Source organism: Stomoxys calcitrans, chromosome 1 (assembly GCF_963082655.1).
Source record: "Stomoxys calcitrans chromosome 1, idStoCalc2.1, whole genome shotgun sequence".
Classification (NCBI taxonomy): Eukaryota; Metazoa; Arthropoda; class Insecta; order Diptera; family Muscidae; genus Stomoxys; species Stomoxys calcitrans.
Genome location: NC_081552.1, coordinates 101,032,284 through 101,104,372, shown reverse-complemented (window position 1 = coordinate 101,104,372; position 72,089 = coordinate 101,032,284). Strand labels below are relative to the sequence as shown.

At 38.6% G+C, this 72,089-nt stretch overlaps 3 protein-coding genes and 2 long non-coding RNA genes across 9 annotated transcripts in view; 1 reads left to right on the top strand and 4 right to left on the bottom strand.

The window, feature by feature from the left end:
* LOC131994366 (uncharacterized) overlaps positions 1 to 13,461 on the bottom strand; it is a 15,525-nt gene extending 2,064 nt beyond the window's left edge. Inside the window, exon 1 of the mRNA XM_059361298.1 lies at positions 13,372 to 13,461. The gene's annotated coding sequence lies outside the window, so the exon portion shown is untranslated. The remainder of the gene's footprint in view (positions 1 to 13,371) is intronic.
* A 5,478-nt stretch (positions 13,462 to 18,939) lies between these two features.
* On the bottom strand, positions 18,940 to 31,158 carry LOC106089904 (uncharacterized). Of its 4 annotated transcripts, none has more exons than XR_009398764.1 (11): positions 31,088 to 31,158; positions 24,512 to 29,597; positions 23,978 to 24,437; positions 23,361 to 23,494; positions 23,147 to 23,282; positions 22,991 to 23,092; positions 21,994 to 22,282; positions 21,585 to 21,906; positions 19,603 to 19,722; positions 19,392 to 19,531; positions 18,940 to 19,311 (listed from the first exon to the last, which is right to left on the bottom strand). It is a non-coding gene; the product is annotated as an uncharacterized LOC106089904 (long non-coding RNA). The 4 variants fall into 4 exon arrangements; XR_009398762.1 differs by having other exon boundaries at positions 18,941 to 19,311; positions 23,978 to 29,346; positions 29,497 to 29,597; XR_009398761.1 differs by having other exon boundaries at positions 18,941 to 19,311; positions 23,978 to 29,597.
* Positions 31,159 to 33,233: 2,075 nt separating this feature from the next.
* LOC131994359 (uncharacterized) lies at positions 33,234 to 34,644 on the bottom strand. Its single transcript, XR_009396662.1, has 4 exons — positions 34,464 to 34,644; positions 33,899 to 34,033; positions 33,690 to 33,821; positions 33,234 to 33,636 (listed from the first exon to the last, which is right to left on the bottom strand). It is a non-coding gene; the product is annotated as an uncharacterized LOC131994359 (long non-coding RNA).
* A 12,071-nt stretch (positions 34,645 to 46,715) lies between these two features.
* Positions 46,716 to 48,445, bottom strand: LOC131996667 (uncharacterized). Its single transcript, XM_059366316.1, has 2 exons — positions 46,985 to 48,445; positions 46,716 to 46,904 (listed from the first exon to the last, which is right to left on the bottom strand). Exons 1-2 carry the CDS (start codon positions 48,443 to 48,445, stop codon positions 46,896 to 46,898), a joined length of 1,470 nt encoding a protein of 489 aa, XP_059222299.1. The 3' UTR covers positions 46,716 to 46,895.
* A 1,099-nt stretch (positions 48,446 to 49,544) lies between these two features.
* LOC131994358 (uncharacterized) lies at positions 49,545 to 51,247 on the top strand. 2 transcript variants are annotated; one of them, XR_009396661.1, is made up of 5 exons: positions 49,545 to 49,731; positions 50,230 to 50,364; positions 50,444 to 50,579; positions 50,647 to 50,847; positions 50,973 to 51,247. XR_009396661.1 is itself a non-coding variant. In XM_059361271.1 (4 exons), exons 1-4 carry the CDS (start codon positions 49,640 to 49,642, stop codon positions 50,668 to 50,670), a joined length of 387 nt encoding a protein of 128 aa, XP_059217254.1. In that variant the 5' UTR covers positions 49,545 to 49,639; the 3' UTR covers positions 50,671 to 51,247. The 2 variants fall into 2 exon arrangements, 1 of the variants encoding a protein (XP_059217254.1); XM_059361271.1 differs by having other exon boundaries at positions 50,647 to 51,247.
* Positions 51,248 to 72,089: the final 20,842 nt, after the last annotated feature.

Sequence of the window (72,089 nt, the reverse complement as noted above, 5' to 3'; positions counted from 1 at the left end):
GAGACAACCAGCTGACACCAACCTGTTATTATGGCTGCCCCCATATGTTTTGTTGGTGCCGGCTGGAAGACCAACTTCATGATGGAGACCAACCAAAGCCAAGCTGGCTAGAGTCCCCAAGATGAAGCGTTCTTTTTGGATTTGGACAGCGAAGCTACCGGAGGTGGAGTGAAAGCCCAAGAATAAAAAAAAATAAAAAGACAGAGAAACCGCGGTGAAATAGTGTTTTTTTTATTTAATAATCTTGCCTGGGCTACCAAACAAGCAAAGTAAAATGTAATGAACTTAAAGCTAAATAGAATGGCAATAATCTACAAACAAAGACAGCTAAATCTACAAGGAAATTGTTAAATGATTGTGAATTTGAAATAAAAGAAACTGAAATGAAAGAAATCTAATAATTAAAAAAATTTTGTAAATCTAAAGGCAAATTGAACGAACATTAAGAGAAGAAAAAGAAGACATTTAAAACCTGAAACAAAAAGATTTAAAAATCTGAAAAGGAAATATTGAGAAAAAGTATTGAAAAACTCTGAAATTCGTGAGAAAAATGAAATAACTAAAAATTATTAAAAATTGTTTTAAATTGCAAAAGAAAACCTGCAAAGAAACGTTGAAAACCTGAAAAGAAAGTAATCCCTGAAAATAAAAAGGGGGGAAAGATTAACCTGAAAAGAAAATAAAGTTACCTGCAAAGAATAAAATAAAAGAAAATCAATAAATACTCACCCAGACATAAACTCCACCTCCACTGTCCCAACGTTGGAATATCAGCCAGTCAGGCGATAGCAACACGGCGTTGGTCAGCCGACAACGCCCAAGGTACCCACTTTCGAATCCCATTTCCATACTTGAAACAAGACAATACGATTGACGTGCACGGACGGACAGACAGATACTGGACCACATACTCTTAAAATAAAGGTTTAATATAAAAGAAAAGCAGTAATTAATTAAGGTTTGAGACAGAACAGACATCAGGTTCTTATTTAAAACATCGCCAGAACTTAGGAGGCGAACTTTCAGTGTTAGGATGAGCTCACCCTAGGCCAGGAAGTATTTTACATAGAGACACTTACGAGCCATTGCTCCCACATTGATGTCCGCTCTGTAGAGGCACGACCCCAGTAAATCCTGCAAGAACATAACTTTTATTTAAAGAAATAGCTACATAAGACTATACCCACATGATACTTACCATTATCAGACGGACGGACAGGAAATAGGGTAAACGGCAAGCAGGGTTGACGACGCTCCAAGGCAAGCACCGAAGCTAGACGAAACCAGCTTCAACATTAATAGCCATCCATAGGCCAGATCCGAGGAAGACTCGATGACCCATATTCCTGGAAGAAGAAGCAAGAATTAAATTATTGTTAAACTGAGAAATTTTCCTTTTATTTTTCCGGCATCCATTTCGAATTATGAATTTAAAACATGAAATTTTGAATTAACTCATTCTTTTAAATTGAATTTCAGAATTGCTTTATTTGGTTTTCCTCTTTGTTTTTTTTTATTTGCGCTTACCTATTTAATCATAGTTATAAATTTGTTAGATTCTAGTTACAGCAGAAATGCAATAAAGCCAAAACTTGAAGTTTATAACGTTATTTCGAAGTATTTCCTGTTCTAATTATTTAATGAATATGGAAGGCTAAAAAGCAGGTAAGAAAAAGGGTAGCTCAAACTTACCGGTCCAGGACAAACAGGTGTATTTGGGGTGTCCTCATAGATTATGACGCAAGAGGGCACCATGGTGGGGAGGGTGCGTCCTGACACCAGCTGAATGCTAAGTGGTGTCAACATGGTAGTGTGTGTCTGTCTAGTATTGTTCATGGTTGTTGTGTAGGTATCAGTGTCCCTCCATCAGCTGGTTGATTTTTGTTTTTTGTCACCTGCTTTGGAGGAGGTGAACTGGCAAGAACCGCGCCCTTTTCGACTGAGCCACAGCCGGTGCTCGAACGCCAGCAGCCAGCGCCCGTCAGTTCATTTCCTCCCCTCCAAGCAAAGCAGGGTTCCTTCGGGAGCACGACAAGAATGGCGCCCGCAACATGGGGCCCGAGAATTCGGGTGACCGTTTCATTTTTTATATAGTGGCTGTTACGATGTGTCCTTTGTGAGTGTACTTGTGTGTCTCGACAGTTAATGTTTTAATACAACATTGGTCGCAAGCCCCAAGGAAAGCGAAGGATATAATTGTGACAGAGTTTCCTGCCCATTGCTTATGTGCGACACTGAGTCTGTAGTAGGCAGTATGTATGGATGGCCTTCGACATAGCCTTGTGGCCATAGGGATGGAACAGGAAACATCCATTTCATTCAATAGCACTTCAATAGCCCAATTTGTGTTGGCCAGTCCTCTCTTCAGGACAATAGACCGTCTCTCCTGTTGAGTCCGGCAAGTAGGGACGTTGTTCCACGCCGATTAGCCGACAGGCTGGTTTGTTGGCAAACACAAACCCAGTCTTTTCAATTTCCTGATACCGAGATTTTAACCTATAAGAAGAAGACAGATTCAGAATTTATTTGGAGATTTCTGTTTTATGTTTGTTTGCACATACTACCATGTTTTTTTGTTTGTCCTGGATGATATGAGGTGGAGCTACCATTTTTCTTTATAAATTGAATTGTTGTTAGTAACACATAGTTTTTGCAGGATCTGGTAATCCGATTACCTGTAGGAATTTAAAGAAGCAGAGAATTTATTTAATTGTAATTTTTGAAGTAACATTTAGGATTAGATGGTGGATACAAGAGCGAATAGTTATTCGAGCGCAACTACTCTTGCAAACGGTGAAGCGATGGCAACAACAACAACCATAACCACGACGGTCCCGTCAGCAACGGTGTCAACCACAACAGCCATGGCTCCCATGATAGTAACTTCCGCGGTGGCGACTCCAGCTCCATCCGAAACGAACACCTCTGGCTCTTCTTTGGGTCAGTCAACTCCTGAAACACCGAATTTCAGCAGCATAACAGCGCGAACAATCCAGCGGGAACGACGAGAACAGGGAGACCAAGCAGGAACTGGTCAAGAGCACGCCACTGTGGGTCAAGAGAGCCAAGCAGACGCGCAGCTCAACGCAATTATAAACTCGGCAATTGGTGTTGGGCAGATGGAGCTTGTAAGGCTTTTGGATGAAAGGCTGCGGTTGTTAGTTCCGCAGTTGGTCCATCAAACATTGGAAGGAACCCGAGGTCCTACCATGCAGGGTTTTGACCAGCGAGCGAACCGAGAAATACAGGCGAGTGATCAACAACCAATCGGACTGGCGGCAACGCAGTTAGTCCACACAGAAAGACCGCATCTACCACCTGTAGGTCATGCAAGGCAAGCCTGTCAGATAACGCCACATCCACAAAGCGTCCAGCCAGGGCAACAACGCCAATATGGCACAGCGGCAGAAAGTCAATGGCCAGTGTTTTCAGCTCACCAGCGAGGACAACCAGCAGCTGAAATGGAATATGGTGGAGATTACCGGTATAGCCAGCCACCAATCCAGTCACATCCAGCAGCAGCTCATATGTCTCCCGGTCGATTCCAAGCACCTGAGTATCCACACGCGCCAAGGCGCGCAAGCCCCAGGAAAGTGGACATAGAGAAATGGAGGCTGAAGTTCGATGGAAAATCGATAACGGCCGAAGATTTTATGTTCCGGCTCGAGCAGCTCCGTCAAGATTTTGCATGTGATTGGGATGAAGTGCTGGTAAAGTTTCCCCAGCTCTTGGATGGCCCTGCTGAAGACTGGTACTGGATGCAGCGAAGACTAGGACGCATCAATAGCTTCCCTGATTTGAAAGAGGCCTTTCTCAGCCAGTTCCGCAAATTCGAAAGCGATTTTGACGTGCAGCGGAAAATGATGGATCGTCGACAGGCACCGCATGAGTCGTTCGAAGATTTTTACAACGCCGTGCTACGATTGCGGAACCAGCAGCGAGAGCCTCTACAAGAGCAAATGCTGGTAGAAATGATGAAGGGGAATCTGAAATCATCATTAGCAGCCCTGGTTTTCCCTATACGCATGTTTGGCCTACAACATTTTAGAGAGGAATGCCGCAAAGCAGAGCTTCTGCTAACTAACCAAAGGCAGGCGGCCATGGCGCATCGGCAACAGTTTGCTCCTCGAGTGAGTGAGTTAGAATATGAAGAAAGAGACGCTGAGCTTGAGGTGGAAGCTATATCAAGGCAAAACAATTATATCTGCTGGAATTGCAGAGAAAAGGGCCACGGTTTCATGGATTGCAGATCAACCACAAGGAGTTTGTTTTGCTATGGTTGTGGTTTGGAGAATGTGGTAAAACCAAACTGTCCTAGGTGCAAGGGAAACCGACAGACGGGCACGACGAAGGGGGAGACGCGCCCGCACTTTGCGAACCCCTAGTAGTTAATGTCTCCTCCGAATTGCAAGAGGAGAGCGTCAAAATAACTATTTTAAGTAGGAATAAGGATATCATCGATTTAGATGAGGGTGAAGGTGAAAATAGTTTAAGCAATGAAGTAAATAATGAATTCAAGAATAGTTGTAAGATTAGAGAATTAAAACCTTGGAGTAGTAGAATGGAGGAGTATCAAAAAGCTCGAAATAGAATCTTTAGCATACCCGAAAGCCGGAAGATTAGCAAGAAAGTCGAAAGGGCAAGAAACAGATACTTAGACCGAAAAAGGCTTAGGAAGGAAATAGCGGCAGCCCGATTGTATGAGGGGGAAGACACCAGGCTATACATGCGTATTAAGATTGGCGATGAGGAAGTTGAGGGGCTCTTGGACAGCGGAGCCACAGTTAGTTGCTTGGGCAAAGATTGTCTAGGTAGAGTAGAAAGAGCTGGAGTTCCAATCTACGCGTATAGCGCCGCAGTTCACACGGCAGACGGTACACCCTTAGAGGTACTGGGCCGGATTAGGCTGAAGGTTAGAGTTAAGAAATTAGAAAAGGAAATTGATTTCTTTTTAGTCCCTGCTTTGAGTAAAGCCTTGTATTTGGGTGTCGACTTTATGAAGGCCTTCAATCTTTTGGCTAGTGTGGAAAGTCTTTCTCTTGGTGACGAAGAAGAGGAAGACACAAATGATCCATCCCGTCATCGTCTTAGCGTTGAGGAGGACAGAAGGCTCGCCGATATCATTAGCCTTTTTCCATCTTTTGAGGTTCGGGGCTTAGGCAAGACGTCCCTAGAAATGCATACCATTGACACGGCAGATGCGGAACCAGTGAAGCAAAGGCACTACCCCGTTTCTCCAGCTGTGCAACGCTTAATGTTTGCCGAGCTGGACAGAATGCTTGACATGGGGGTCATTGAGCCTAGCCAAAGTCCGTGGAATAATCCTGTAACCTTGGTCCGAAAGGGCGTCAAGAACAGATTATGCCTGGATGCGCGAAAGCTCAATGTCCTCACTGTCAAGGATGCTTATCCGCTCCCAAACATTGAGGGATTGCTTAGCCGGCTTGGGGATACACATTTTATATCGAGTGTGGACCTGAAGGATGCCTTCTGGCAAATCCCACTCGATATAAAGAGCCGAGAGAAAACTGCCTTTACGGTTCCCGGAAGACCCTTATACCATTTTACAGTCATGCCTTTTGGGCTGTGCAACGCAGCCCAGAGGCTATGCCGGTTGATGGATAAGGTGATTCCAGCGCATCTCCGTGAAAGGGTATTCGTTTATTTGGACGACTTGCTGATAGTCGCCCCCGACTTTGAAACTCATCTAGTCCTTCTCCGGCAAGTCGCGGATTTGTTGACGAACGCCGGCCTGACCATAAACGTCGCAAAGTCGAAGTTTTGCTTTCGGGAGTTGCGCTACCTTGGGTACATTGTGGGTGAAGGCAAATTAAGACCGGACCCAGGAAAAATTTCGGCGATTATGGATTTTGATTACCCCAAGAGCGCCAAACAGGTGCGAAGTTTCACCGGTATGACCGGATGGTACCGCAGGTTCATTGCGGACTACGCTACAATCGCAGAGCCGATATTTAACACCCTGAAGAAAGGCAAGACATTTGAGTTTGGTGACGCAGCCAAAGTGGCTTTTTGCCGATTAAAGGAAGCCCTAACGAAAAGCCCAGTATTAAAGCACCCGGATTTTGACAAACACTTTTACATACAATGTGACGCCTCGGATGTTGGCGTAGGCGGGGTGTTGTTCCAGAAGGATGAAGAGGGTGGAGAACATCCGATCGCATACGTGTCCAAAAAGCTGACTTCGGCCCAAAGAAACTACTCCGTTACGGAGCGAGAGTGCCTGGCAGTAGTGGTGGCTCTTAAGAAGTTCAGGCCCTATGTCGAACTTATGCCCTTTACAGTAATAACAGACCATTCCTCCTTGAAGTGGCTAATGTCCAATAAGGAGTTGAGTGGACGATTGGCTCGGTGGAGTTTACTGCTTCAAGGGCATAGCTTCGACATAGAGCATAGACGTGGGAGTCAAAATGTAGTGCCAGACACTCTCTCAAGGTACAACATGGACGAGCTGGAGTTCAGCAGTGCAGTGGATTTGGAAGCACCTGAGTTCAAGGCTGACAATTACTTGGAGAAAATTCGCGTAATAGAGGAAAACGGAGAAGCCTTCCCAGACTTAAGAGTGAAAGAGGGTCGGATTTACAAAAGGACAATTCCGGTGGCGGTAGACTTGCCGTCCGAGGAGTTTGCTTGGAAACTTTGGGTGCCCGAAGAATTGACAACCGAGACCATTACTAAGGCCCACAACCCGCCTTCTTCAGCGCATGGAGGATTCCACAAGACGCTGAAGCGGTTGAAACAGTTATATTATTGGCCAAATATGAGTGCCCAAGTCAGAGCCTACATACAAAGATGTCACACCTGCAAGGAGTCAAAGCCTAACTACCAGAACATGCAACAGCCTATAGGTGAAGAGGTGAAGATCGATCGGCCTTTCCAGAAGATCTATGTCGATTTCCTGGGCCCATATGTCCGATCTAAATCGGGGAATTCATTTATATTTATTGTCTTAGATCACCTATCGAAGTATGTGCTCCTAAAGCCCATGGCGAAAGCTACATCTCGCAACGTCATCAAGTTCTTAACAGGAGAGGTTTTTCATAAGTTCGGGGTGCCCGAGACACTTATGTCCGATAACGGGAAACAGTTCACCGGAAATGATTTTTCTACATTCCTTGACGCCTTCGGCGTGAGACATTTCAAGACTGGTTTGTACTCGCCCCAAGCTAATGCTTCAGAGCGAGTCAACCAGTCCATCTTGGCGGCAATAAGATCCTATTTAAAAGATGACCAACGCGACTGGGACCAGAACCTGACGGCTATCGAATGCGCGCTTCGGTCATCTGTACACGCTTCCACCGGAATGACACCCTACTTTGCTTTGTTCGGGACTAATATGGTGACACACGGAAGTGTCTACAGATTGGCTCGCCAGCTGGACGCACTGAAAGACCCAGAATATACGGCTTTACCCAAAGCTACGCAGTTAGAGTTAATCAGGGAACAGCTCAGGAAGAACATGGCAAAGAGCTATCTAGGTAGGGCCAAGAAGTACAACACGAGAGCCAGAGTAGTTAAATTTTTCCCCGGCCAAGAAGTTTATCGCCGAAACCACCAGTTAAGCGATTTCAGCAAGAATATTAATGCGAAGCTGAACAGAAAATACTTGAAGTGCAGAATAGTGCGCTCAATAGGAAGATGCCTTTATGAGATAGAGGATACTAGGGGTAAACTAATTGGCGTTTATCACGCCAAGGACCTAAAACAATAGAACACCTTTTTTTAAGTGAGGAACAGGAGGTCTGGAAGCCCAAGACCCATCCGCGAGATTTCACCTAACACCTGCCACCAGAGCAGTCTTCAGAGATTCCAAAACAAGATTACGACGGGAAGCTCCCCGCTGTCTGACTCGAGCGGGAATGTATACATTTATGGGATAAGACAAGTATGTCTGTCGTTGGCGCAAGGTTCAGCTCATCTCGCTAAACATCGCATTGCTGCTGATGCTTAAGTATCCGTCTGGACTATGCCACGGGATCGTGAGCTGTGATAAACAAGGCCTCGGAGCTATCGGTATGTATCGAAGCTGAGTCAGAGAGGGGGGAGAACAAGTATCAAGATTCACCGCGGTGTATCTGATGGGTTATCGTATCCGGTATCGGTGGCTCTGGATATTGTTCTGGTTGGTGGTGGTCGGTTTCATCTTTTGGATGTGTGCACGAAGAGATATAAGACCTGAATAAAATCCTACGTTTAAGAGGTTTTGAAAGTTTGAAGTTTATAACGTCAAAAAAAAAAAAGAAAAAAAAAAAAAGAACAACTGAAAACCCGGTTTTCAAAAACTGAACTGATCACTCTAGTTTTTACACTCGAAACTTTGTAAGACTATTGCTTTGCCCCATAAATTTGTCTTTAGGTCAGGCAATATGTTTCACCTACTGCCAGAAGTAGGAAAGGCAGTGAGTGTTCCTTTTTCTGCTTTTCTAGTTGGTGCTTTGTACAGATTGTTCAAATTTAATTTATTTATTTCTTCATTTTTTTATGCAAAATCAATTTTGCTGTCGCTTTCTGCCCAAGGGCCCTTATAGTAGGTTGTTTAAGTTGGCATGGAGGATATACTTTCCTCAGTGTACAACACACTGCTACGACAGCAATATACATTTTCCCTTCTGTTTGGTTCTCCGTTCCGCATTCAAGTGGAAATTGAGAAAAATGTGAGAGGAAAACCGTTCATCTATTTTTTTTTTGGGTATTAATGATATTTTAAGGCAGTTTCAACTTTTCGCATTCAAGAAAACCGCAGTGGATGTTTGCGATCTTTGCAAAAACATCACTACTGCCCATTATTAGATGACTTTCTATTGCTGTGGTAACTAAAGGGAGTTACATGGCATCCGCGGGGCTACTGCGTACTTATGCGGGAGTATCAGGAAATATTGAAGTAGATTGGTTTGTATTGTGTGAGTAACACAACCAATGCACGCCCGCATCTGACGGATTCAGTTAACCAACTCTCAGCTTGGAACGTGTTTCAATGCGCAAAGCATATGATTTAAATAGTTTAGTGTTGACAAATAATTTTGAAGCACGTAAATTAGGAAAATTCTTTCACTGAAATACTATTACATTGTTGACAATTTCCATTGAAATTAATTTTGGAAATTACAAAGTTAAACTAATGTTTAGAAATTCGTGCACAGCAGAAAGCGCTTGTTATGTAACTCAACCAAAAGAACGCATTCGAGCGAATAAGTTCGCATAGGTACACATACGTGCTGCGCGAGCTATGTAATTCCACCTTCACGGGTTTCTCGGAGTGTAGTGCGACTAGGACCTATGTGGGATGACGTGGACTTACCTGGGGGCTTCCACGAGCCAACTCTATCCATTCGTCCAGCATCTGTATGGTATGCTGCCGCCTCGGTTGACATGCCAGAGCTGTGGTGTGTGAGGAACCTAAAATCAAGACGATATTTTTAGTACAAGGCCGCTATAGGTTAGGGTTGGAACGAATACTCACCTGTTTGATCCCATACCGCTTCCATTGGTTCCTTCGGGCTCCTCTCCGGCTAACTAGTCCCCATCTAGGCTGAAATTAAACAACAAGAGAAAAGGTTATTGACCTTCGGCTAAGACGAGAAGTTGCGATAGAATGTTGTTTAAGTTGTTTTGGAGATATTCTCCCGCGATTGAAGCAAATTAGTTTTTAGCGCATTTGGGTGTTTTGTTTGCGTTGGGGCCATAAGTCACATTGAGTGTAGTTGGATCTTTGTCTTAAGGTATTTGGCGTTAGGCTGATAGCACACTATATGTAATTGGCTGTCCACCTCGTTATATTGAATTTGATGAAGTTGCACACAGTCGGATGAGGGCAGACTCCAGATTGTGTTGGGGGCACAATTTACGATTTAACCAGCTTTTCCACAACTTTGGATTATTTTTACGCCTCAACGCTTTAGATTTGGGATACGAAGAGGACATGAAGTGTGATAGCAGTTTTAGTTTGCACTGGCACTGTTAATTGTTTGGATTCTACAGTCAGACACGGTTTTAGTTGATCGCCTGGGTTTCCCTCCCAGTTACATGGGAAGAAGAATAAGCACACAGTATGTTTTATTTCCTTTTCAACTCACGTTTAACCATTTTTCTGTTTGCTTAGTTCGCTTATACAGAGGGGTTTCCTTCCCGCCCCCCACCTCCATTGAGAATTTAACCGGTCTTACGCATACACTAATAAGATCACCGTAACACCATACGATCATTGTGATAGTACACCCGTTTTCATAATTTCATACGTAGACGAATATACCCAAGCGGTGCCAGGAACCGTTTTTTTTGTGGACACGTTGGCGTTGGCTTCAATTTTTTTTTTTTTTTGAGGTTACACGTGGTGGCCAGTTTTTTTACTTACGTCTAGTGTGCACTTTGACTGCCTTTTTATTTTGGTTCTACTCGGGTTTTTTTTTTCCTTTTTGTATGGCACATTTAGGGGAATGGGCCCATTCATGTAAAAACACTCACACACACGCACATAGCATTTCTTTATGCAAATTACAAATAGGAAATTTTATGTTTTTCCTTTTTTGCACACCGCACGGAGGTGTCAGGAAATGTTAATTTGTTTTTTTTTTAATTTTTCACTATCACTTTCGTTTTCTTGGGGTCACTAAATACTTACCTTTTTCCATTTTAATTTGTGGATCAGCAGCCGGTCCGTGTTGTGTTGGGTTTTTTTTATTTTATTTAATTATGAATGACAGGGGCCAGTCAGTAAAATGAACGGCGTAAATGGGTGCTGCCATTCATAACGTAGCCCGCGCTGTTCACAATGAAAGCGGCAGACGCTTTTTGACAGGCGGCAAATTTGTCGCCATAATGGGGCGTATACACTTTAGGTCATGGGTTCTGGTTATTTAATTTAGAAAACAACGGTTGTAAACGGCATGGGATGCTAGAATTTCATATAAGGAGTCCGAGAAGATGGGTCGGATCATTTTTATTGATGAATACCACCGGAAAGAGATGTTTTGGTTGCTACAGGTGGTTGAACGACAGTTCCGTGCGATTTTCCTTTTCGATAGCGCCGTAAAGGTAGGGATTGCAATGCTTAGTCAGGGTAGAGGTTGCAGTTTCAACCCACCGGGATTGTAGATAACAGGAATCCACTGGGAACCGCACTTTTTCCCTCCCATCCGTTGATAGGAATATCGGCAGGATGGTGGGGTTTGTGGTGTGCGCCGAATAATGGCACTACAGCGCCACCTGGTTGTAACTTGCCTTACTCCAGCGACACCTACTGGCTATGGTTGGCCCTCATCAAGGAGAGGGAGACAACCAGCTGACACCAACCTGTTATTATGGCTGCCCCCATATGTTTTGTTGGTGCCGGCTGGAAGACCAACTTCATGATGGAGACCAACCAAAGCCAAGCTGGCTAGAGTCCCCAAGATGAAGCGTTCTTTTTGGATTTGGACAGCGAAGCTACCGGAGGTGGAGTGAAAGCCCAAGAATAAAAAAAAATAAAAAGACAGAGAAACCGCGGTGAAATAGTGTTTTTTTTATTTAATAATCTTGCCTGGGCTACCAAACAAGCAAAGTAAAATGTAATGAACTTAAAGCTAAATAGAATGGCAATAATCTACAAACAAAGACAGCTAAATCTACAAGGAAATTGTTAAATGATTGTGAATTTGAAATAAAAGAAACTGAAATGAAAGAAATCTAATAATTAAAAAAATTTTGTAAATCTAAAGGCAAATTGAACGAACATTAAGAGAAGAAAAAGAAGACATTTAAAACCTGAAACAAAAAGATTTAAAAATCTGAAAAGGAAATATTGAGAAAAAGTATTGAAAAACTCTGAAATTCGTGAGAAAAATGAAATAACTAAAAATTATTAAAAATTGTTTTAAATTGCAAAAGAAAACCTGCAAAGAAACGTTGAAAACCTGAAAAGAAAGTAATCCCTGAAAATAAAAAGGGGGAAAGATTAACCTGAAAAGAAAATAAAGTTACCTGCAAAGAATAAAATAAAAGAAAATCAATAAATACTCACCCAGACATAAACTCCACCTCCACTGTCCCAACGTTGGAATATCAGCCAGTCAGGCGATAGCAACACGGCGTTGGTCAGCCGACAACGCCCAAGGTACCCACTTTCGAATCCCATTTCCATACTTGAAACAAGACAATACGATTGACGTGCACGGACGGACAGACAGATACTGGACCACATACTCTTAAAATAAAGGTTTAATATAAAAGAAAAGCAGTAATTAATTAAGGTTTGAGACAGAACAGACATCAGGTTCTTATTTAAAACATCGCCAGAACTTAGGAGGCGAACTTTCAGTGTTAGGATGAGCTCACCCTAGGCCAGGAAGTATTTTACATAGAGACACTTACGAGCCATTGCTCCCACATTGATGTCCGCTCTGTAGAGGCACGACCCCAGTAAATCCTGCAAGAACATAACTTTTATTTAAAGAAATAGCTACATAAGACTATACCCACATGATACTTACCATTATCAGACGGACGGACAGGAAATAGGGTAAACGGCAAGCAGGGTTGACGACGCTCCAAGGCAAGCACCGAAGCTAGACGAAACCAGCTTCAACATTAATAGCCATCCATAGGCCAGATCCGAGGAAGACTCGATGACCCATATTCCTGGAAGAAGAAGCAAGAATTAAATTATTGTTAAACTGAGAAATTTTCCTTTTATTTTTCCGGCATCCATTTCGAATTATGAATTTAAAACATGAAATTTTGAATTAACTCATTCTTTTAAATTGAATTTCAGAATTGCTTTATTTGGTTTTCCTCTTTGTTTTTTTTTTATTTGCGCTTACCTATTTAATCATAGTTATAAATTTGTTAGATTCTAGTTACAGCAGAAATGCAATAAAGCCAAAACTTGAAGTTTATAACGTTATTTCGAAGTATTTCCTGTTCTAATTATTTAATGAATATGGAAGGCTAAAAAGCAGGTAAGAAAAAGGGTAGCTCAAACTTACCGGTCCAGGACAAACAGGTGTATTTGGGGTGTCCTCATAGATTATGACGCAAGAGGGCACCATGGTGGGGAGGGTGCGTCCTGACACCAGCTGAATGCTAAGTGGTGTCAACATGGTAGTGTGTGTCTGTCTAGTATTGTTCATGGTTGTTGTGTAGGTATCAGTGTCCCTCCATCAGCTGGTTGATTTTTGTTTTTTGTCACCTGCTTTGGAGGAGGTGAACTGGCAAGAACCGCGCCCTTTTCGACTGAGCCACAGCCGGTGCTCGAACGCCAGCAGCCAGCGCCCGTCAGTTCATTTCCTCCCCTCCAAGCAAAGCAGGGTTCCTTCGGGAGCACGACAAATTGGAAAAATTATCAATATTTGGAATGCACCAACATACCTTCTGAGCCACCAGAACTCTGTGCTTGGATCGCAGTTCTGAGCCACTTTCATCCTTTTTCGTTTGATTGTGCACCTCACTCGGCCAATACGATTCCGCCTTCCGCAAAAACGTTGGTCCATTTTTCCAACGTCCTTCGGGTTCATATGGCTTGAACAGTTTTGAGCGAGTTCCTTCGTCTGCAGTGTTCTCGTTACCAGGGCACCACCTCCATTGTTCAATGCTGCTGCCGTCCAATATCTCAGCCACACGATTTGCCACATATTGCTTGTATTTTCGGTGATCTGACCGAATCCACTGTATCACCGTAAAAGAATGTGATCAAAAGAAAACATTATTAACACAGCACGAATGGTTTTTTAATATGGCCTCTTTCATTCGAACGCCCATTACAGCAGCTTGCAATTCCAGTTTTGGTATTGTGTGATACCGTGTCGGGGCACAGCTTGTTTTGCCCATTACAAACATCACTTTAACACCACTGACACTTACCACTCTCCAATATGCCACAACTGCCATAGCCTCTTCGCTTGCATCCACAAAGACATGTAGATCAACATTGCTGCTGCTAAAACCACCGGCGTAACATCTTGGAATCTTAAATTCCACCAATCTCGATAACTGCTCCAACCAGTACTTCCACTGGCTATAAATTTCTGACGGCAATTGCTCGTCCCAACTTACCCCACATTTCCAGACCTTCTGCATTAGCACCTTTGACGTCACCATAAAGTCGCACAGGAATCCGTATGGGTCGTATACGGACATATTTAGGCCGAGCATCTCCCTTTTTGTTGGCACCTTTATAAAATTTAATATATTTTTGTCCACTTTGGCCAAACGCAAATGAAAACAAAAATCATCTGTCTTTGGTGCCCAATGAATACCGAGTACCCGTTCTATGCTGTCATTAAAAAGAAAGTTGCCACTGTTCTCGCCATTGCCAGGATTATTACCACATAGTATTGCCACTCGTTCACTGTTGGATATTATGTTGCGAAGATGGAAACCACCGGATTTATGGATCCTTACCACTTCGCGAACAACATTAAGGGCTTCATCTTCAGTTTCGAAACAATCGACAATCATCCACATAATGACGTTCGATGATACCATGGACGGCTCTTGGTGACTTTTCGATGTATTTTGTCGCATTTTTATTCTTGACATATTGGGCAATGGTTGGTGAACAGGTGGCTCCAAAAATAAGCCTTTCCATAACATAAGTGTCCACAGGCTGATCAGGATTGCCATCTCTCCACAGAAATCTTTGGCTATCTTGGTCTTTCCTGGCAATGGCGATCTGGTGAAACATCTCTTGTATGTCACCACATACAGCAATGGGGGATTCTCTAAATTTAAAAAGAATTGAAATTAATGAGTTATTAATGTCAGGACCAGGAAGTATGGCTTTGTTTAATGAGAAGTTCATAACCTCGGCCGCCGCATCAAAAACCAGCCGAATTCCTTTTTTATTTGGATTTATTACACCAAAATGGGGCAAATAAAATGTCCGTTCGCGCATTATAGATTTTTCTTCATCCGATAATTTACGGCAATATCCTTTTTTAACATAATCTGCTATTTTATCGCAATATTCCATTTTATACTCACTGTCTTTTGCCATCTTACGTTCCACAGAGTACAAACGATTCAAAGCCATGTTGTATGAGTCAGGGATCGGTCTCACATCTTCTCTCCACAACAACGAACATTCATATCGGCCATTTACTTGCTTTGTGTTTGTTTCCAATATGCCCATTGCTCTCTCATCTTCTTTGGATTTTATAGGTTTCACGGGTATTTTGGTTCCAAGGGTCTCCACATCAAATGTGAGAATGAGCTGCATGGCAATTTCGTCTTTCGGTTTGTGGTCGTTGTGCTTCGGACGTGACCGTGCGGTTATTTTGTGTCCCACCCGTCGTGGACAAATAAGTTGGCTCGGTCGCTGGCTCCGGTTGTGATTGTGAAAGTGTACTGTGCAATAAATTGTTGTGTGGCTTTGGGCAATCATTAACGCCACAACGGCGTTTTGTGTGGCAAAATTTAACTTGATGTCCACGTTTTAAACAACAAAAACAAATTTGAGCCCTTTTATAGTGTTCCATCTTTTGTCGATGGACATGTTTAAAAATTCTGTACAGTGTTTTATGTTAGTGCACTCACCCTTACATACTGGACATTGGCTGACAGTGACGTTGACGTATTTTCGGTTTGGTGGCGGTGCAGTAGCAGCAAAATGGCGGCGGTTGATGCGGCATTGGTCGAAGTTGACCGCAAGTTGTCATGGACGATATTGGCCAGGCGACGCAGTACTGATAGCCATTCTGCAAAGTCAACTATGGTGGCTGGTTGTTGTAATTGGAGGCATTTTTCGGCCCACTGCATTTGGCGGCTTGTGGAAAGTTTAGCGACCAGTTCGCTCAACAATGAAGGGTTGGAAAGATGGTGATCTCCCTTCACGTTCTTGACAAATGTGGCCATGTTCGAGATTTTGTTGGCGAAGTTTACCAGGGCTTCCAGGTTGTCATTGGCTAAAGGTGGAATGGCACGAACCTTTTCAATTTGGCTTCTAATCAGCTGTTCCGGACGACCAAAGGTTTCAAGCAGCGTTCGTATAATGGTGTCGACGTTGGCAGAATTACCTAGCAGCGATTCGACGGTTTTTCTGGCTCGACCCTTGATAGCATCTCTGAGGCGCATAATGTTGTGGAGGCTGTTATATCCAAATTCGGCTGTGGTGCTTTCGTACGCTTCATAAAAGGTTTGCCATTCTTCTGGAAGACCTGAAAATGTGGGAAGAGGATAAATTTTCTTGTGTGGAACAGATATAAAACTTTGTGGATACGAATTGTGGACAGACATATCCGAATTTATAGACCGTGATGGCGGCGGATATTGTGGCGTTGGCTGATAAACTTGATGTTGTAGAGGCGACAGTTGTGGCGGCTGTTGTAGAAAATTCTGTGGCGGCTGATATTGTGACTGATTTGGTGGTGGCAGTGATGGCTGAGATGTTGGCAGTATTGATTCTGGCATATTTGATGGCGGCTGTGGCAGCGTCGATGTAGGTAATGCGGACAGCGACGTCGACATCATTTGATTGGCTAACTGCGTTTCCACTTGTTTGGCAGTATTAACAAGTTGTGCTTGCATCTTCTTCGTTGATGCAATGTACTCACTTTGCATTACCTGCATTTGACGCTGCATCTGCTCCATTTGCACTCTCATTTGCTTCATGAACTCACCGACTTCATTTACAGGTTTTGATGTCCCGGCTGGTGAATTGGCTGCAGTTTTCTGGTGCTGTAATTGAGAAGGCGGATTAATCGTATTGACATGAGTAGTACCGTCCATTGGCTGTAGCTGTGGCTGTTTTTGTTGGCTTTTTGCTGGCGTATCTGACTTTGGTGAGTGGTTGACAGACATTTCGCTGACGTATTGCTGATATCGGGCTGGCGGGGTTCCTTTTGTGCTTCTGCTGCTTGTTCTTCTTGGCTGATCTTGACAATTGGACATAAACTTGGCTGAATCTCGATCACAAAGGTAAGTAACACAATTCACACAAAAGGCTGGCTTGATTTTAATGCAAAATTTGGCAAAAATTTGAGGGCTGGCTTCTTCAAAATAAATTTTGCATTAAAAATAACACAAAATGTCCGTCCGTCCACGGCTTTTTTTTAACGTTGTTTACTTGCCGCCAAACATATAACACAAAATGACTTTAAACATTGAATAAAATTGTTGCTTTTCTTTTCTTCGTGAACCGATGAATAAACGTCTCACACCAGTTGGCCTTCCAAAATAATAAACTGAAGTATGGCTTTATGTTTGAAATGATGAAACTGCTGGATATATTTATTTTGCTTGATATGTGTTTTGTATTTTAAATATAAGGGTTGTACATTTGATGTGTGTGTGTGTGTTTAAGGTGTGAGGTTACGTTAATGTGTTGTTTATTCACTATTAATAAATAAAGATTCAAGTTAAAATTTACATTTAACACTTTAAAACTTTAACAAGTTCAATAAAAATTACAACAAAAAATGCAAAGCACGACTTACATGTTTTTTTGGTATCACGAATAGAAAAGAACAAGTATTTGCCAGAAGGGCCTATTTATACAAAAAAATTGGCTTAAAAATAAACAAAAACAATAAACAAAATGAAGATATGTTGCAAATTGGCTTGGGATATTTCAGCCATTGTACTTCATTGCTGACAGTTGCACCAGCATTTTGCAACAACAGGGTTACCGTCGAGCAGGGTTGCCCTCAAACGACAAGTATGTTTTTGTAATTTCAACTAAAACCCATCCCTTCGTAATTAGTATATAATGAAAAACAAAAAAATTTAAAAAGAGATAAATTCAGCATTTATTTGTTAAAATAATTAGATTTTGTAGTATTTCCAGTTATAAGCCCGGAAATAAGCACAACTTTCCAAAGCCTATGTCAGCATCTTCCACTTTTACTCAAATATTGTTTTTGTAATTGCAGACCAACGGCACAACACATTCTTTCACAAACATTTTTATTTCGTACAGATTGATTGAGTTGCTTGTTGTACAAGAAATATTTATTTTTCTTTCGAGCATATTTATTTATATTTAAAAAATACTTTCTTATGTATGCATCCACAAACACTTTATTTTTTTCCAACGAGAGTAAATACATGTGAGGAACATCGCTAACATTAACAAACACCCATTTAAAATTAGAAGTTTGACGGTCGCGTTTATTTTACGTAAGAAAATGACTTGTTGCACAGCGACTGCGGTTGTGCTCCCAATGGGCGTCCCGAAATGTAAATTATCCCTAGATGAAAAAACAAGTTATGACGAAACGAACACATTTCGGCAAAATTTTCCGTTAATTATTTTTATATGGAGTTTCAAGCGAAACCCGAATATAGTACCGGCCTTTACGCAAAGAAAATTTAATTTTAGCTGCGTACCTGAAAGGGAAATTTTGGTAATGATATCAGTAACGAAAATTTCGTTTACGATATGCCAGAGGTGCATACCACGCTTAATCATTGAAAAAGGGTTGGTATTCTATTCGAAATTTGACAACAAACCAATGTTTCCAACAGTGGTCACCCGTTTCCAACAGTGGTCACCCCCCTTTGCTCATGGGATTGTCACTATTGTGAATGACATAATATTTATTGAATTGGCAACACGGCTGAAACAGCTGGCCGCATATTGAAGCTTAGGCATGTCAGGTCGCTTGGGGACAAATATGGAAAATAAAAAGAAAAAGGGAAAATATAATGGCCATGACAGGAAATTTTGGGAAATGGCCGATTTCCTGGTCTTTTTCCGATCTCTTGGATTTGAACATTGAAGCTGGTTGGACGTGTGGAATCGAGTGAAATCGAGTGTTTTTTGTTGTTGTGAAACTAAAGCCAGGCATATGCCTTGTAGTATGACCTAACCAACACTTTTAAAGAAGAAGAAAGAGATGCTAATGCTTGTGTTTTTATTGATGGTTAATTGTGTGCCAAACGAACATTGAAACTTGAATTTGTAACCTAAATATGAAAAAGTTAAACCTGAAAAAAGAGATTTTAATCTTAAGAGCTAAATGAACTTACTTGCTAAATAACCTGCAAAATAAAATAAACTACACAAACACTTACAAGCTAAATAAACCATAAACTTGCAAGCTAAATAAACCAAAAACTTACAAGCTAAATAAACCGTATACTTACAAACTAAACAAAACCTCAAAATTACAAGCAAGATTTGAACTACAAATATAAACGTATCTTTTCGGCCACGTCCAGCCACCATCACCACTTCAATCAATGTGGGAAACGCAGCAAACTGGCATGCTCAGACCCACATGCCCCATGTAAAGCCCTATGCGGACGGTTGAATTACCATTAACTTCGAACAAACGGATTCCAGACTTGACTTCCTTATTTTCCTTTTGTTTCAGCCTATATCTATAAAGAAAGAAAAATGCAAATGTTTATTAAGAGTGGTTAGGCAGGACAATCGTGTATTTAGTTTCTGTGAAATTTACCTTTTTTAACTAGCTTTAGCGTAGGTTTAAAGTGGGGGCAGTGTCCCAATAGTGAGGCCGATTGTGCTGGCTCTATTGCAAGAAAACCTAAATACATGCATATGTATATTTTTACATATAACACCACCGAGAGAAAAAGACTACATAAAAAGTACATACAAACAATATTAATGCAAATATAGGTACCAAACACAAAAAAAAACATACTTACCAATAAACAGACAGACACATACGGATCAACTGAGGGTCCATCTACCGGTACCAAGCTGGTGCCATCATCATCTACCGATCTGAGAGTCCATCTCGCATTATACCTGGTCCTGTTTTTACACTAGAAGAAGCAGAGAAAGGCCGTTTCATATTATTGTTTTTTTCTAAGTTTATTTAGACTTTTTTGATTACTTCTTTTTTATCTTTTAAATTTCACATTTTCCGAATGTTTGCATTTACTTTCCTATTGGATTTTCGAACTAAATTTCTATTGCAATTCTGGTTTGTATTTTAGTCGTTCACTAGAATAAAACTATGAAAGATTTAATAACGTTGAACAGAATTCTAAACATGTTGTTGGCTTAGGCTAATTTCGGAAGGTGGTAGGGACAAAGTTCAAGGGTAGGTAAAGGTACTGACTTTGGGATATCCAATGCATGGGAATAGATATCATGGTGAAGCCCGATTGCGGCTTCTGTGGGAGGGCAAACGCTTGGCAAATCAGCCGCCAAGCCACGTATCGTCCGGTGCAGTCTAGGTTATTTGTCCATTCATTTCGTGAGTGAACGTGTTCTCCTTTTTTCATTGTATCTTCGTCTACCACTATTTTTGTGGACTTATTTCGGCCTTCCTTCTCCATTTTTATTTAGTTAAGACCGGTATGAAATTTTGTGTGTGGTGTAAGGTTTTCATTGGTTGCAAGAACCACCCCGATCCGGCGAGCTCTAGCCGTGCTCAACGCCAGCATACCGGCAAGGCACCACAAACGATTTATCGTCCGTTAAATCCTGCACCTCTGAACACCACCATAACAGTTTCTTTATATACTTTTTCTCACAAAAATATAGAAAACGAATTACTGAAACCAATAAAACAAACAAAAATGATACTCGCAATAGTCTTATGTTTTGCCACTATAGTAGTTTTTTTGTAATTTTCCTCACTAGAAGCAGAGTGCAGTTTTAGAAATAAACTTTGTTTTACAACTTATCTTCTAGAAATGTGTTTTATATATGTATTTTTATAATTATAACACTGTTTTGTTGGTTTCGTGTGCAATATCGGATCAACTAGAACATATATTTAAGATTTTAGAAAAGTATCACAGCTGTGATATCAAGCCTTTGATATTTAGATCTACTGCAAAATCAAACCAATAATAAAAAAATTGTACTCAGCAGCTCGCATGATCTCACCTTCTTAGTCCATCCTGATATGCTTCGTTATAACGTGAGGTCATACGAACATCTGACTAAATTTTTTTTAATTTTGTCGCGTGCGCCTTGATGTCGCTAAAAGCGCCGTCTAGCGGACAATTGCCGAACGTATTCAGCTGCTTAGGCATGAACCACGACCCATGTCTGAATGACAATAGGACAGTTGGTTGTGTGTTGTCATTTGCCCCATCAGAGGAAATTCTGGCTGGGAAGAGCGCCATGATGGAAAAAATGACAACGCAAGCCACTGGAACAGGAGGAAAAATCTTTCTTTATCTTTTGAGACATCGATGCAGCCGGAAGTGAGAACGAAGTGACTACGAATAAAAGTGCAGTGCCATTTATCAAGTGACAACAACAACAAAACGTGTAGAAGAAAATTAAAAAATAATCTGACCCCTTGGTCAACAATTTTTTTTTAATTGTAGACGGCAAGTTTGCTAAATAGCAACACAGTATTCCAATCTGTGGAATTGCAAATTATTAGACAGCAATGCGAGTTATTGCTAGGGCAGAAAAGTAAACAAAAGAAGTGAAATTAACTGAACTAAACTCAAATTCCTGCCCTGGACATATAAGAATGAAGAAAAACTTGAGTGGAAAGAATTAAACTTTATTGAATTTTAAAGAAAAAGTATATATAAAACAAAGTAGATATAACGAAAAAAAGCAAAAATCAAAACTCATAAAGAATTGCAACAACAAATGAACAAAATTAAACAATTAAAATTGGACCAACGATCCCGGCACTGCCACTGTAGCTCACCTCCTTTGCTCCAGCGTGGGATTCTTCAAAAGACACTTGCAGCTCGCAGTGTCCCAGGTGATTGCTTACGACCCAATACTTTACACAGGACACAAACCTTGGACGGACGGACGGACTAATATATCTGGAAAAAAAATAGAAGAGAAAAGCATTTTTTTCAATTTGGTAAAGGTAGGCATTTGCTTTATTGTATCAGAATTATGTTTTTTGTTTTTGTTTGGACCGCTTCCAACTCTTTTACGGTCCTTGCCCTTCCCCAATAGAAAGAGCTCGATCTAGCCATGTAGGAAATTGGCCATTGGAAATTGGCGTATAAAATGGCCTAAAGCAAAGGAAAGAAGAAGAAAAAAAAACAATATTAGAAAAAGAAAACGCTTTTATATTTTTTTTTTTATAACGCCACACATACCTGTAACATTACGAGCTTTGGACGGACATAGACAGACAGAGAGTAAGCGTCCAGGTGGGACGAGATACCATTGGCGGTGAATTCCATGGCAGACGAGAAGCCTGGGTACAATCGGCTATACCCTACAGATGTACATGTTGTTAAATGCCTTTCGTTTTGTAACATTTTATTAAATTTGTAGCGTGTCACCCTATGTCTGATTGGAGTAGAGCGACATCTGGTTTTGAACAGTTGCGTTTTTTTATGGCAACTAGGGAATACAACCCTGCGTTACCACCATATGTTGCCACTACAACGACAGTTCAGAGAAACATATGTTTTTTGTTTTTGCTATTTTGGGAAAAGCTAATTTCATGATGGTTCCTCGGTGGACATGATGGCTTGGACCATGATGGTCAGTATGTGGAGGATGACAACTTTTTTTCGATTGGGTTTTGGCAGCAAACGGAGGTGGAACCATCAGAAAATATAAAAAAAATTAAACACAAGTGAAATAACAAAAGAAAAATTTAATGTGTTCATTGAGCGGTGTCACAAAATAAACAAAGTTGTTAAACTAAAGAAATAATTTAAAACTAAATTGTAAAGTGTTGGTGAAAATCTTAAAGCTATAGAAAAGTTGAAAATAGAAGTTCTAAAAACAATATATATGTGTAGATATATATACCTATGAAAATTTTTCAGTGATTTAAAAGAACCTAAAAAATGAAAGAAATAAAAGAAATCGAAAAGTTGAAAAAAGAAAGTAAAGTTGTTAAAACCTAAAAGAAAAAGAAACATTTATTAAAAAAAAGAACAACACTGAAAAGAAATATAAAAAAAAATCAAATCATATAATGTAAAATTTGAAGCTAAAAACTTAAGTCCAAAAATAAAAGCGAAAGCCAAGACTCCTCCACCTCCACTGCCACACAAATAAAAGACTTCAGCTACTGCAAATGGCATATCCACAACCCCTGTCGCTACTCCACCGAGGGACCTAGACGCTGTCGCATACCCCAGTGTCCATAAGGTAGTCCAAAAAGTTTCTCCGACCATAAACCGACAGGCATACAGACCGTTGACTCTCGACAGATTTATTTTGTTAAAAAAGTTTTTTCTGTAAAAAAAAGAAAATTAGGTAGGGACAACATCGAGCTTTTTTATTACTTACCCTTTGGTTGGGTTCGATACAGTAACCTAAACATGAGCTCATAGTTAGGATAGGTAGTGGATAGTAGAGGATATATCCTTGCCCATCAGCCAATGTTGACCTTACGGTGCTGAGAAAGCAGCACATCAGAAAACCCCTAGAAAATAATAAAAGAAAAAAAATTTTTAGACAAGAACTGACTGCGACAGATACTCTTAAACACGACAATACTTACCAAAGACTAGACGGACGGACGGACAAACGAGAACCTAAAAGGGACCCTATTGGGCGCAGAGGCTGCCACCAGGACCACAATACCCGGGGACTCCATTGTATTTATCCGGAACAGTCGCCATTAGAACCAGGAACCTGAAAAACACAAGATTGAGAAATTAAATTTGAAAGCCTTAAATTTTGCTTGAAAATTATTTTGCTAATTTTGATCCAAACTTCTGTTTTTGCTTAAAGTAAATATTTCACGAAGAATTTGTTAGTTTTGATAACCTGCATTTTAAACCTTTTTTTGGTCATTACAAGCTTTGTTATAAATGTCAAAATTGAGAGTATCAGGGAGGTTGTGACCTCCAAATAAAGCAGTTCCGAATTTTGTACGAATGTTAGAATGAAATATTTTTGGTTTTTTTCTTTCCCATGAAGGGATAGGAGACTAAAGAAAGGGGAAGGAATGGTGTAATGAACAGGTGAGTAAGCTCTTGGGGTACTCTGATTTAGTGGGCCACGGGAGTACAATGGTTTGGGGAGGGTTAGGCCGAGGCATGCCATGGAAGACCGGCATGCCAGCGAACCGATAAAGACATTGTCCTGTGTGTTTAATTTCAAGTGTTTACGTACCCGCTGTATTTGTCCATCCAAAAGCTGCTTAATTTTAGTTTTTTTTTGTCCCTCCTTTTTGGCAATAGGTGTTGGCAAAGAACCGCGCCCCATCCACTGAGCCACAGCCGGAGCTCAACCGCCAGCAGCCAGCGCCTGCCAGCATCAATTGCCACTCCAGAGAAAAGGTGGAGCGACCTCCTATGGGGGTATGTGACACAAAAAATGGCGCCCGCAAAATGGGGCCTGAGAGATCAGGCTTACCACGTCATTATAGTTTCAATCGTTCCATGTTTGTTTCATATTTTCCGCTCATGTAAGCCCCGGTGATGGGTTAATGGAAGCTGAAACCGTGAGTCTCATGGAGGAATCCGTGAAACTTACATGGATACTATTGTAGCAGTGTATTTTTCCAATCCATGAAGAAGGCGTAAGTCACGGCTTAACGGAATTCAAGTTCCGATGGTCGTTTGCGACGTTTCTAGGGAGAGAAGAATGCATTAATATAAAATAGTTTTAGATTCAATAGCCCATATGTTCTAACATGGCACCAACAGCAACAACAAACACGACAACAACGATGCTAACAACCACAACGACCACAGCAGGAGCGAGCACAACCGCAACAATGATAGTGCCCGCTAATATAGTGTCATCGGCAGTTTCAAGCCCAGCACAGTCAGTCGTTGGTGCGTCAATCTCAGCAATAAACGAGGCATCTCCAGAGACCCCAAATTTTGGCAGTATAACCGCGCAAACCGCCACAGACAGCCCAGACAGTACCACAACGGGAATGAGCAGACATGGCGACTGCCACCACAATCAGGTGCTGCACCAGTACCATACCCATATCTTTCTACTGCGTCAAGAAGCCATATTCGAAAAGTGGACATGGAAAAATGGAAGCTGACATTTGATGGCACATCCAAATCAATTACAGCTGAAGATTTCATATTTAGATTGGACCAATTGAAAGCAGACCATGAATGCGATGAAGACGAGTCGCTAGTAAAGTTCCCGCAACGATTGGGGCGAGTTCATAGCTTTGAGGCGCTAAAAGAGGCATTCCTGTCTCAGTTCAGGAAATTTGAGAGTGATTTCGACGTGCAGCGGCGTATGATGGATAGAAGACAAGGTCCACAGGAGCCTTTCGAAGATTTCTATAATTCGATGCTGCGTTTGCGACACCAGCAACGAGAGCCAATGGGCGAAAACATGCTGGTGGAGATGATGAAAGGTAACTTGAAACCGGTTTTGGCAGCTTTGGTGTTCCCAATTCGCATGTATGGCCTCCAACACTTCCTTGAAGAATGCAGAAAGGCCGAAACAACGTTGGGAAATCAAAGGCAAGCAAACCAGGGACATAGGCAGCAGTTTGCTCCACGAGTCCATGCCATCGAGGCGGATGAGCCACAAGAAGTGGAGGCAATTTCAAGACAAGCAAACTAAGTGTGCTGGAATTGCAAAGAAAGAGGACACGGATTCATGGACAGCCCTTCGACAACACGAAATCTGTTCTGTTATGGTTGTGGTTTGGAGAACGTTGTCAAGCCAAATTGTCCCAAGTGTAAGGGAAACATCCAGACGGGCTCGGTAAAGGGGACAACACGTCCGGCACAAACAAACCCCAAATAAGAATAGTTGCAAATGGAACCTGAAGTAGTTTTAAAGAAAAATAGTGTTAGTAGTAGTGGTAAACGGAATGAATTTAAACTTAAAGAGATAAGGCCTTGGCACGTAAGAGTGCAGGAGGATAATCAAGTTAGAGCTAGGATATTTAGTGAAGTAAGTGAAGTTAATGAATTAAACAAATATAATGAGAAGAATGAATTGTATGATAATAGTGTATTAAATAAGGTTTTAGATATAGGTAAGGTAAGTCAGCTAATCTCTGCTGAGTCAAAACAGACTCTAAACAATCGGTAGAGACATCTGCGAATCAAACGAGCTAGAGAGCGGTATAGGTCTAGAAGGAAACTCAGGCAGGAGATAGCCTTATCTATCTTATATGAAGGCGAAGACACTCGTCTCTACTTGCGAGTGAAAATTGGAAATGAAGAGGTAGGGGGGTTGTTAGATAGTGGCGCAACAGTCACCGTTTTAGGCAAAGGCTGTCTAGAGTTAGTTGAAATGGCGCAGATACCAATTTTTAAGTTTTCGGGACAAGTCGGCACAGCAGACGGGACACCGCACAAGGTTGTAGGACGTATTCGGGCCCCAGTGAAACTTGGTAAAATGGAAAGTGAGGTGACCTTTTTCTTAGTCCCCACTTTAAGAAAAGCACTATACCTTGGGGTCGATTTCATGAAACGTTATAAATTGATAGCCAGTGTTGAAAGTTTGTCGTTGGAGGAGGAGGCAGAAGACGACCCTATTGACCCATTCAAGCATCAATTGAACAGTGATCAGAGGGGGAGATTAGACGAGGTCATATCTCAGTTTCCGTCTTTCGAGATAAGGGGATTGGGCAGCACATCCATAGAGACACACACTATTGACACGGCAGATGCAATACCTGTAAAGCAACGTCATTACCCTGTATCTCCAGTAGTCCAAAGCCTAATGTATGCAGAGCTGGATAGGATGCTTGACATGAGGGTCATTGAGCCCAGTGAGAGCCCCTGGAATAACCCAGTGACATTAGTCCGGAAAGGCACAAAAAATAGATTATGCCTGGATGCTCGAAAGCTCAATTCCATTACTGTCAAGGATGCCTATCCGCTCCCAAACATTGAGGGCCGTCTCAGCCAGCTAGGGGATATGCATTTCATATCGAGTGTGGATCTGAAAGATGCTTTCTGGCAGATACCACTCGAGATGAAGAGCAGGGAGAAAACGGCCTTTACTGTACCAGGAAGATCCCTATACCAGTTCACCGTAATGCCCTTTGGGTTGTGTAACGCAGCCCAAAGGATGTGCCGGTTAATGGATAAGTTGATTCCTGCGCATCTCCGTGAAAGAGTGTTTGTTTATTTGGATGACCTGCTCATAGTGGCCCCAGATTTTGAAACACATCTCGACATTTTGAGACAAGTGGTAAAGGCCTTAAACGCGGCTGGTCTAACAATTAACGTGGCAAAGTCAAATTTCTGTTTTAAAAAGCTACGATACCTCGGGTATATAGTTGGCGAGGGAAGAGTAAAGCCTGATCCTGACAAGGTTTCTGCGATAGGTGGGCACGAATACCTAAAGAATGTCAAACAAGTTAGGCGTTTCACAGGTATGACAGGCTGGTCGCAGCACCAATTTTCGCAACATTAAAGAAAGGGCGTGGTTTAGAGTTTGGTGATGAAGCCAAAATAGGGTTCGAACGGCTAAAGGAGGCTTTAACCCGTAGTCCAGTCTTAAGACACCCCGATTTCCGGAAACATTTTTACATCCAGTGTGATGCATCCGACGTTGGTATTGGTGGTGTCCTGTTTCAAAAATACGATGAAGGAGGCGAGCATCCGATAGCGTTCATGTCGCAGAAGTTGTCCCCAGCGCAGAAAAATTACTCCGTCACTGAAAGGGAGTGCCTAGCCGTGGTGATGGCAATAAAAAAGTTTCGCCCTTATATAGAGCTGATGCCGTTTACGGTCATCACAGATCATTCATCACTTAAGTGGTTGATGAGCAACAAAGAGCTGAGCGGTCGTCTGGCAAGATGGAGTCTTTTACTGCAGGGGCACAACTTCGAAATAGAACACCGCCGGGGTAGTCAAAACGTGGTACCTGACGAGCTTTCGCGATATAATCTTGATGAATTGGATTTGCCATCCTTTAGTCTAGTAGACCTCAATGCGGCTGAGTTCAAGGAAGAGGAGTACCTTGAGAAGATCAAAGCCGTGGAGGCTAACCAGAAGAATTTGCCAGACTTAAGAGTCATTGATGGCCATCTCTACAAACGGACAATACCAGTGACGGTGGACCTTCCTTACGAGGATTCAGTATGGAAACTATGGGTACCGGAATCGCTCACGGCATCTGCTATATAGAAAGCTCATTGTCCCAGCATAGCAGCGCACGGCGGTTTCCACAAGACACTGTTTAGGTTGAAAGAATATTACTACTGGCCTAATATGAGTGCTCAGGTCAGACTTTTCGTTTAGAAGTGCCAAGTGTGCAAAGAGGCTATGCCGAATAATCATCCAATGCGTCAGCCGATGGGGGCAATGGTAGAAATCAGTCGTCCTTTTCAGAAACTGCTACATTTTTATTGTCTTAGACCACCTGACCAAATATGTTTTATTGAAACCAATGGGAAAGGTAACCGCTCGAAATGTTATTACATTTCTTGAGCAAGAAGTTTTCCACAAATTTGGTGTGCCCGAAACGATTTTATCCGACAAGGGGAAACAATTTACTGGGAAAGATTTCGCGGCGTTTATAAAGGCTTACGGTGTAGGCCATATGAAAACGGGACTCTATTCACCTCAAGCTAACGCATCAGAACGCGTTAATCAATCTATATTGGCGGCCATTCGTTCAAACTTGCAGGAGGATCAAAGGGATTGGGACCAAAACTTGTCTGCAATCAAGTGCGCATTGCGGTCATCGGTGCATTCTTTAATAGGCATAACACCTTATTTTGCTCTTTTTGGAACCAGTATGATTACGCACGGCAGCGTTTATAGACTGGCTAGAAAATTAGACTCGTTGAAAGACTCAGAGTTTAGTGCTTTACCAAAATCGAAACATTTGGAATTAGTGAGGGAAGAGGTCAGAAAAAGGTTACAGAAGAGTTACCGCGATAGGGCTAGCAAATACAACATTCGTGCCCGAAGAGTCAGGTTTTTCCCAGGTGAAGAGGTTTATCGACGTAACCATCAATTGATCGACTTCGGTAGAAATATCAACGCAAAACTCAACAAGAAATACATAAAGTGTCGAATAGTTAAAGCAGTCGGAAAGTGCTTATATGAGATTGAAGATCTAAAAGGGAAATCATTGGGCGTTTACCATACTAAGGACCTAAAATAGTAAATATCTTCTAGCTACCAATGTGTCCGATAAAGCAAATTGCAAATTTTACCCATGAACATTCCACTAAGGAATGGGGGCAGACTTCTCACATATCAGTGAGTGTAGTCCGATTTAAGTTTAAACTCGATGATAAGAGGCTTTTCTTCTTTTCTTTTCGAGAGAAGTTTTACATGGAATAGTACCTCACAAATGTTGACAGCATTAGGAGGGGAAAACCACCGCGGAAAAATTTTTCTGGTGGTCTCGCCAGGATACGAATCCAGGCGCTTAGCGTCATAAGCGGCCATGTAGGCCTCTGCGCTACGGAGGTCTCCTCCGATAAAAAGTTAATAAAAATTGAGATCAGTGACTTGCCGTTTTAGCTATAAGTTGAATTCCATTACATTGGCCCAAGGTCCATAGGTATAAGCCAGTAGTGTAGGAAGCTATAGGATAAGAGAAAAATGAATTAGGATTTGGATTTTCTTTTGAATTGATAGTTAAGGATACTTAGCTTTAGTTTTAGGAGGCACATAATTTTTGGATTCAGCCTTGAAGTTTTTTTGGCCGTGGCGTATTATTTATTTGACACTTACCAGTTCATCTGCCCTGGGCACATTATGTCGCTGGTCCACGTCTGTTATGGTCCGTGCTCTCAAACGAAGCGGCCGATGCGAGTTTGACGTCGGTGCAGCATCTGGAAAGAGAACCAAGAAGAAAGGTTGTTTAGTCAGAATGCATTGTGTTTTTTGGTAACATTTTTTTTATTTTTTTTTAATTTTCTTTTGGTTTGATGTTTTTAAATTTATTGAGGAATTTTTGTTTTTATTTTTGAAATTTAGAATTTTGAGGAATTTTTGCTTTTGAATTTTATTTTATTTTTATCTATGGACGCTTCGTAGTTTTTTTTAGATTCTTTTTTTTTGTTATTTAAAATTTTTTCTAAGTTAAATTACCGGCTTGCTATTTTCACCTATTTGACTAAATGAAAATAGACGTTAATTTTTTTATTTATGTTGTTTTTTTAACATTTTTAACTTTGGTGTTTGTATTATTACTGAAATAATTATTTTATTTCACATTTATTTCATTTAAATATTTTAGCTTTGATTTCGAGAATTTCCTTTTGTATATTTTTTTGTTTTTTTTTTATGAATTTCTAATTTTCCTTTTTCATTTACTTTAATTTTTTGTGCTTATACAATTTTTTTAAATTTTCTTTTATTTTTTTTTTCTTTTCCAAGTTGAGTTTTTACCTTGATTTTACTTTAACTTTCTCACAACACTTTCACTTTGCGTTCATTGAACTTATAAATGATTCACAGCATTTCATTTTCATTTTGTTTCTTTCGATCTGTTTGAACCACAAGAAGAAGAGAGTCTTAACACCTGTTCTATGTTTGCATTACATTAGTAACATGACACACACATTTTCGCAATTGTTTATGTTGGTTTCTCCCACTTCACTTTTTGCGGAGTAATTTGTTTTGGCACTCAGTTTGGTTTTAGCACCCCCACCTCCATTCATGATTTGAGTGGTTTACAGATGATGGTAGGGATACCGTAAAGTCATACGATCTCATACGCACTTAAAGTCACACACACTTGCACATCAAAATAAACCGTTTTTTTTGGGTTGAATTTTTTAGTTTGAGTTTTTTTTTGTAGGTTACGATTTGCAAAACCACATGTGATTTGCACTTTACATAACCATTTAAATTTATTTTTCTGCCAATTTTCACTGTTTGTTTTGATAATTCAGTTTTTTACGTTTTTCTATTAATTCTTTGTCCGGCATTATTTTCTGGCCGGTGTCTGTTATTTTAGTTTACCGCCGTTTGGTTCCATTCACACACACACAGCACCGTATAACAATTTTTATCTTATAATTCACTCTAATGGGAGTTCCTCCACGGCCGGCATATAATTTTCTATGTATTTTTATCTTTTTATTTGCATTTCACTTTTTACCACGTTTTGTTAAACAAAAACAATTTTATATTAAGATTTTTTGTGTAGTAATTCGATCATTCATTTTTATACACACACGCACACACGTGAAGTTTAGACCGCTCTTTATTGTTTTTTTTTAACGTACGGTTTAATTTTTTTTATTCAAAGCATTTTTATATGCTTATTTTATTTTTTATTTTGTGTCACAAGATTTATTTTTAACACTTTACTTACCTTTAATTTAATTGTTTATTCAGCAATTTTTTTTTCCGTCCGTCCGCTTTATTGATGTCAAGTTAATTTAATCAAGGTATGTCTAATGAAGGTATAACTGGTTAATCGCGTACCGGGTAGGTACTACTCGACTCAAGGTATACTTGTAGCTCAAGGTATATTTATTGAGGAAGAATTACATTTTCTCAAGGGGCTGCACCCGCTGAGATAGGCTTGACTAAAGGTACGTTCACACGTTTGTCACAATATACACTGCGAGAAATTTGTTTTTCCCTCCCATCCTATGACAGTGATGTCTAAAGGATGGTTGGGTTTGTAGCGTGTCACCCTATGTCTGATTGGAGTAGAGCGACATCTGGTTTTGAACAGTTGCGTTTTTTTATTGCAACTAGGGAATACAACCCTGCGTTACCACCATATGTTACCACCACATACAAATGTGACCACTACAACGATAAATCAGAGAAACATATGTTTTTTGTTTTTGCTATTTTGGAAAAGCTAATTTCATGATGGTTCCTCGGTGGACATGATGGCTTGGGGGAAGCATGATGGTCAGTATGTGGAGGATGACAACTTTTTTTCGATTGGGTTTTGGCAGCAAACGGAGGTGGAGCCATCAGTAAATATAAAAAATTAAACACAAGTGAATTAACAAAATAAAAATTTAATGTGTTTATTGAGCGGTGTCGCAAAATAAACAAAGTTGTTAAACTAAAGAAATAATTTAAAACTAAATTGTAAAGTTTTGGTGAAAATCTTAAAGCTATTGAAAAGTTGAAAATAGAAGGCAAAGTTCTAGAAACAATATATATGTGTAGATATAAGCAAAACGTAAGCAAAACGAGGTTTCTGATGAGGTAAAAGTTTTGATAATAAAACACCACAGGAATGGCTTAACTCAAAAAACTATCAGTGAAATATTAAATAGACCACGATCTACTATACAATCCATCATCAGAAAGTGGACAGAAACGAAAACTGTTGACAATAAACCAAGATCTGGTCGACCAAAAGCACTTTCAGTTGGAGATGTGCGTTGGCTAGTGCGGCAAGTTCAGAAAACTCCGAAGACAAATGAGACCATTCTTCGTAAAAACACTATGGAATATTTAGGGAAGGAAGTTACTACACAAACAATTCGAAATACACTCAAAAGGCATAGTTACAGAGGAAGAACTGCACGTAAGAAGCCCTTTATAAATAAAATAAACCGAGTGAAAAGGCTAAACTTCGCAAAAATGTATGTAAAACAGCCCGAATCATTTTGGAAAACAGTCATTTTTGCAGACGAGAGCAAGTTTAATCTTTTTGGGTGCGATGGAAAGGTCATAGTGTACAGAAAACCAAATACAGAGCTTGAAGAACGAAACACAGTTGCTACTGTAAAACATGGTGGAGGTGGTTTAATGGTTTGGGGGTGTATGGCGGCTTCAGGAACGGGAAATCTTGAAATTATTAATGGAGTAATGGATCATAAGTATTACATTGACATTTTAAAGAGGAATTTAAAAGATAGTGCTGTAAAACTTGGGCTTGGTAATAACTTTCAATATTATCAAGATAATGACCCCAAACATTCTCCTTTAAATACCAAGATGTGGATGCTGTATAACTGCCCCAAAGTCATTAAAACTCCTCCTCAAAGTCCCGACTTGAACCCAATTGAACATCTTTGGGAACATCTCGAACGCAAATTGAGAACGCGCAATTTTTCGAGCAAGAGTCAAATGCAACAGGTGATAATGGAGGAATGGACTAATATAGACCAAAATATAACCGCGAAATTAGTCCAATCGATGTCAAACCGTTTAAAAGAAGTTATAAGACGCGGTGGTCGAATAACAAAGTATTAATTTTTTTAAATTATGTTATTTATTTTTTGTTTTTTTGCAATGATGAATACTTTTTTTGTTTAATTTTTTGTGTTCAGCTGTAAAATGGCCCTTTTTGTTCCAATAAATACTATTTTTTTCTTTAAAAACAATGAAATTGTGTACATATATATCACACAAGCACTACTGCATCATTAGTTTAATATGTTTTTATTGCAATTGTCTTTTGTAGACTTATTAAAAAAAAACATTGAATGATGAATACTTTTTTTGACCGCTGTACCTATGAAAAATTTTCAGTGATTTAAAAGAACCTAAAAAATGAAAGAAATAAAAGAAATCGAAAAGTTGAAAAAAGAAAGTAAAGTTGTTAAAACCTAAAAGAAAAAGAAACATTTATTAAAAAAAAGAAAAACACCGAAAAGAAATATAAAAAAAATCAAATCATATAATATAAAATTTAAAGCTTAAAACTTAAGTCCAAAAATAAAAGCGAAACCCAAGACTCCTCCACCTCCACTGCCACACACATAAAAGACTTCAGCTGCTGCAAATGGCATATCCACAACCCCTGTCGCTACTCCACCGAGGGACCTAGACGCTGTCGCATACCCCAGTGTCCATAAGGTAGTCCAAAAAGTTTCTCCGACCATAAACCGACAGGCATACAGACCGTTGACTCTCGACAGATTTATTTTGTTAAAAAAGTTTTTTCTGTAATAAAAAGAAAATTAGGTAGGGACAACATCGAGTTTTTTATTACTTACCCTTTGGTTGGGTTCGATACAGGTACCTAAACATGAGCTCATAGTTAGGATAGGTAGTGGATAGTAGAGGACATTGGCCCATCAGCCAATGTTGACCTTACGGTGCTGAGAAAGCAGCACATCAGAAAACCCCTAGAAAATAATAAAAGAAAAAAATTTTTAGACAAGAACTGACTGCGACAGATACACTTAAACACGACAATACTTACCAAAGACTAGACGGACGGACGGACAAACGAAAACCTAAAAGGGACCCTATTGGGCGCAGAGGCTGCCACCAGGACCACAATACCCAGGGACTCCATTGGATTTTATCCGGAACAGTCGCCATTAGAACCAGGAACCTGAAAAATACAAGATTGAGAAATTAAATTTGAAAGCCTTAAATTTTGCTTGAAAATTATTTTGCTAATTTTGATCCAAACTTCTGTTTTTGCTTAAAGTAAATATTTCACGAAGAATTTGTTAGTTTTGATAACCTGCATTTTAAACCTTTTTTTGGTCATTACAAGCTTTGTTATAAATGTCAAAATTGAGAGTATCAGGGGGGTTGTGACCTTCAAATAAAGCAGTGCCGAATTTTGTACGAATGTTAGAATGAAATATTTTTGGTTTTTTTCTTTCTCATGAAGGGATAGGAGACTAAAGAAAGGGGAAGGAAGGCTCTTGGGGTACTCCGATTTAGTGGGCCACGGGAGTACCATGGTTTGGGGAGGGTTAGGCCGAGGCATGCCATGGAAGACCGGCATGCCAGCAATTCAAGTGTTTACGTACCCGCTGTATTTGTCCATCCACAAGCTGGTTGATTTTAGTTTTTTTTGTCCCTCCTTTTTGGCAATAGGTGTCGGTAAAGAACCGCGCCCCATCCACTGAGCCACAGCCGGAGCTCAACCGCCAGCAGCCAGCGCCCGCCAGCATCAATTGCCACTCCAGAGAAAAGGTGGAGCGACCTCCTATGGGGGTACGTGACAAATTTTCTAGAATCTTAAGTTTTTATTAGTAGTCAATGAATTTGTTTTTTTGATTACGAAGGGATTTAGAAATAGCTTGAAGGAATTCATTTTGTTTAAATGAATTTTTGATTTGTTTCCCATATTCATTAGGAATGAGTTCATCTTATAGGAAATAAATAAAAACGGTCTTGTCTTTGATTAAGTTCATGTAGATCTTACAATAGAAGGGGATAAGATGAAGAGGTAGGTACGGGGCAACAGATTGAAAAGTTGCTATGGTGGAGCTCTTGCTCCAGAAGGAGGGCTATTCCTCGCCATAAGACCAGGCGAGAATGCATTCCAACAGGCAGTTGTGGTGCTTTCTCCTATTTTAATTAGACATTCAATATTTCGGGCCAAACATACCTTTTTTTCAGATAAGCCTGGCATGTAAAATTTTTGTTCCTGACATGTGATACGCTTGCGCAAGAACCACTCATCCGGCGAGCACTAGCCGCGCATACGCCATCATGCCAGCACAGCGACAAGAGGTCAGAAAATACATGGAAATCATTGGACCAGGACAGGACAATTTTTGCTTTGATTTGGTAATAAATCGAAATGTCAAATGCTTGTTAACACAGATATTTTTCTAAGATCTAAAACGATGTTTTATTTGACCCGATGTTCCTCACATAAGCACAAAAACAGTGTTATAATGATGAAAATATGACTTTAAAATACATTTTAAAGAAGAAAAATTGTAAAACAACGTCTATTTACTGGTACTATATTCGTTTTTCACCGTTGAAAACCCTTTTTTGCGACTACTTTTTGAAACATTACGAAAATAATAATGATTAAATAATGAAACCAGCAAGTTAGTTTGCTATAAATCTATTACTTCTGTGATTTTATTGTTGACATTTGGAATTTTATAACTTCGTCTTCTTGGTTTGGCTCGAGGTCATCGAAAAATTTACAATAACAGGTGTTGTAGGGTGACTTGTCGCTGGTTTTCTGCTTTCTGCTTTATATTTTTTTTGCTACAATTTAGCTACAAATTTTGTTCTATTTTTTCTTATTTTCTATTTTTTTATTTTTTTTTTCACGCGTTTGAATAACATCAGGCGTTAGAACAATAAAATTTATTTCGACCGGTCCGGGATTCGAACCTGGGCTTCCGGATTGCAAGGCGACGTCACTAACCGCTAGGCTATTCCTATAGTGTGGGTGGGTCTGTCGGAGTTGTGGTTTTTCTCCAAGTGCTTGTATAGGACCTCCGTGGGGCTTGATCTGGGCCTTGAGATCCATATTAGCATTGGCTTGATTGTGTTGAGGAAGGTTTTATTTTTGTATTGGTTTTTAGTACGTATACGTATACGCAGTTCCCGCAACAATTTAACGAAAATTAGCTGAATTAGCGCATTATTTCCAAGGCTTTTTATTTTATAAATAGAAGTTAGGCTCAGTGAAATTGTCTATTTCAATAAATTTTCTGGAGCCATTTAAGGGGTGAGACTATTGAATCCCGTCGCTAATGATTTTTTTTAGATTCTATTTTTTTGTTGTTTTTTTTTGCTTTTTTTTCTTTTTGATTTTTTTTTGCTTCAGCAATATATTTTTTTTCTGCTGCACTTATTGGAGCCTTTTACTATTGCATCTTGACTGCTCCTGCTGCAATTTTTTTTTTGGAACTTTTAACCTTTTTTTTTGGTTGATCCCCATTCGCCTGGCTGGACTAGCTTTGTTTGAGATTGATGTTAGCTGTTTGGACCATCAAAGGCCGATTCTTTTTTTTTGGGAACGGGAAACCCTCATCGACAAACCCGCATATCCTTTCGATGATGAATTTGGGAGAAATTCGCCGACGGCTTTTGGGCATTTCATCGAGTAATTTGTGAAGATTGTGAAAACTTGGCCCTGGGTCTGGTTACCAGACCAAGAAGTGTTTTAGAAAGTGTAAAATTTTGTTGACTAAGTCTCTCAAACGTCCAGAACTAAAATTTTTAAAGAGAATATATCAAAATTGGTTAAAAACCTGTAAAAAAAAAAAAAAATTTTGTCCATTTTATTGTAACAAAAAAAATTATGTACGTATATACATAAAAGAAAACGGTTAAAAAATTTAATTAATTCGGAAAGTTTTTTGTCTAAAAAAAAAAAAACAAAAAAAAAAAAAAAAAAGTATTATTTAAAGTAAAAATAGCTATAAATATTGATAGAAAAAAATTAGAACTCAAACTTTTGTAAGTGTTGTGCAATTTCAATGGTAAAAAGAAAAAGTCTAGAGACAAATAAAATAAAGAAAATTAGCTAAAACTGTTGTGCTAAAAATTAAAATTTTTTTTAAAAAGAAAGTAAAAGACAGTGGTTAAAGACAAAAAAAAAAAAAAGGAAAAAAAAAACATAGACATTGAATGCGTGAGTGTGTAAGTGCTTTGTTGCTGAGTTCACCAATTTCCTGTCCATATCCGCTTTTAAATACCTCCTTGGAATCGCTGTGTTGGAAAATATCCCGGAACCGGAACACTTGAAAGATCTTTCAACGGGGGACATTTTTCAAAGTGAGTAATTAAACACCCTTTTTGATTAGATTTTAATACCCACCGAAGTTCAACGTGGTATTCACCTTGTTTTTTTGGTGTAACTAAGCAAATATCATTCAAAGTGATCAAATGGCCGCTTAGCCATCATCCCATCAAGTGGTTGGTTGGCTCAGTGGTGGGGGTCGCTGACTCTGAAGTGAGAGGTCGTGGGATCGAGCCCGGGTTCGGTCATTTAATTTTTCTTTTCAAAATTTATTTTTTTTTTGTCTAATTAATTAATTAGATCAATAATTTTTGTTTTTTTAAATAATTCCATTTTGGTTTGGATGATATTTGTTTGGTAACTCTCGTGGGTAAGGCAGTATATGGGAGGAAGAGGAAGCACTTGGTGTGCCACCACGGCACAGTGGGTCGCAGGTTCATATCCCCGAACCAGAATGAAATTTTAAATGGATTTCCATTCTTAATTAAAGTTTTTGCCATTAACTTTTCTTTTACATTTTCTTTTATATTTAAATTTTGCATGCACATTTGATTTAAATTAACCCCATGATATCCGAATGGGATATATTTCTTTCAGTTTTTTTTTCTTTGAAATTGCACATACACCGGTTAGGTTTATTTGTCATTTAGCTAGGCTGTTAGCCTTTTAGTTTTGTTTCCTGTTTTTAAAGTAAAGGGATAGTTGTTTTTAGAATCATTGTTGCCTAAATTATTATTGGACTAGTTGCTATCTAAATAATTATTGTTACTTGAATTAGATTTGGTCTAGGCCACAATGAACGTTAATTATCTGGAAATTGTTTTAATGAATTTATTAATGCTGTTTAGGATTAAGGTTATGTGAAAGTTCAAGTTAGCTTTTTCTAGAATTTTAATGGATTATTTTGGATTTTGTTTAATAAACAACATAATGAATATTAGCTAAATTTCCGTTTTGTGATTCCGGGGCTACAAACATTTGAAGGGTAGGTACAGTGGGACCAATGGATAAATATGATATAACTTTGGGTTTTAGTCCTGGTCATGGATGGGCGGGCGTATTACGATGTGAACATCTCTGCATCGGTGGTAGACAAAACCCTCTCTTGAAAATTCCCCCTTGTTTTTTACTTTCCTCTCTCTATTTCTCTCTCCCTCTCTTCTATCTTTCGCACGCACACTTTTAAAATAATATAGTGTAGACATCCCATAGTTTGAGTTTTCAGCCTTAAAGAACCTCCCCATTGCCGACGAGACAGAAGCCGGAAGCTAGCTGCGTGCTGCTGATTTCAGCTCAAACATTCCAGACCATCTTGGGGTTTACTAGACCTAGCGTTGTATGCTACAGTGTTGGTGTTTTATTTGTAATTTTTACCAACATTTCGACCACCGCCGGTGATCTTCATCAGGGTTTTAACAAAAAATTTAACAAACAAGTAATTTTATAAAAATTAAAGACAAGTGCAGTTTTTTGTTCTAAAGGTTTGTCTTTAATTTTCTGGTCAGCTTTGTGAGATGATAATCTTGTTTAAATTTAGTTTTGGTTGTTCCTACATATGTCATTTAACATAAATTATTTTCATCCCCATGTCCTCTTTTTTCATCCTTGATTTAGTCCTGCTGAATATACTGTTTAGTGTGTTGTGGCTTTTTAAAGCAAGCTGGTATTTTTCTCTGTTGTATATATTGGAATTGGTAAGCCTTTCCGAAAACCCTGGAATATACTTGTTAGTTAAATTTATAGTTAAAACCCTGATAAAGATCACCGGCGGTGGTCGAAATATTGGTACAAATTATAAATAAAACACCAACACCTGTTTTTGTAAATTGTTCGATGACCTCGAGCCCAACCAAGAAGACAAAATTACAAAATCTATTATCTAAAAAAAGTAATCGGCGAAAAATATCGCGAAAAGCGAATATAGTACCAGCCAAGGCGGATTTAATAAGGTGGTCGAACAGCAGTTAACAGCCCGGCTTGACGATATTAAAATGTCTTTCTCGCATATTCTCTGCTCAGGTACGCGCACGTATAAACACACGCTGCTTGATGACAAGATGGCGGATTGCACCTTTATGATTTGTGGTTGTTGTACAAATGAGACCACCTTTAAATGTTTCAGAAATTCAAGCTGTATTTTCACAATAATTTCAGAATCCGGCCTTCGCAGAAAGAAAAATGTTCATCATATTAATGATTTTGTCATAACATTTATGAAAAATTGTATAAATACCCAATGAAACTTTCAAACAGGTTTCATAAATCTCAATTCAGTGAAAAATATATCTGAAAATCAAACATAAAGTTTATGAAAAGTTTTCAGAACATTTATGCAATACTTTCATAACATTTATGAGTATTTTTCATACCATTTAAGAAAAAATTTCATAAAATTTATAATAATATTTACTATACTCATGGAACCCCGTTTGACTATTTTTAAAATGTTTTTATTACATTTATAAAACAGAACAATAAAACCAAATGCTTGGATATTTAGTTAAATTTATTGAAATAAAATTTATACATAAATCTAGGTACTGTGTTGTTATTGTTGTAGTAACACTTGCATGTGGAAGGACGGTAGCGATTATTGATGAGCTTCTGGGAAGGCTGGATCGTTCCGATACATAAAACCGATGCTGCACACGAACACAAGTGTTCCACAGTTGAAAAAAAAAATATTGCTTTATAGTTACCCTTTTGTGTAAATGTTGATGGTCTATCAATGGCTTCACTTTGTAAATTATGTACTAAGTTCTTACGCTGCAATTCCTCGTACAGGCGGTAGTCAATTCGGGGTGCTCCTAAATATGAAATATGTGTTGTAAGATTATGGAATTCTAATGAAATATTGCGTGTTCTCAAGATGGAAAACTATTTTGACACAAAAACTCTATATTTAGGCAGTATTCACTTTTTACTTCACCGCAAAGTTAAAAACACCCAATTACTACTTAGAATGAATGACGCAGAGATCTAACTGTCCAATTGTAATGTAAATTGTTATGCATGTAGATATGCGCGTGTGTTTTTTCATTCTTTCTTTTGCACAAACGAGTGCATGTGAACAAAAATGGACAACAAACAAATAAACGAGAAATAGTGACAAAATGCTGATACTTTTCCATGTATGCATTCAGCAATTTACTTGAACATGATTTGGAAAATTCCCACATCAAGTTTTCATATATGAGACAATTTTCATTGTATAACTATGTGGACATATTTCAACAACATAATTTTTATATTTATGATAAAAATTATTAATAGTATGAAAAGATTCTTTATATGTATGAAACGATGTTTCATAACTATAAGAACTTTTTCATTAACGATCATATATAATCATAAATATTATGAATATCCTTTCATTAAGAATATTCATAATATTTATGATTTTTTCATTTATATAATAAAACTTTTCATAGTTTTTATGAACAAAAGGTAATGAATCCCGATCATTACATTTATGAAGGACAATTCCCTCTGTGTTGAAGCCAGTAGTGGAATTCAGTAAAGGATTTTAACGAAAATCGTTTAGTTAAAAAGCGAAAACAGGAAAAAAACAGAAAAGTGAACGAATTTGGTATCGACCTCGTTAATTTCAGCAGTTTTTGAAATAGAATAGAATAGAAATAGAAATTTGTCAACTAAACGACAAACAATTGTTTGGTGTTTAACTGAACGAAATAAATAAAGATAAGTATTGTGACGACCACTTTGAACAAAGTATTTTCATTTATTTCGATGCTTTTGTGGTATCACTTCGCTTTGTCCTTTCTTTTTGCTTTTGACATTTTATATTTTTATGGTCATTCATAATGATCAGTTTGAGGAGCGAAACCTATATGTAAGCGTAAGACGTACAACAGGGATTGCCAACAGTGCAACATACACAGGATTGTATAGTCGTAACGAGGTAACCACATTACCGGCGTAGGACTTATGGACATGCATTACAGACTTTTGTATGGTCATTTGGAAAGCGATGTTGTGAAACTAACCTGTCAACATCGTATACCGGTCATCACTGAGTTTTAAGTTAGGTTTAAGTGGCAGTGTGCCATCAGACTCACTTAGACGTTTTTGCCTATTGTGATACCACAGGAACCGAAGAAGTAAGATGCCTTCTAGTTCCTACCGTTGAACCATCCAGATCGCTTTAAAAAGCCAGTAACTTGCGAATGTTCACATCCGCTAAATCAGACGGGTTCTCAAAGAAATGAGAACCTAAAGTGGAACTCTTTCTGAATGCGGGACACACATACAGAATTTTATGTCCTCACAGCTTCTGCAAAAGTCGTTGCTGGCAACCTTCAGTCCGTCAGCATGTTTTTTCGATTAGACAGTGGCCTGTCTTGACGGACATAATGACTGAGAGGTCTGTTCCAGCCAATGACAGCAAAGCGGTAGACCTCTTCAAGTCTATATTAGGCCACATAGTTTTCGAATGGTCACAGCATCCTCTTTGTATCCATATGTGATTCGTTGTCCTTCGGGCGATCGCTAGAGGCATACCCACAGATTCCAGTTTCCCTGGAAAATGTAGGGTAGTTCCTAGTCTCGCAAGCTCGTCCGCTTTACAATTCCCTGGGATGTCTCTGTGGCCCGGCACCCAGAACAGGTGAATTATCTGCGACAGTCGAGGGGGTTTTTGTGTTCAGAAATACGTTCTCCAGGGATTTATACCACGTTTCCACTTAGAGCAAATCTATACTTGCGACGAGATTTCGGAAATCTCGTGTTTTGCAACGAGGTTTCGCATACATTTTCAATGTGAGCAAATCTTCTTATTTGAGGAGATTTGCAGAAAATCTTTTTCCAAATTCAAATGCAACACTGCGTTTGCATTGTGTACCGGTTACTATTGGGATTTTTGGGCAGCACGTTTTCTTAGTATCTGATAATTTCTTATTGAAATTATAAAATTTAGTAGTAATTTAATAAAATCGTTTCACAAACTTAATTGCTGACCGCAATGTATATGTTGAACACAATAAAATTGCTAATCACAATAAAAACGCTGTCAAAAACGTCACTGTTGACAGATAAAAACCGCATAAATCGTAGTGGAAACGGGTTTTGGAGATTATCTCAAATCAAGTGAATTTTGGGCTCTAGCGGATACAAGGTTTTAATGGCTGTCTGAGAAAATATTTATGCCAATCATCGTAATGATATTATTGGGTTGCCCAAAAAGTAATTGTCGGTAATATAGTACTAATATAGTCGGCGTTGACAATTTTTTTCAACGACTTGTGACTCTATAATTGCATTCTTTCTTCTGTCAGTTATCAGCTGTTACTTTTAGCTTGCTTTAGAAAAAAAGTGCGCGAAATTTTGTTTACATTTGTTTGTTTGGCGTCAATTTTAATATGGGTACCACATGTATTGAAAGAAATTCATTTAACAAACCGAATCAACGCTTGTGATATGCACCTTAAACACAATGAATTCGATCCGTTTTTAAAACGAATCATAACTGGAGATGAAAAATGAATTGTTTACAACAACGTTAGTCGAAAACGATCATGGTCCAAGCATGGTGAACCAGCTCAAACCACTTCAAAGGCTGATATCCACCAAAAGAAGGTTATGCTGTCTGTTTGGTGGAATTGGAAGGGTGTGGTATATTTTGAGCTGCTTCCAAGGAACCAAACGATTAATTCTGATGTTTACTGTCAACAATTGGACAAATTGAATACAGCCATCAAGGAGAAGCGACCAGAATTGATCAATCGTAAAGGTGTCATATTCCACCAGGACAACGCTAGACCGCACACATCTTTGGTCACTCGCCAAAAACTGAGTGAGCTTGGCTGGGAACTTTTGATGCATCCACCATATAGCCCTGACCTTGCACCATCAGACTACCATTTATTTCGATCTTTGCAGAACTCCTTAAATGGTTAAACTTTCGGCAATGATGAGGCTATAAAATCGCATTTGGTTCAGTTTTTTGCAGATAAAGGCCAGAAGTTCTATGAGCGTGGAATACTAAATTTGCCAGGAAGATGGCAAAAGGTTATCGAACAAAATGGCAATTATATATTTGATTAAAGTTCATTCTAAGTTTTATTAAAAATGCATTTACTTTCTTTTAAAAAATCCGCAATTACTTTTTAGGCAACCCAATATATCTTAACCATTCCTGCCATCTCTGCTTGGTACACACTGCAGTGGTCGGGCAACCATTTCGATATGACAGTTCTAGATCTTTAGAGTACATCCCAAAGCCCACCTGGTCTTTTAGTTTGGGACCATCCGTATAGAAGTCAACGTAATTCCTTTTATCAGGGATATCGTAGTTCCAATAAATTAAATAGTGGTACTGTACTTTTTATCAAAAAAGCAACTCAGGTAGGGCGTAATCTACACTGCATGGAACATCGGATGTGTTCCTCTGCTGACCCATCTTTTCAGATCCACAGATCCCAATGCTGCCGTTATGCATCTTTTAATTATGTAAAGCTTCTGTCAACAAACTGACTCTTTTTATTATATTTTTCAAACAAACAACATTAAAGGAACAAGCTAGTCTACTTAGTTTCATCAAAAGTTTCTTATAAATACGAGTATAACAAGTTATCATATTACAGTTCGGCCAACCTGACAATATGATTGCCCACAATCATGATATAAAAATTGTGTATATTATATAAGTGTGACCAATAACATAAATCTATAACCTAGGTGTCAACCATTTCCGAAGTCGCTTTGCTTCAATTATACCCTTATATGGGATCTGTGTCAGTTGACAATTGTCAACATCTCTCACAACGTAGCGATCATTATCTAATATTTTTTCAATAATGTAGGGACCACGATATTTTTCACAAAATTTCTTATTCTTCCCAACTGTATTGTCAATATTCATAATAACAACATAATCACCCTCATCGTAACGTTTTGCCGGTTCATGATGTTTGGAAAAGTATAATTCGTTGTAGTTCTGAGATCGCTGTATAGAATTCAATGCCTTACCCCCATATCCCTCAAATTTAGTTTCTCCTCATTACCCATTTTCTCATCTAGATATTCCGACAGCTTATCTACCACCACCCCTCGTTGATTCGTTCCAAAGAGTAACTTCGCTGGGGTTTCCTTTGTAGAACTGTGAACACAGTTATTGATAGCATATTCCACCTGGGACAATTTCAATGACCAATCGGAATGATCTATTGGGTCACTCAATTTGCTCAACATGGACTTAATAATACGATTTACACGCTCAACCTGCCCATTTGCTTGTGGAGAGGCAACCGCCACATGATTAATATTATTTTTCAAAATGAATTCAGAAAACTCCAATGACGTAAAACATGATCCTCTGTCCGAGATTAGGCGTCTTGGTCTACTGTAATAACTAAAATACTTTTCGAGAGAACAACAAACCTCCTTAGTGCTCGTCGAATTTACAGGATAAAGTCGAACAAATTTTGTAAAAGAATCAACTACCACTAAAATGTGTTTTCTTTTCGATTTTAATGATGGAAGTGGTCCGAAGTGATCCATGTGTATCGTATCGAATGGCTCCGCCACCTTTGGAATGCTGTACATGTTCTGTTGGTTTATTCTAGCTGGAGCAGCATAAATGATACATTTTATACAATTCTTAATGAAGCTATCTATCTTATTGCGCATGTCTGGGAACCAAAAATTCTCTCGAATCTTATAATAACATTTATCTGTCCCCAGGTGTCCAAGCTTCTCATGTATCATTCTCATCACATTATCTTCCATTTCCTTTGGGACATATAAACAAACGGTTGCACCCACTTTCTTAAATAATAGACCGTCTATTAGGTCAAAATCACATATCTCTTCCTTTTCCAAACGTTTACATAAGTCCTTAATAACAGGATCTCTAGCTTGGGACAGTTGAATTTGGACATCGAGTTGATTCGAATCTACAGAGCAAATCATGTTACATCCCACATGAGGGGATATTTCCTTTTCTATACATCTGCTTAACATATCCACATGACCCATAGAAGAACCCTTCCTGTGTTCGATAGAATAGTCATAGTTCTCTAGTTCCAATGCCCAGCGGGATATCCGAGGATTAACTTGTCTCTTGTTCAAGGTCATTGTAAGTGAATTGCAATCTGTGACTATGGTAAAATGTAATCCTTCTAAATACACACGAAACCGGCGCAACGCGTAAATAATTGCGAGTGTTTCCAGTTCGAAGCTATGATATCTCGATTCTGCATTGGTTGTAGCCTTTGAAAAAAATGCTACGGGGTGAAACTTTTTATCATCCTGACGCTGCATCAATATTGCTCCGAATCCATGAGAACTTGCATCACAATGTAACTCCGTATCGCTTTTAGGGTTATAGATAGCTAATACTGGGGCCCGAAGTAAACGAGACTTTAATTCACTAAAGGCCTTTACACATTCTTCAGAGAAAACGAATTTTTTCTCTTTACGAAGCAAATCTAACAATGGCCTTGCAATATTTGAGAATGACGGAACGAATTTCCTAAAGTAGGAAAACAACCCAAGACAAGTTTGTAATTCCCTATGATTCCTTGGCATTGGTATTTGTTTCACAGCTCGCAAGTGATTTTCTGTCGGCCGTATACCTTTTGGGCTGATTAAGTATCCTAAATACTCTAAACTCTGATAACCAAATTTACATTTAGTTAACTTGATACGTAATCCGTACTCAAAAGTACGTCCAAGTACAACCGCCAATGTCTGAACATGAGAATCGAAATCAGAGGATGCAATCAATATGTCATCCATATATATAACCACTCTATGGTCCTCTATTAAGTCGCGAAATATACCATTTATAAAGCGTTAAAAGTTTGCTGGAGCATTCTTTAAACCAAATGGCATCTTCAAATACTCGTACTGTCCAAATGGGGTTACAAATGAAGTGTATGGAATTGAATCATTATGCATTTCTATGTTGAAAAATCCATCCTTCAAATCCATGAGGCTAAACCATTTTTTGCCTGATATGCTCTCAATACAGTCCTCGATGAGGGGTAAAGGAAAGTTATCCCTAATAGTCTTTTTGTTTAACGCTCGATAATCGACACACATCCGCGTTTCCCCTGTCTTTTTCTTTACCAACACAATTGCTGACGTGTATGGAGAATTGCTGTAACGTATTATTTTCCTTTCTAACAAATCACTAACAATCTTCTGCGTTTCCTCACGATCACGAACCGACAATCTACGGGGAGAGCAGTGTATTGGAATATCATCAGATAATTTAATCTGCATCCTATAATCAGATGACTTTTTATCAATTCCCTTTGGAGTTATATAACGATTATGAATAAGATCTTCTAAAGTCTTCTTCTGGAATGAATTTAACAAAGGATTTAGATCAATATCGTCCGTACGTATCACTTGGGAATTCACAGGACTATCATAAGAATTGCTTATCGTAGATGGTGTAGACACCGAGGTTATATTATTATTGTCATTTATTTTTCTTGTGGATTCAAATACTTCTATATCATTCGTAGTTTCCTTGACTTGAAGTAATTTTACATTAAATGCATGCATAAAGTTCCGTTCAAGAATCATTGGAACATGAATGCTCTCGTTCGGAACAACAAGTAATTCTATTTGTTTAGACGATTTTTTAAATTTTATTAAACAAGAAATATTTCCATATATTTTCAAAGGGGAATTGCCAACTCCAACATACGAAGTTGGTATTAAATTCTTCGAACGTATCACACCAGTCGGTAATAAAGACATCTTAACCAAACTAATTGGGCTACCGGAATCGATCAAGCACGAAATATTCGCAGAATTAGTATATTTGGATCCACAAGAATATTTAAAGGCCACACTTACCATTTGTGTTGTGTCTACAATATCATTACTACAAAATATGGGAGCAGTAACATTCATCCTTTTAGGACAATCCTTGTAAAAATGTCCCATTTGGAAACAATGGAAACAAGATCCCGGTGGACGTCGAGGCTTATTGCAGGTGTTCTTCATATGTCCAAATTGAGAGCAATTGAAACATCGTATGCCTTTAGTATTGTCACGGCCCTTTTTATGAGTACTGACTGTTTTTGACCTGCGTTTCTCGTATCTATCTATTCCATGCATCAATTCTTGTAATGAGTTTGATCCGTATAGAATGGATATGTTGTTGGTTTTATCTTCCATTCCGTCTATTATAATGTCAACCAGTTCTTGCTCGTTGATTTCGCCTTCTGCTGCAATAGTTTGCATTGCTACTATATAGGCAATACACGGCTCTGTTGGCTTCAACTTGCGCAAACGCAATTTTTGATAAACTTCTTCTTGCGTTACCGTTCTCTTGAAAATGTCTAAGAGCGATCTCTTCAACTCCTTATATTCTTTGTAATTTGAATTTTCCATGAACTCTCGCGCAGTTCCAACCAGCAAATATCTTAAGCACATATATTTTTCTTGGTCAGTCATATTTATAGTGTAGCTTTCAAAAGAGTTTATCCATTTTTCAATATTTCGTCCATCATTCCCAGAAAATTTCGGAACCATCATAGAGAGCTCGTCATAATTGATATTTGTAGAAACCTTTTTTCCACCGTTTTCTAAAGATTCAATTTGGTTTCGAAGAGCCAACATTTCTTGCTTCAATCTCAAAACTCTAATTTCACTCTCTAGTTCATCAGCTTCACGGGATAAAACGTTTGAACGAATGAAAGGGTCTGTTACCTGTGATGGAACAGAAGGTCTAGAAAATTGTCCTCGAAGTAAGTTTGCAGGAACGGAAACTGAGGAATAATTGACGGAGGGTACGGAAGAAACAACACAAGAAGATACGGAAGGAGGTACGGAAGTTTGTGTTTGCGGAAGAACATCACAGGACACGCCAATTGCTCTATTGTTAAAAGCGACACCCAATGTATTTGTATTCATTAAATCGGAAATAACTGATGAAGTCCGGGCGGCAGAAACAGAAGCAGCAGTCCCTGAAGTACCAGGAAATTGTCTTTGAACTGTATTTACAGGAACGGAAGCAGAAGAATTATAGACGGAAGGTACGGAAGAAATTACGGAAGGAGGCACTGAAGTCTGTGTTTGCCGAAGATTTGCACAGGATACGCCAATTTCGCTGTTATTAAAAGCGACACTCAATGTATTTCTAGATATTAAATCGGTTGAAGTCCGTGCGGCAGAAAAACAAGCGGCAGTTCCAAGAACCAATTCAGTTTGATTTGTGGACTCACCATTACATTGAAATGACTGAAGCAAATTTTCAGGATCGGCAGTTGCGGAATTAATAACGGGAGTTTCATTCAAAGTATTGGATGACATTGTAGTGACAGTTACAGATGAATTCCCAGCAGAATCAGAAGAAACCACATTTCCAGAAGGCAATTCAGTCTGCTTTGATGGACCACCGTTAACTTGCAAAGAATCATATAATGTTCAAGAATTCATGCAAAGAATTCATAAATGTTCAATTGTGCAATTGACGCTGTTTCTGGAAATTCCACATTTGAAGCTTTCAAAGCTGAAAGAATTCTTTCTCGAGTAGGGCGTGAATCCATATTTAAAAAAAATTTTTTTTTTTTTTTGAGTCTTCTTTTTTTTATTTATTTTTTTTTTTTGGGAACCCCACACCTGAATTGTAAAGCTTCTGTCAACAAACTGACTCTTTTTATTATATTTTTCAAACAAACAACATTAAAGGAACAAGCTAGTCTACTTAGTTTCATCAAAAGTTTCTTATAAATACGAGTATAACAAGTTATCATATTACAATTAATAAGTTATTAATAAAATTTCGTACGGTAGAGTTGATGACTAGAAACTCCAACTCCTTCATGATTGACGTCGGTTTTAAATTATTGAAAGCAAATTCAACGTCAAGAAATGCTATCATTGTATATTCCTTGACAGCGTGAGAACCGTCTATGTAGCCGACTAGGTCGTGAAGGTCTGTTTCAGTGGATTTGCCTTTACTATATGCATGCTGCTACCACGACAGGCTATCTCCGGGGATCTTTGCTTTAAGATATGTTTCTACCAACCTCTCAAGAATCTTCAGCATAAAGGAAGACAGATCTATAGGTCGAACACCTTTCGCCTTCGTGTGGTAGGATTTTCTTGCTTTCGGATTAAAAATGATATCCCCTTCCTACATATGTCATTCTGGTACAAGCAGAGAATATCTTCTTAAGCCAGGGAAGAAGTCTATAATACTTAGCTTGTAATTCAACCGGTGATATATCATCAGACCCAAAGGATTTTCGGCTCAGACACAATTTACCTAATATCCTCCGACGAATGCATACCAGTGACAACCTGTTCTGGCGCCACGTTGTCCGTTGGAGAATTTCCCGGAAAATGTGTATCAACGAGTAGTTCTAGTGTTCCTCACTAGGCATTGTTCATACATTTTGTCACGTGCCCCCATAGGAGGTCGCTCCACCTTTTCTCTGGAGTGGCAATTGATGGTGGCGGGCGCTGGCTGCTGGCGGTTGAGCTCCGGCTGTGGCTCAGTGGATGGGGCGCGGTTCTTTGCCAACACTTATTGCCAAAAAGGAGGGACAAAAAAAACTAAAATCAACCAGCTTGTGGGTGGACAAATACAGCGGGTACGTAAACACTTGAAATTAAACACACAGAAAAAATGTCTTTATCGGTTCGCTGGCATGCCGGTCTTCCATGGCATGCCTCGGCCTAACCCTCCCCAAACCATGGTACTCCCGTGGCCCACTAAATCGGAGTACCCCAAAAGCTTACTCACCTGTTCATTACAACATTCCTTTCCCTTTCTTTAGTCTCCTATCCCTTCATGGGAAAGAAAAAAAAACCAAAAATATTTCATTCTAACATTCGTACAAAATTCGGCATTGCTTTATTTGGAGGTCACAACCTCCCTGATACTCTCAATTTTGACATTTATAACTAAACTTGTAATGACCAAAGAAGAGGTAGTTAAGAAATTAAAATTCAAGTTATCAAGACTAACAAATTTTTCGTAAAACAATTTACTTTAAGCAAAAACAGTAGTTTGGATCAAAATTAGCAAAATTATTTTTCAAGCTAAATTTAAGGCTTTCAAATTTAATTTCTCAATCTCGTGTTTTCAGGTTCCTGGTTCTACTGGCGACTGTTCCGGATAAAATCCAATGGAGTCCCCGGGTATTGTGGTCCTGGTGGCAGCCTCTGCGGCCAATAGGGTCCCTTTTAGGTTCTCGTTTGTCCGTCCGTCCGTCTAGTCTTTGGTAAGTATTGTCGTGTTTAAGTGTATATGTCGCAGTCAGTTCTTGTCTAAAAAAGTTTTTTTCTTTTATTATTTTCTAGGGGTTTTCTGATGTGCTGCTCTCTCAGCACCGTAAGGTCAACATTGGCTGATGGGCAAGGAAATATCCTCTACTATCCACTACCTAACCTAACTATGAGCTCATGCTTAGGTTACTCTATAGAACCCAACCAAAGGGTAAGTAATAAAAAAAAGCTCGATGTTGTCCCTACCTAATTTCCTTTTTTTTCTCTTTTTTTTACAGAAAAAACCTTTTTTAACAAAATAAATCCGTCGAGAGTCAACCGTCTGTATGCCTGCCTGTTTATGGTCAGAGAAACTTTTTGGACTACCTTATGGACACTGGGGTATGCGACAGCGTCTAGGTCCCTCGGTGGAGTAGCGACAGGAGTTTTGGATATGCCAATTGCAGCAGCTGAAGTCTTTTATACGTGTGGCAGTGGAGGTGGAGGAGTCTTGACTTTCGCTTTTATTTTTAGACTTAAGTTTTAAGCTTTAAATTTTACATTATATGATTTGATTTCTTTTCAGTGTTTTCTTCTTTAATAAATCTTTCTTTTTCTTTTACAGGTTTTTTTTTACAGCTTTACTTTCTTTAAGCTTTCCGATTTCTTTTATTCTTTTATTTTTCAAGTTATTTTAAATCATTGTAAAATTTTTTTAAAATATATATATATACACATATATACTGTTTTTAGAATTTTGCCTTATATTTGTAACTTTTTCTATAGCTTTAAGATGTTCACTAAAACTTTACATTTGTTTTGAATTATTCCTTTAGTTTTCACCACTTTGTTTATTCTGTGACACCGCTCAATAAACACATTAAATTTTTCTTTTGCTAATTCACTTGTGTTTAATTCTTTTTTTATATTTACTGATGGCTCCACCTCCGTTTGCTGCCAAGTTCCAATCGAAAAAGAACTTGTCATCCTCCACATACTGACCATCAAGGTTCCCCCAAGCCATCATGTCCACCGAGGAACCATCATGAAATTTGCTTTTCCAAAATAGCAAAAACAAAAAACATATGTTTCTTTGAAGTGTCGTTGTAGTGGTCACATTTGTATGTGGAGGTAACATATGGTGGTAGCGCAGGGTTGTATTCCCTAGTTGCCATAAAAACGTGACTGTTCAAAACCAGATGTCGCTCTACTCCAATTAGACATAGGGTGACACGCTACAATTTTCTGACTTCCGAATATACCCCACCGTAATAGGTCTCGAGGACAGAATCTTTCTTAGTTTAGACGTCTCAGATGTATCCTTTACGGAGCTACCGAATTTCACCCAGGATTTTTTCTCTGCTCGCCCTTATTTTTTTTATCTCAGCCTTATTGATGTCCCAATCGTGTGGTGCTCTTGTGGCTTTTGCTCTGTTGAAGAGTTTTCTGAAGTCCTTCCTTAGACTAACCAGCTCTGGGGTCCACCATGGCGGTCGCTGTTTGCCCCTTAGCTTGGCACTAGGACATGCTGACACGAGCGAATCATACAGGGTCTTCGTGATCTGCTTGACCACTACGTCTATAGCCTTCGTATTTTCCACTTCCTTTTCTGGTTTAGAAGGGATAGACGTGTAGAATTTGTGCGGTGTGGACGATTCCTTCTTAGATGCTTCACTAGCTGCTGCTGTCGAAGTTCTTATTGAGTTCCAATCTTCCAGTCGGTGGATAAAAGATTGGAGTTCCATTCCCTTAGTCTACCAAGTATCGATTCAGGATCTTGGTATCCAAGCATGCTCCACTCAAATAATTCCTAGATATGCGGCCCTGTTCATCTCCCTTGTCGACAACTGTCATCCCTAAACTGTCCCTAGCGACATTAGCAAAGGTTCATGGACGCATCTTACTATTGTTCGCCCTAGTCCTTTTAGGCATGGGATGACCTCCAGGTGACCGCAGCCTTTCGGCTGACTGCGGGGCAGTTTCCGAATCTGGACGTGTAGTCTTTGGCGTAGCCTATGCAGCGAATTCCCGATCCCAATTTAGGGAGTCCTCCCTATTAGTGAGAGTCTTAGGATCATTCGCACCAAGCCTCTCAATAAACCTGTAAGAGATGCGTCTTCTATTATTCCAACCCTTAAAGAGCGTTTTACTTTGCCCGGGAAGGTCAATGGCTTTGGCAAATTATAGGCAAGCGAAGAAATAATAGGTTCGACATTGTCCTTGAAGCTCGAACCGGGTGTCTTCGTCACAATCCCCTGCTGATCTGCCGTCTGTCGGCTAGTTGGGCCTGGACTAGCCGCTCCACCAGTCGAGGTTTCAGTAGAAGACAACGTGCTACGGCCTGATACCACCACCGTAGCTGTTTGGTCTTTGGAGTCCATTGTAAGCCTACTCCCGGGCTCTGGATCTGCCGCTCCACTGGAAACAGACGCAGATCATCAACCGCCTAATGGATACCTCTATCGCAGCTAACCTTGAGTGACTTAAATTTTTCTTCCAAAAATAATGACCCATTACGAGTTACAGGAAAATTCTTGCGGAGCGAAATAACAAAACGTCCTCTCCACTCAACGGTTCAAACAAGAAAAAAATCTTTGAATTCTATTTGTGTCATAATTTTTTTACTGGACAAATCTAAATGTCAAAGTACTCGGCTGTTTACGGTATCTACCTCGTAATTATATCATGTTCCGCACATAAGCAACAAAACAGTGTTATAAGGATGAATATACAAATATAAAACACATTTGAAAAAGATAATTGTGCAAAGTTTATATCTCAAACCACTTTGACATTTCAATTTACGGCATTTACCACTCAGGGTAGTTTCGTTGGGGTAGATTATTGTTTTTGTGCTAATGATGTAAATGCAAAATGCAAATTTTGCCAATGAACATTCCACTAAGGAACAGGGGCAAACTTCTCATATATCAATGAGTGCTTTCCTATTCAAGTATCAGCTCAACGATAAGGGCCCCCTTTTTATAGCCGAGTCCGAACGGCGTGCCTCAGTGCGACACATCTTTGGAGAGGAGTTTTACATGGCATAGTACCTCACAAATGTTGCCAGCATTAGGAGGGGAAAACAACCGCAAAAAATTTTTTCTGATGGTCTCGCCAGGATTCGAACCCAGGCATTCAGCGTCATAGGCGGACATGCTAATCTCTGCGCTGGGTTGTACTAATGATTCTACCTCTAAATTGTACCATGAGAAGAAGGGTAAGAGAAGACTTGTTTCAATTATTTGGTTATTTCTGAATAGAAAGGACTAGTAATTTTATAAACGTGAATATTACAAAAGTGTTATAAATTAATTGAAATATTTTGGGAAAAAGTGGTTTTTATGGAAATAAAATTTAAGAGTAAAATGAACTTTTAGTAAACGATAAAGCCCACAGTCTAAAAAAATTACATGTTATTTTGTTTTAATATTCACTATTATAATTAAAAAAATAGTTTTCGGCAACATGTGACACCAGGTTAAATGTGGCACTTTTATTAGGGACCCACCTTGCCAAAGAGCCATCTGTGGTTGCACGTACACATTATTTGAGATTACTCACACGTGGTGAACATATCACAAGAAAAGAAAGACCTCAGGGTTGAGTTGCAGATATTGCTGCAGTTGCTACACAACGTCCCTGGATTTACATTGCAGTGGTGGTCGGCCGAATATAATCCTTTTCGAAATTTGAAAAAAGCCATATTAAAGTATCGACTTTAATTTGTAAGCCTGAGCCCCACATGTATCGACTAGCATAACCCCAAAATGGCTACTAGCTCAACACATATAACATGCTAAAACATATATATGTCGAAACTACTTAAATCTTAACCTAACTTACTACTAAACTAAAAGTAAAAGTAAAATAAAAACTACTATCACAGCTATAACTTGCATTAAATACGATTATTAAGAAAATCTTAGAACCCTAATATATTTGCATTATAAAAGAATACAAAAATATAAAATCGATAAAGAAAAAATAAACAAAAATGGATAAAAGATTTGTTAAAAAGCACTTTAAATACTAGAACTTAATCACAGACATTATATAACCTCATATTTTAAATATCTGAAAAAAGTTTTTATATACTTTTGAAATTTATAATTTTTTCATTATTAAATTAAAAATCTAGTTTTGCAGCAAAAGTATTCATTATTATTAGCTATATAGTCAATAATTGCAAATATTTTAATATTTTTTCTAAAACAAATTAAGAAAAACATTTCAAGAATTATTTTACAAAATATACATTATTAATATCAAAATTGTTATTTATAGTCAATATTTTAAACAATTATCTTAAAAAAATTAATATCAATGAGAAGATAAAAGAAATATGCTTTATTAATATTTAAAAACATTTAAAATTTTTATATTGTATTATTATTTTAAAAAACTTTAAGATTTTATATCTTAGTATTATGAAATATTCATATAAAAAAGCCTAAAATCCAGAAGAGACAATTGTTTATTAATTCTTTAATACTTTTCATTCATTGTTAAACATTTCCGTAAAGAGCAACACTTCTTATAACTATTTTATTTAAATATTATAGATCGTTAAATTATTATTATAAAATGTGATTCTTGTTTGTTAAGAATGTAAATAATAAAATAAAAAGGCTGAAAAGTAACGGACATGTGAGGTAGAAATGGATGGATTGATATTGGGGTATTTTTAAATCTAATTTGGCATAGAAAGTAGTTGTTACAATATTTACGATAACATTAGAGCATTTTTCTCATGTTTTTTGTAAGGGACAAGGTGTTTTGTAAAGCGGTGGCACTTCTCTGCATATTGCTGCGGCTTGAACTCGCCGGATGTGGGTTCTACTTCCGCTCATATCCTCTTACAAATATTTCAAAGTGCCATAAGGTGTCAAACAAGGTTGTTCTCCTTAAAAATTTAAACACGAGACACGAGACGGTTACAGTTTGAATTTAAAATTATAAAGAAAACGGACAGACATTCTTCAACGAGAGTTTATTCTACAGAACAGCACAGATGTGAAATTGACATTAAGATTGGAATCAGGTGTCGAAGATTCCTTGGGCATCCCACCCACGATATAGCCAAGAAGTGACTATCCTAATGAGATGTCTATAGCCCTAAATGTACCTATTAATAAACATCTCCCTTTAATGATGCAAAACTCTCCTCCTTTTTATACAACTACATACTCAACCTTTGCCTGGGGAAAATCAAAACATTTTTGTTTTAGTCTTTATGATTATTCACATAATTTGTATTAAAAAAAAATGAATTCATATGAATATGTGAATTCAATGTGTTTATAACATTTTAAACAATAACTTAAAACTAATACTTATATTTAATTATGTAAATTTCTATATATTTTTTTTAATTAGTTCTATAGCATGCTCTTTCAATTGAAATAACTAAAAATTGTAGAATTAAATGATCATCGCCCTTACAGGCAAAAAAAAAAACTTGAAATAGTCCTAAAATTTTGTTTAAATTCAAATTATTTCCTAGCAACTTCTCTATATTATTTTTCTTCTTTCAATCGTAAATTTTTTTTATTTTTTTATTTTTTTTTTTAATCGTGAATTCTTTCTTTTTCTTCTTAGTTACATCAGTCGAAACAATTTAACATTTTTTTGTACATGCATATGTACATATATAATTTTTTTCTTTCTAACTTTATATAGTTTCTGTAGTTTTCATTAATTTATTATTTTCTTCCTTTTTATAATATCTTTTATGCTATTGCTTTTTTAAAATACTATTCAAGAAATTTGACCGATATGTATTAAAATATTGGTTTCCACGTTTTTCTTACGAATTCCATAAAGTCGGGTTAACAACGTTATGTCACGTGTTCGGTAAGTAATATATATACTTTTTTTGGAAATTTCATTAATTGAAAAATGGGGTTTTTCCAGGTTTCCTCCTGTTGTGTCTTCTTCTTATTTCGACAGTTCATTCACAATATAGTCATAACCTACATGGTTTTTGTACTCACTATTTCAGGTTCCATAAGTGTGGTGAATAAAAAGAGTCCTCGGGATATGTGGCAGATGGAGCCAGTGGTCGTACACACAGCACTCCACGATTTGTTGGTCCAATATATCGGCAAAACCACAATACCCTACATGGTGAAAGTATTCCAGTCCACGTAAATTTATTTAACAAAAGAGAAATTAGTGGTTCAAATCTTACCCGAGGTATTAAATGAAATAGGTACTGATAATCTCTCCCTGCGGAATGCCAGGGTTTGGGGGTTATGTCTCACAACCGAAATTCAGACACGATTTATGTGATCCTGAGATACGAAATTATTACACCAAATTATATGCTAAAACGTTGTAATATAGCTACCTTTTCAAATTCGTTGTAATCACACAAAAAAATTGATTCACTCACTGAAGAGTTATAATACTCAATAATAAAAATTATCTGACACCAACTTCTCAGAGATCACAAAAGACTGCACCGCACTATGTATGACTTAATAATGACATGTGCTCCATTCTCACCTAACCAACTTGGTAGCATGGCACTTTGCCCTTGAAAGATGACTTTGAAAGTCACACATACTTCTAAACGTTAAACAAGTACAACAAGGTTCTGACTCCGGAGTCCTAGACAAATCTCATGCAACCCTGTGCTCAAAAGAATCAGTCTAAAATAGTCGGTATCTGTGATTGTGCAATCACATACAACGATCACGCCTTGATCCAGGACCAATGCTGATCTCAACTCAAGAAATAAAAATAAATAAATTGAAATCTGAAATCCAAGAAAATGTTGGCAACAAGCGTAGTCCATCAACTGACATTCGTTAATGGCCTCCCAAATTCGATGATATCCTAGATGTCAGTCTTGTGCAGGGCATAATGTATGTGTATTCAACCAGCCTAACTATCGGTTCTTGGCGGCCGTCACAAAGCCAAATTTTATTGCGAATGCAAAGGAGAAATAAAAATTGGGAATCTTATTCGGACGCAGTCAGTCCCACATAGAAAATACTACTCATACACCGCAAAAAAATCGGGGAATTTGTATGAAGTAAAACAAAAATGATCGAATGTCTTCACCTAGCTAAAGCAATATATCATCTTCCCATGGAAATCGTGAAATACGTTAGTCGGCCTATATCAGTACAAATCGTGAACCATCATAAAAAAATAAAAAAAAATTTCCAAAGAAAGAGTTTCGACTAAACGTCTTGTATTCATCACCGTGCCATCAGGCCTTTTCGTGTAAAATCGTAAAAAAAATAAATAAAAATCACGAAAATCTGCACGTCCTTCCTGAAATTACGTATTATCGCCACGTCTAAATTTCGATCTTCACGTTCAGAATTCGCAGGAGACAATTCAGCAGGAGACAAAGCCGTAAGAAGACAAAATCCCAATGAGACTTTCGATGAAGACGAAAATAATTATATGCAAAAAAAATTGCTGGGCAGCCAAGGAATTTATGGGAACATAGTCTGTCTAGTGTTTAAGGTGTTGTCCGTGTATAACGCCAATCAACTGACCCTTCAGATCCTCCACCTCAAACATATTCTTGCCAACCAGTCCCCTTATCCGGCACTTAAGCCAAGGTTTACACAACTTGGCATTTATACCTTTGCTAAAATTACTCTGAATAAAGTTTTTTCGATATACTTCCTGCCCAACCCTGAAGTGTATATCTCTAGCCCTTTTATTGTAGCCTCTCGCGTTGCGGTCATAAGCCTCATGCAACTTCTCAGTAATCGTCTGATTCAGTAATTGCATCTTATCTGCTTTGTGTAGAACACCAACACTGCCATCAGATAATGCACCAATCTTCCTCAGAATCTGGTAGGCCTCCGCATGTGTAATCATATTATATCCAAACAGCGCATAATAAGGAGTTAGACCAGTAGATGAGTGAATTGTCGAACGTAGAGAGCACTCTATTTTCGACAGACTTTCATCCCATCTATTCTGATCACTACCCAGAAAACTCCTTATACCGCTTATAATAGATTGATTCACTCTCTCACTTGCGTTGGCCTGTGGAGAATGTATCGCAGTCCGCAAATGCCGTACCCCATAAACATTAATCAGTTCCTGAAACATCCCACTGGTGAATTGCTTACCATTGTCGGAGTGCAACGTCTCAGGGACTCCGAATTTGTGAAATACCTCCTGGGTAAGAAACCTAATCACAGATCTCGATGTAGCCTTGGGAATAGCCTTCAACAGAACAAATTTAGTCCTATGGTCAAGCACTATGAAAATATGAGTGTTGCCACTGCGAGTCCGAGGATAGGGTCCAAGGAAATCGACATATATCTTCTGGAATGGGCGCTCCGTTCTAACCTCCTTTCCCATTGTAGGACGAAGAGTCTGCCGTGGATGCTTATTCTCCTTGCAAGATTGACAGTCTGCAATAAACTTACGTACATCCGTCGATAATGTCGGCCAGTAAAAGTACTGTCTTATATTCGTCACAGTCTTACCTACTCCACCATGGCAAGTGTTATCCTCGTGTGATTTTCTTATAATATCGAGAGTCAGAGCTTTTGGGATCCAAATTCTCCATCCCTCGTCATCATTTTCAGATTCACAATGATTGAAACCGGATTTCTTATACACCAGTCCGTCGTCAACCCTTAAATCTGGAAGTGTTTGCTCATTCTGTCGAATAGTATCAACCAGCATAAGATACTCGGGACCTGTGAAGGCAGGTGAATTAAAGTCAATGATGGCGTTGCTTCCAAAAGACAACTCCTCCATGTCCAATCTCGATAACATATCAGGCACTACATTCTTAGTACCCTTTCTGTGCTCTATCGAGAAACTATATCCCTGAAGCTTCAGACTCCATCGTGCTAGCCTGCCATTCAAATCCTGCTGTCCCATCAGCCATTTCAAACTCGAGTGATCAGTAATGACCGTGAACTCCATCATCTCAATGTACTGGCGGAACTTGTCTATGGCTAACACGACGGCCAAGCACTCCTTCTCAGTCGTGGAATAGTTTCTCTGAGCCGAATTTAACTTCTTCGAGAAGAATTCAATAGGATGTTCGTCCCCATTATCGTCCTTCTGAAACAAAACCGCTCCAACACCCACGTTGGATGCGTCGCATTGAACGTAGAAAGGTCTCTGGAAATCCGGGCTGATCAGAATTGGACTAGAAACAAGTTTCTCCTTCAGCCTTTCAAAAGCAACCGTGGCCTCAGCAGTGAAACAAAATTTAGATGACTTCTTAAGAGTGTCGGTAATCGGTGATGTCAACGTCGAAAAATCCGGTATGAAACGTCTGTACCAACCCACGGTTCCCAGAAACCTTCGGACATCCCTAGGAGTCCTAGGAGGAGTTATCTTGGTTATTGCATCGACTTTTGTCGGGTCCGCTTTAAGCTTACCATCGCCAACAATATAACCAAGATATCTCAACTCCCGATAACAAAATTTCGACTTCAGCATATTAATAGTAAGGCCTGCCGAAGTCAATCTCCTACCCACAGTCCTAAGCAGTTCCATATGCGAACCAAAATCGGATGACACTACCAGCAGGTCATCAAGATACACGAAGACCTTCTCCCGTAGCTCCGATGGAATAACGCGATCCATTAAGCGGCACATCCGTTGTGCAGCATTACATAGTCCAAAGGGCATTACCTTAAATTGGTAATGGGGTCTCCCTTGGACAGTAAACGCTGTTTTAGGCCGGCTCGACTCCCCTAAAGGGATCTGCCAAAATGCGTCTTTTAAGTCGATTGCGGATATAAAATATGTATCCCCCAATCTACTTAAAAGACCATCAATATTCGGCAGGGGATAAGCGTCCTTTCTCGTGACTTTATTAAGCTCACGTGCATCCAGACAAAGTCTACTTTTGCCTGGTTTAATAACTAATGTCACGCGATTGTTCCAGGCAGCATCAACGGCTGGTTCAATTACATCAAGGGCCAACATCCTGTCAATCTCTGCGTAAGTCAATTTTTGAACTGCTGGGGAGATCGGGTAGTATCGCATCTTCCTCGGTTCCGCGGTGCCTGTGTCTATGATATGTTCCTCCAAAGTCGTCTTGCCCAAACCATGCCTACTGAAACAACGAAATTCCAATTTCACCATCTCAAGAACCACCTTCTGCTCAGGGTTCAAGTCATGTACTCGTGCATCCATCTCGTCATGCGCCACCAGTTCGTTTATAGCCGTGGTACCAAATGAAATAGTTATACCAAACTTTTTCCAAAACTCCATTCCTAGAATGAGCTCTTGTGATAACTTTGGTACTATGTACAGGTCCATCAGTTGTGACCTGCCATTACAAGTCAAATTTGTCCGTATTTTACCAACTATGTCCAATCCATGCCCATCTGCGGTATTTATAATAGAGCGAAAATCATAGATCTCAACGCCCATTCTTGCAATGTTCTCAAAGCAGTTTTTACCTAAACAGGAAACGGAAGCTCCACTATCCATCAGGCCCTTTAATTGTACGTTGTTGATGGTTACGTCCAAATATGGTCGTATGTCTTCCCCGACTGCTATACTGGAAACATACAAAGATCTTCTTTCGGCTTTCCGGACATTGAATCTGTGTCTCGCCTTCAATACCTTCCGAGTAGGTTCTTGAAAGTCCTTAAATATTTCCTCACGTTTCTTTTTGTAATTAGCTAAACGTTCTTCATACGGAACGATGGTCATCAATTTCTTCTCACATCTCTGGACCCTTGGTTCAATTTGCAACTCAAGGTGTTTGTCTAAATTCGTGTGGAAAATCTGGGTAATTTTGTGGTCATCAAGAAGCTCTTGTGAACCACTGGTATCAAAATTTATTGGGGCGGTTTCGCATCTGGACATGATGGCCCCGTCCTCATCATGCCTTTTCGATGGTTTTCCTTACAGCGTGAACAATTAGGTGTGGTCACATTTTCGAACCCACATCGGTAACAAAAGATGGCTCTCTGTTCGGATTCGCAATCTACAAATGTATGCCCTGACTTCTTACAATTCCAGCATACTAATGTCCTGGCCGGGTAAGCATTCATTTTAAGAGCCTCCAATTGGAAATCTGGCTCAGGTATGTGGAACAATTTGTCATAATTCCAGTCCGCCACTTGCTGTTCCAATTCATTCACCCTACGTAGCTGCTGGGGCGGCCTATATGAGGTACGCTTAGAAAGGTTCCTCTCAGCTCTCCTACACTCCTCCAAAAGGTGATCTAAGTTAATAATATGCATCGGAAATATGAGTTGTGCCAAGCCATCCTTAAGGTTATCCTTAACCATTCTAACCAATTCATATTCCGGTATCGACCTACGCATCTGGTTATTCAAATTCATAATCTCCTGGATATAGACATCAGCGCTCTCATTGTAGGATTGTCTCCTCTCCATTATCCTACGCTGAATTTCATAATCGCTCTCAAAGCGTTGGAATTTTTTCTTGAGATTATATCTCAAATAATCCCATTCGCAGCGGGGATTTTGGCGCCTAAAATTCCAGAACCATTCATATGCCTGCCCAGATAAAAAGTGGTGAAATCCCTTCATGAGAGTTGGCCATGGGCAGTTCATATCCCCTCTTATCGTCTCAATTCTGAAAATGAAATCCTCGACGCTAGTTGTCCTATCCTGGCCGTCGAAACGAATACCCCATTTCTCAAGATTCCATTGCTCCTGAGGTCTTTGAACATAATCAACAGCTTTTGCTGTAGTGAAATTGTTAGTCAGTGGAGGTGGTGCTCTATAAAAAGTCTGTTGCGGTGGAGGTGCATCATATCTTCGGTGTGAGATCGGTTCATTGGTCGGTGGCAAATAATTTCGAGGAAAATTATGCTGAGATCCGTTCTCAAAATCACCCTCAATTGTCTGATTCTGCAACCGGTCATGCGTCTGCGTATTAAATGAAATCGCCGTGTCCTGTCTCGGCAACGGAGGTGGTGGGAAATTGAAATTCACCGGTGGTGGAACTCTTGTGCCCCTTGGTTCGTTCATCATACTTGCCGAAGCGCCGGACCCCTCTCTCTCAGACCTGATAGTCTCACGAACAATACCCGGTATCATCCTCTGTAGGTTCTCATTAACTTCCTGCATTGCCCTTGCCTGTGCCGCACCCACAGATGCCGCAACATAATCCTTCAAGGACAGCCCACTCCCATTGACAATTATATCGTCATGCCTAGCCGGGTTCGGAGCAGGATTATCCCTTCGCGCAAGAAATTCCCTCCTTATGTCTATTGCGGTATTACTACTGTAATCCGGAGAAAGTATTGTAAGATTCATTGGGGAGGAAGTAGTCTGAGGACCTAAGGTCATGTCCGCCTGATTATTTACTACCTGGACATCCGGTGCTGTCAAAGAGTCCAAAGGTCTATTGGATCTATTGTCACCTAATCCTGTGCCTGATGGCCTTGTCGTCGCATTTGTAGACGCAGATGCAGTCGTCGTAGTGGTAGAAGTAGTCGTCGTAGTGGTACTCATTGTGGAACTTGTAGAGGACCCAGATCGTAATTTCATCTTATTAAGAAACTTCATAAAGAGTCTAATATCTTAAACCGCCAGAAAATAGAAACTCCAATAAGGGGGAAATCGTAATTCATAAGAAAATAGATCTAGTATTTTCGAAAAAAATTGTAAAACATTAGAGACGACAAAAACTGCAATAACTATATTTCCAAATGTGGATATTCCTTTTCACTATTTATAAGCCTGGACAGAACCCAAAATGCCTAATTATTAAATAAAACTATATGACATTAACTTATCGATGCCTACACTATTCTTATGTCCTATTACAAAAAAGTATCTTTAACTTATAGACAGCTAATTTAACTATTACCAATATAGAAATTTTGGTCCTAGCACCTGTCTTTCTACTACCTGGCTTTAATAAATTTAGATCTAATTAGTCTAATTTATCGTCTTCAAAAAAAAAAATTTAAACGTTATAACGAAATCATAAATCAAAAGAAAAACGTGATGTATAAGGAAACCGCTATTTCCAAGTTATTCGAATAGAAATTTATCACTTCTATTAAAAAAAAATCTCAAAAAGAAATTGAAAAATTTAAGTCAAAAGAAAACTACATGTATTTCCAAAAAAAATGGTTTTGACCATGATCTCTTAAAGTACTAATATATGCATGTCACTTCCATGCATTAATGCTTCAATATCCTTCGGTGTTGTAATTCTTCTTTCTCTATACAACCATATCTATTTTTGAGTATTTTTTACGTATAATATATTACTTTCTTTATTTCTTTTGTTTCATATGTCTGTGAATAATTAATATTAATAGTTTTTTTTTTTTTTTACTTTCTTATTTTTCAGATAATATATGCGTATGCGGTTGAGCTTCTGTAGTTGCTTTATAAAGAGGAGATTGTATATAATGTCAATTTTCTATAATCCATCTTTTTATGCTAACCTCATTCTAACTAAAACTCTAGCAAGTAGAAATCGGCATAAAATAAAACTATATCATATCCATGTAACAATTAATAAAGAGATTTATTCATAAATCTGATCAATTGTACCATATGTACTGTATCAAGCATCTTTATATTGGAGCTGGTTCATTCCTCCAAATTCAAAGACATTCCGTCTTCTTTTTTTTTTTTTTGCCAAACCACTCGTTGAAGAATTCGGATCGACGAGACAAAACATACACAGACGAAAACTATATCCTATATTCTAAACCTAGACTAATCTAAAGTCGAATTATTTGACAAGAAGGTCGTCTTAGTTCAGTTAAAGTAGCAAATAATTCATGGACTCAATGGTCTTCAGATTATGACTTACTTTACTGGACCAAAACCACGTAGTTGCCAAACAGTTCTCCACTATCTGAGTCTACCCTGTATCACTGTCGCAACACAGGCATGGCTATATAATGACCTTCCGGGACTTACAGGTTATCGGGTAAAGTCAAATACTGGATTTGCAGTGGTGTTAAGGGTCAAAATGTTCAATACATAAATACCTAGAAACAATCCACTATGTCGAGCGCCATCTTATAATTTGATGTTACCAATTTCTTGGAAACCAAACCATAAGGGCGGCCCCACGTTGGGCGCCAATTTGTAAGGGACAAGGTGTTTTGTAAAGCGGTGGCACTTCTCTGCATATTGCTGCGGCTTGAACTCGCCGGATGTGGGTTCTACTTCCGCTCATATCCTCTTACAAATATTTCAAAGTGCCATAAGGTGTCAAACAAGGTTGTTCTCCTTAAAAATTTAAACACGAGACACTAGACGGTTACAGTTTGAATTTAAAATTATAAAGAAAACGGACAGACATTCTTCAACGAGAGTTTATTCTACAGAACAGCACAGATGTGAAATTGACATTAAGATTGGAATCAGGTGTCGAAGATTCCTTGGGCATCCCACCCACGATATAGCCAAGAAGTGACTATCCTAATGAGATGTCTATAGCCCTAAATGTACCTATTAATAAACATCTCCCTTTAATGATGCAAAACTCTCCTCCTTTTTATACAACTACATACTCAACCTTTGCCTGGGGAAAATCAAAACATTTTTGTTTTAGTCTTTATGATTATTCACATAATTTGTATTAAAAAAAAATGAATTCATATGAATATGTGAATTCAATGTGTTTATAACATTTTAAACAATAACTTAAAACTAATACTTATATTTAATTATGTAAATTTCTATATATTTTTTTTAATTAGTTCTATAGCATGCTCTTTCAATTGAAATAACTAAAAATTGTAGAATTAAATGATCATCGCCCTTACAGGCAAAAAAAAAAAACTTGAAATAGTCCTAAAATTTTGTTTAAATTCAAATTATTTCCTAGCAACTTCTCTATATTATTTTTCTTCTTTCAATCGTAAATTTTTTTTATTTTTTTATTTTTTTTTTTAATCGTGAATTCTTTCTTTTTCTTCTTAGTTACATCAGTCGAAACAATTTAACATTTTTTTGTACATGCATATGTACATATATAATTTTTTTCTTTCTAACTTTATATAGTTTCTGTAGTTTTCATTAATTTATTATTTTCTTCCTTTTTATAATATCTTTTATGCTATTGCTTTTTTAAAATACTATTCAAGAAATTTGACCGATATGTATTAAAATATTGGTTTCCACGTTTTTCTTACGAATTCCATAAAGTCGGGTTAACAACGTTATGTCACGTGTTCGGTAAGTAATATATATACTTTTTTTGGAAATTTCATTAATTGAAAAATGGGGTTTTTCCAGGTTTCCTCCTGTTGTGTCTTCTTCTTATTTCGACAGTTCATTCACAATATAGTCATAACCTACATGGTTTTTGTACTCACTATTTCAGGTTCCATAAGTGTGGTGAATAAAAAGAGTCCTCGGGATATGTGGCAGATGGAGCCAGTGGTCGTACACACAGCACTCCACGATTTGTTGGTCCAATATATCGGCAAAACCACAATACCCTACATGGTGAAAGTATTCCAGTCCACGTAAATTTATTTAACAAAAGAGAAATTAGTGGTTCAAATCTTACCCGAGGTATTAAATGAAATAGGTACTGATAATCTCTCCCTGCGGAATGCCAGGGTTTGGGGGTTATGTCTCACAACCGAAATTCAGACACGATTTATGTGATCCTGAGATACGAAATTATTACACCAAATTATATGCTAAAACGTTGTAATATAGCTACCTTTTCAAATTCGTTGTAATCACACAAAAAAATTGATTCACTCACTGAAGAGTTATAATACTCAATAATAAAAATTATCTGACACCAACTTCTCAGAGATCACAAAAGACTGCACCGCACTATGTATGACTTAATAATGACATGTGCTCCATTCTCACCTAACCAACTTGGTAGCATGGCACTTTGCCCTTGAAAGATGACTTTGAAAGTCACACATACTTCTAAACGTTAAACAAGTACAACAAGGTTCTGACTCCGGAGTCCTAGACAAATCTCATGCAACCCTGTGCTCAAAAGAATCAGTCTAAAATAGTCGGTATCTGTGATTGTGCAATCACATACAACGATCACGCCTTGATCCAGGACCAATGCTGATCTCAACTCAAGAAATAAAAATAAATAAATTGAAATCTGAAATCCAAGAAAATGTTGGCAACAAGCGTAGTCCATCAACTGACATTCGTTAATGGCCTCCCAAATTCGATGATATCCTAGATGTCAGTCTTGTGCAGGGCATAATGTATGTGTATTCAACCAGCCTAACTATCGGTTCTTGGCGGCCGTCACATTTTTTTTTTCAAATATTTCGGATATGTGACTGTACAATAAATTAACAGTAGCATGTGTTTCCATATATAAGAAAAAACGTGCGCAAAAGTTTTATATGGATAAATTGGTATTTATAGCACTTATCCTAAATAATGGTGCACATTTCATTTGGGTTTGTGTTGTTTTTAAATTGATAAAAGAAGAAGTACAGGCTACGAGAAGAATTATTTATTATTTTTGTCGATTCCTCTTTGTGAATTTCGTTTTTTTGTGTAGCGTTGCCAGAGAGAAAAAATAGATAACGATTTCTGTTAAAGCGCAGTATGCACCTTTATCGAAATCTTCGTTACCATAAGAAATGCATTGACATATCCTAAACGAAATTTTCGTTACAGGTATCGTTACCGAAAATTTCGTTTGCTGGTAAGCAGCTCAAATGAAATTTTCTTTGCGTAACAGGGTGACAAAAAAAAACTGGCGGGCACTGGTTGCTGCCTATACCAACAAACTTGTAGACATCACAACTGTGGAATTGCCTGGCGCCTAAAATACCCTCAGGACATTTCCCACCCCAACCATGGCACCCCTTGTCCTGAAATGTTTAAGGGTACCCTGTGATCCATCACCTGTTGCCGCTCCGCCTCTGTCTAGTCACTTACCCCATATTCTGTTGATTTAGCCTTCCATCACTCAATAAGGCAAGTATTTTCAATGACAATTCATATTACAAATTCACGTTTTTATTAAATTGGAAAAAGTTTTACAACATTAATAGTGTTAAGATAAACAAGTAAAAGCGTGCTAAGTTCGGCCGGGCGGAATCTTATATTCCTCCACCATCGCATTTGTCGAGTTCTTTTCCCGGCATCTCTTCTTAGGCAAAAAAGGATATAAGAAAAGATTTGCTCTGCTATTAGAGCGATATCAAGATATAGTCCGGTTTGGACCACAATTAAATTATATGTTGGAGACCTGTGTAAAATGTCAGCCATTTCGAATAAGAATTGCGCTCTTTGGGGGCTCAAGGAGTAAAATAGAGAGATCGAGATCGATTTATATGGAAGCTGTATCGGGCTATACACCTATTCAGACCATAATAAACATGTATGTTGATGGTTATGAAAGAATCAGTCGTACAAAATTTCAGACAAATGGGATAATAATTGCGACCTCTAGAGCCCCAAGAAGTCAAGATCCCAGATCGGTTTATACGGCAGCTATATCAGGTTATGAACCGATTTGAACCTTATTTGACATAGTTGTTGAAAGTAAGAATAAAATACGTCATGCAAAATTTCAGCCAAATCCGATAGGAATTGCGCCCTCTGGGAGCTCAAGAAGTCAAGTCCCCAGATCTGTTTATATGACAGCTATATCAGGTTATGAACCGATTTGAACCATACTTGGCACAGTTGTTGGATATCATAACAAAATATTACGTGCAAAAATTCATTCAAATCTGATAAGAATTGCGCCCTCTAGAGGCTCAAGAAGTCAAGACCAAAGATCGGTTTATATGACAGCTGTATCAGATTATAGACCGATTTGAATCATACTTGGCACAGTTGTTGGATATCATAACAAAAAATATGTTGTGCTAAATTTCGTTCCAATCGGATAAGGATTGCGCCCTCTAGAGGCTCAAGAAGTCAAGACCCAAGATCCGTATATATGGCAGCTATATCAATACATGGACCGATAGGGCCATTTACAATACCAACCGACCTACACTAACAAGAAGTATTTGCGCAAAATTTCAAGCGGCTAGCTTTACTCCTTCGGAAGTTAGCGTGCTTTCGACAGACAGACGGACGGACGGACATGACTAGATCGACATAAAATGTTGCGACGATCAAGAATATATATACTTTATGGGGTCTCAGACGAATAGTTCGAGTAGTTACAAACAGAATGACGAAATTAGTATACCCCATCCTATGGTGGAGGGTATAAAAAAACAAAACTTAAAATTAGAATTTTAAAAAAATTAAATCTTAATTGGGTCTAATAACTTTCAAACAATTACAAGAAAAAAGTTAAACTTTGGAAATGAAATCCTTAACTATCCTTTTTTATAAAAAAAATTCGAAAAAAACACGAAGCAACAGCGAGAGCCATTGCCGTTGTCTTAGCGTTTGAAGCCCTTTATACAACTTCCAACAGATGAACTAAAATCATGTGTGGTATGGAAGAAAGTGTAATTTACCACAGACAGAATGTCTGCCATTACACTAAAATAAATGCATTGGAAAAAGTACAGCTAATAAGCAGGGTTGTCGAGCTGGGTAATGTAGTAATTGTATCATAGATGCGTTTTCGCAATTAATTCGATTCAAATACAACATACCAACGCACGACCCTTGAAGCCATAACACCTAATATGGTTGAAAAGTCTTCTAACCAAAGACGAATCGCGTCCTATAGTGGTTGGTGTGTGTTGCTGTCTTTGGCTTTCCATTTGCATCTTCGATCATTGATCTCGTCTCGAAAGAGAAATAAACAAAAAAAAACAAATTTTTATTTTGTATGTACCAACGCATGGCCCTTGAAGCCATCACACCTAATATGGTTGAAAAGTCTTCTATCCAAAGACAAAACGCTTCCCATAGTGGTTGGTGTGTGTTGCTATCTTTGGCTTTCCATTTGCATCTCCTATCATTGAGCTCGTCTCGAAAGAGAAATAAACAAAAATTGTAAAATTTAATGATCTCGCGCTAACAGACAAAAAACTTTAAAAATTAAAAAAAAAAAATTGTATTAAAAAAAAATAATTATTAAATTTTAGAATTTCCCCACTTTTCAAATGGTTGGCGTCGCTTCGTCAGCTTCGTATGAATGTTAATGGGCTGCCAGTGTAGAATGCGGCCTAGGTGGCTGCCTTTGCGGTCAATAAAGTCCATTCGGATTCTCGTCTGTCCGTCAGTCCGTTAATTCTTTGGTAAGTATTGTTTAGTGCAAGTGTAGTTGTCGCAGTTAGTTTTTGTCTAGAAAGTATTTTTTGTTTCTTTTTAGGCGTTTTTTGTTGTGCTGCTTCTTCATGGCGCCCCTTGACCTGAAATGTTTAAGGGTAGTTTTGATGTCTACAAGTTTGTTGTCAAGAAGTCAAGATCCCAGATCGGTTTATACGGCAGCTATATCAGGTTATGAACCGATTTGAACCTTATTTGACATAGTTGTTGAAAGTAAGAATAAAATACGTCATGCAAAATTTCAGCCAAATCCGATAGGAATTGCGCCCTCTGGGAGCTCAAGAAGTCAAGTCCCCAGATCTGTTTATATGACAGCTATATCAGGTTATGAACCGATTTGAACCATACTTGGCACAGTTGTTGGATATCATAACAAAATATTACGTGCAAAAATTCATTCAAATCTGATAAGAATTGCGCCCTCTAGAGGCTCAAGAAGTCAAGACCAAAGATCGGTTTATATGACAGCTGTATCAGATTATAGACCGATTTGAATCATACTTGGCACAGTTGTTGGATATCATAACAAAAAATATGTTGTGCTAAATTTCGTTCCAATCGGATAAGGATTGCGCCCTCTAGAGGCTCAAGAAGTCAAGACCCAAGATCCGTATATATGGCAGCTATATCAATACATGGACCGATAGGGCCATTTACAATACCAACCGACCTACACTAACAAGAAGTATTTGCGCAAAATTTCAAGCGGCTAGCTTTACTCCTTCGGAAGTTAGCGTGCTTTCGACAGACAGACGGACGGACGGACATGACTAGATCGACATAAAATGTTGCGACGATCAAGAATATATATACTTTATGGGGTCTCAGACGAATAGTTCGAGTAGTTACAAACAGAATGACGAAATTAGTATACCCCATCCTATGGTGGAGGGTATAAAAAAACAAAACTTAAAATTAGAATTTTAAAAAAATTAAATCTTAATTGGGTCTAATAACTTTCAAACAATTACAAGAAAAAAGTTAAACTTTGGAAATGAAATCCTTAACTATCCTTTTTTATAAAAAAAATTCGAAAAAAAACACGAAGCAACAGCGAGAGCCATTGCCGTTGTCTTAGCGTTTGAAGCCCTTTATACAACTTCCAACAGATGAACTAAAATCATGTGTGGTATGGAAGAAAGTGTAATTTACCACAGACAGAATGTCTGCCATTACACTAAAATAAATGCATTGGAAAAAGTACAGCTAATAAGCAGGGTTGTCGAGCTGGGTAATGTAGTAATTGTATCATAGATGCGTTTTCGCAATTAATTCGATTCAAATACAACATACCAACGCACGACCCTTGAAGCCATAACACCTAATATGGTTGAAAAGTCTTCTAACCAAAGACGAATCGCGTCCTATAGTGGTTGGTGTGTGTTGCTGTCTTTGGCTTTCCATTTGCATCTTCGATCATTGATCTCGTCTCGAAAGAGAAATAAACAAAAAAAAAACAAATTTTTATTTTGTATGTACCAACGCATGGCCCTTGAAGCCATCACACCTAATATGGTTGAAAAGTCTTCTATCCAAAGACAAAACGCTTCCCATAGTGGTTGGTGTGTGTTGCTATCTTTGGCTTTCCATTTGCATCTCCTATCATTGAGCTCGTCTCGAAAGAGAAATAAACAAAAATTGTAAAATTTAATGATCTCGCGCTAACAGACAAAAAACTTTAAAAATTAAAAAAAAAAAATTGTATTAAAAAAAAATAATTATTAAATTTTAGAATTTCCCCACTTTTCAAATGGTTGGCGTCGCTTCGTCAGCTTCGTATGAATGTTAATGGGCTGCCAGTGTAGAATGCGGCCTAGGTGGCTGCCTTTGCGGTCAATAAAGTCCATTCGGATTCTCGTCTGTCCGTCAGTCCGTTAATTCTTTGGTAAGTATTGTTTAGTGCAAGTGTAGTTGTCGCAGTTAGTTTTTGTCTAGAAAGTATTTTTTGTTTCTTTTTAGGCGTTTTTTGTTGTGCTGCTTCTTCATGGCGCCCCTTGACCTGAAATGTTTAAGGGTAGTTTTGATGTCTACAAGTTTGTTGGTATAGGTGTTTTGTCGATTGTCTATTGTGTTTTCTGGTTTCATCAATAGCTGGTTGATTTATTATATTTTTTTGTCACTTGTCAGAGGATTGGAATGGCAAAACAACCGCTCCCCACCGCTGTTTTGTCGACTGTCTTTTGTGTTTTCTGGTTTCATCAATCGCTGCTTGATTTATTATATTTTTTTGTCACTTGTCAGAGGATTGGAATGGCAAAAGAACCGCTCCCCACAAACTGAGTCAAAAGCCGGTGCTCGACTGCCAGCAACCAGCGCCCGCCAGTCCGACTCCTCACTTTGATGGCAAGGGTCCCTTAGGTTCACGACAAATGATTAAAATTCGCCCCAATTATAAATCGATGTTTGTCGCCATCTTGTATTTTACACAACTATTTTTCAGTGGCGACATGAATGTCTTGGCTAAAACCAAAAATTTCGCAAGAGATGCATAACCAGCTTAACGACGAATTAGAGAATAAAACCCAATTTACACGGCTCATTAAATCCGGATTTAAGGCCCTCGTCAGCTGATTTCATAAAGGGAC

Bases quoted from the DNA above. Each gene is read 5' to 3' on its own strand.
- LOC131996667 (XM_059366316.1), bottom strand. From the start codon at position 48,445: ATGTCATCCAATACTTTGAATGAAACTCCCGTTATTAATTCCGCAACT.
- LOC131994358 (XM_059361271.1), top strand. From the start codon at position 49,640: ATGGGGCGCGGTTCTTTGCCAACACTTATTGCCAAAAAGGAGGGACAA. The intron at 49,732-50,229 runs GTACGTAAACAC...TCGTGTTTTCAG, and splicing joins TGGGTGGACAAATACAGCGG to GTTCCTGGTTCTACTGGCGA. The intron at 50,365-50,443 runs GTAAGTATTGTC...ATTATTTTCTAG, and splicing joins GTCCGTCCGTCTAGTCTTTG to GGGTTTTCTGATGTGCTGCT.